Source organism: Trichoplusia ni, chromosome 18 (assembly GCF_003590095.1).
Source record: "Trichoplusia ni isolate ovarian cell line Hi5 chromosome 18, tn1, whole genome shotgun sequence".
Taxonomy (NCBI): Eukaryota; Metazoa; Arthropoda; class Insecta; order Lepidoptera; family Noctuidae; genus Trichoplusia; species Trichoplusia ni.
The window spans coordinates 6,159,120-6,220,067 of NC_039495.1; the positions used below are offsets into that span (position 1 = coordinate 6,159,120).

Genomic DNA, 60,948 nt, shown 5'->3' on the forward strand with positions numbered 1-60,948 from the left:
AATGAAGTCGGAGGCTGGCTCTGACAATGAAGGCAAAAACGATGTCCCTCATATCAAATCTGAAGATGGTAAGTTACAAGTAATTTTTAATAACATTAAAGACGTAGATACGCAAATGGAGTAAAGATACTATAGTATTGCAAGATCTTTAATAGCATCGTCTTAATGCCTCTCATTTTAGGCAGCTACTGACTCATATGCCATTGCTTGCCCTTCAAGTTTTAATATTATGTACCATTATGTACCAGATAGGCATTTGACTGTTTTAATTGGCTAACTGAAAGCACAATTATTACTAAGGTTATTGATAATTTTAATAGAAATTAAACGTGAAGAGGAAGGCGGTGTGGGCGCCGAGGGCGAGGGCTGGGAGCCGCCGCTAAAGAAGCGCCGCTCCAGCGACGAGGACGAGGCGCCCAAGAAACAGGCGCTCAGGGCACATCTCGCGCTGCAGCTCACACACCACTCTGCTAAGGTACACTTGTGACATGTATCTCATGAGTTATAGAGGCAGTATCATGAAGTGTCCAAAAAACAACACGTATATAGTTATCATTTTAAAAGAGAGAGATGGCATCCCTCTTTCATATTACGAGGGAGGCTATGACAGGTTGTAACTCATGCAACTATTAGGTTAAACCTGTTTCTGTTTTTTTTATTTGTTGACGGCACTCACTGAAATATTTTACAAAGTTGTAATATGCGATGTATAATAATAAATGTTGAATAACAGAAATCTGAAAGTCTGAAACTGAACGTCTACTCGCTGTACGTGTGGTGTGTAATTACCAGCTGTATACATTGTCAGATCATGAAGAAGCCGCTGTACCCGATCCGTCCGGCGCTGGGCGCGGGCGGCTGCAACGCGGCGGGCTCCCCGTGGCTGGTGCGCGAGGCCATGCTGTGCGTGTTCGCCAAGCTCACGCCGCACGAGCTCGCCACCTGCGCGCTCGTCTGCAAGGCCTGGGCCGAGTACTCGGTGAGCAACTGCTATACTTACATTATGTTGCTGAAGCGCTGCATACATAATGTATGTATGTATGTGTAACAAAATGTTACGCAATTTATAGTCGCTATTAGGGTTACAGCGAATTACAAGCGTAATCTTTTGAGTCGATTCACGTCTTTCGTGTTACAATTGGAACAAAACTCACATGACGTCGCTAAATGTAGGCTATATATGTAATATTTGTATAAATCGAGAAAAAAATGGAATTACGCGATTTAAACTCCTAAGTTTTTGGGTAATAACCTGAACTTGCATTTCATATAATTTTTAAGGTTCTTTTAGATCTTAGCTCCATTATAATAAAGAATTGCGGGAAATATGGCAGTAATTTTAATAAGTGTTATGCTGCCCAATATTTAATTTCACTTTTTCTCTATTTATGCTTTACTCTGTTAGTATTTTTGACAGTGTCGAAGTATATATGTATAATGTATATGTTATGTCCTTGTTTCCCAGATGGACCCATCCCTGTGGCGCAGCATGTCGTTCGTGCAGGTGCGCGTGTCGGCGGCGCAGCTGGCCGGCATCGCGCGCAGGCAGCCGCTGTCGCTCGGCCTCGAGTGGTGCCATCTGGCGAGGAGGCAACTCGCTTGGTGTGTAATTTAAACCTGTTGCTTTCATTCTCAGTGTTGTAGTTTGTGTGAGGGGACGGCGTACTTTTGGTTTGAACATGTTTGATTGTTAACTGATTTGTAGACGAAGTTTGTAACTGATTTATAGTTGTTAAGGAAAGGTGATGGTTGGCATAGACTCACAACTTATGCTCAGTCTGGTTTGAAGGCCTTCAAATGGTGCCTTTTAATTACAATGTTAAAGACGAACTACATCTCAATGGCCCTTTATACTAGTAATTGTGATACTATTAGCTTTAAATAGACTAATAAAATATGTTTGTGTGTGCAGGTTACTGGCGCGGCTGCCCGCGCTGCGCTCGCTGTCGCTGGCGGGGTCCCCGGCGGAGGCGGCGCTGGCGCTGCGCTCGGGCGCGTGCCCGCCGCTGACGGCGCTGGACCTGTCGTTCGCGCGCGCGCTGGACGACGCCAAGCTGCGCGGCATCCTGGCGCCGCCCGAGTCCTCGCGGCCCGGCGGCCCGCACACCACGCGCGCCGAGCCCTCGCGCCTCGCCGCGCTCGCCGTGCTGCGCCTGCCCGGCACCGACATCACCGACGTCGCCATGCGATACGTCGTGCAGGTATGCACCTCACAAGCTACTATAGTGCCAACTATGCCAGTGCGGAATTTTCCGAGACCATAATATATGTATGTAGCCACTCAAAAATAGTGTTCAAAAACATCTTAAAAGAAAACAATCAATTTTGTAAATTATCCACGCCAACTTCACAACCTCTTTTTATGTGGATGTTCAATATCGTTTTTAATTAGAAATTATAATAGAAAGGTCACCCACAAAATCACATTTTATAACAAAAAACCTTGTATTATTTTCAGGCATTACCAAAGCTAGTAGAACTTGACGCATCATCATGCGCACGGCTGACGGACGCGGGCGCGGCGCAGCTCGCCCATCATGGACTGCAGCGACTGTCGCTGGCTGGCTGCCGGCTGCTCACCGAAGCTGCACTCGATCATCTTGCGCGATGCCCTAATCTCGTCCGGTAAATGCCTTACAAATCATAAATAACACTCACTTTAAACCTTTAGTGTTTTTTTTTACCATACATATTAATACTATGTAAATAAACGAATGTAACCATTATTTTTTCCCCAGGCTGGATCTTCGACATGTGCCTCTCGTCTCGACACAAGCTGTCATCAAATTCGCGGCAAAATCGAAACACAACTTGCATGTTAAGGATGTGAAACTAGTGGAGTTGCGGAAGACCTGATCCGAGGGCGAGCCGGCCTCGCCGCCGCCGCCCGAGGACACGGTCGCCGCTTGAACAGTGAGATAGCTTAGTGAGTGACAGTGTGTTGGTCGCATACCACATACGCTTCAGTACGGTTCAGTAAAACGGTCGGAACTTGTTTCACTTTGTTAACAGTTAAGTTAGCACGTTCTAGTCTAGTTTCCATTATCGGCTTTAGAAATTGCCCGCAATTATCAACTATCGTCTTCTTTCATGACAGCTTCTTAAGTACTTAAGTAATCGGCATTTGTCCTAAGATAATGTATGATTGATTTTGAGTTTTCTGAAATTGTTTTGTTATTCTCAACACTTGTTACACTAAGAATGAATTCAAATGTATGGTTCCTCAATGGTTTATGTACTAGTTATCTTTCGCACAACATATCAAACTATGCTATCAACACACAGTTTCTACAACTAAATGTAGATATTTTTGCAAAGACTTAAGCCTAACCTGGTACTATTATTGAAGTGATACGATTTCTGAATTAGGAAAATATAATTAGGAAAAGATTTGTTGAAAGGAAAACTAGGTACCCAAAATTAAATCATTATAGAGGAAAACGGTCAAACTTAATCAATTTTAGTTCCAATTATTTGTGATTTAAATTTTGCAATTGAATGACTTGTGCCAACATATAGTTTCTATATGACAAAGCACATTTATCACTGCACAATCAAATAAAATATATTATAGTTATATATATTAATTTTATTGCATGCTGTTGCATCGGTATTATATTTTATTGTTAGTTTTACGGTATTTCTTTTAGTTTGAGACCCTTTGGACCACGAGAGGCTCCCATTTTTATAAACATTGACTGAAAATTCTGAATTATTGTTGAAACTTGTAAAATAGCATAATGCAATATCATTCAGAACTCTTGACATAGACATATATATTTATATTTTTCATGATTAGAAATACAACAATTATATATCTTAAGTCTCAGTTGTGCGTGATATTGCAGCCTAATAAAGTATATATTTATATTAATACTATATTTCCAGCAATATTTCTTGTAAATAGCATTTGATTTTATTTATTTAACGATGATCCATAGAAAGCAAGTTTTTAGTTACATGACAATTCAAAATTGCTTAGGTTGTATGTTTTAGTTCTAGTCCCTTTTAGATATAAGCTGCAAGTTCTGTGACAGTGGTTGATTTCTGCGAAAGTATTATGTGATGCGTACTGTGTGATTGTTATGGAACTGTCATGTCTTATGTAAGAGATAGTCCAGCATATCAGGCGAGAGAGAGTGACAGCTATAGTGTGCACGGAACATTCAGGATAAGGAGCAGTGCGAGTGTATATCACTATCTCGTACATACAGACACGTTTAATGTCACAGTTAATTTTCTCACTAGTTTAATCGTTATTAAACATGCTTATTTCCAAATAGTATTTGATTTAGACGTGTGATTATCGCGAATCCGGCCCCCATACCAAAATGTTACGGAACAAACATCTCATAGAATCGCTCCAAAGAACTCCATTTTTTAATTTACAAACGTTAAATTATAAGGAAAGACAATATGATAATAGGACAGTTTTAAAGGAGTATATAAAGTTGTTATGTAACTGGCACCAAATGTAAAGTAATTCAAAGATTTTATTATAATTTTAAATTAAAAAATGGGGTGACATATCTGTTTACTTCCAGAGCCTGTACATATTTCGAGGAGCAGTTATGTCATTTTGTTAGTGTGTAAGAAAACCGACTCTGGTCACAGTAAGCAAGGTCGGAGGGCCGCCTATAGTATTAGTTTAGGAGAAATATGACCTTCTAACATCTAAGAAAATTTGTGTATGCACTTGTCAAACTGTGGACGACGCTAATAAATGTTTCTATATCTGTCAAAGAGTTAAATTTTACTAAGAGATGTTATAGTTATAAGCAGTTTAAATATATATTTTTTCAGATCAATAGGACTGAAATAGATGTATAAATTTCTCGATTCTGGCGTCAATAAGAATAACTTAACAAATTGACAAGTGCATACGAACGTCACGGACTGTACATTGATAGAGTAAGTTCGTTATCGAGTAACATTATTACTTGGAACCGTGAGCTCTACAATATCGAGCTAGTTTCTAAGCATTGTGTGCCTCTGTTATAGACAATTAGATTATAATAAATGTTTATAAAAAATATACTTGTGACATCTACCATGTTCATGAAAATATATGATAATCGGATTTAGAAAATGAAAAAAAAAAACAAATTGATGAGTGATTTTTCGCGTTAATTATAAGATAGATATTATCTAGTTTTTTAAGCTGCCTTTATGCGAGAGTTGATCAATATGGGATAGCATTTTATACGTCTCGCATGTGGGCACGTCGTTGGCAGTTATGGTGATATTACATGCCAATGGCTAGGTTTATTGTATAGCGATATTATGCGACGTAACGCGTTCACTGAAAGTAACATTGTATCATTGGTTACCATAAGCATAAAATAATATTGGAAATTAATATTTACAATGAAGTAATTTGTGTGTTTTAATTATTATCCCTGCACCACCTGATCACCCTTCCTAACGCCATATTTAATATTTAGGCGACATTGGTCACAAATGCAAGGGCTGGACATAAGTATATTTTGACGTCATAATGATAGGAAAAATAAGTACATAAAAAATACACGCTACGTAGCCTTAGCGGGAACTTCGAATGCGTTGGTTAGGACGCTATAACACGTTAGCTATTCGATTTTGATGTCGATCGATAGCACGAATTAAATTTAAATAAAAAACAGACACCCTCCTGAAATTAGCCTTATTTCATATAGCCTTAAAACAGGCATGAGTCTAGCACTGCAGAGTACCTTTTGATTCAAAACTACTGCACAGCGGGCAGACAAATTCGAACTAGGCATTTAATTTCCAATTATGAGTCTGTTGCCGTTCGTCGATTTCAGCAATGCGATCGCGACGAAGGCAAAATAAAATACGTACTATCTCGGGTTTTCGGTAACTTCTATCATTCCAATACAAAGAACACTTTTCACCTAACATATTTGCGGTGGTAAAATAGTTCTTCCAGGAAAGCGCTTGAGAGTCAGTGACCCTGAGTTCCACTTTTTAAAAGAGTTCAATAATCTCAATTTAAGATGAATTTATGAACACTTTATTTTAGAATGCGAGCCCAGATGGATCTCTGTACAAAATAGCAAACTTTGTTGGTCCTGTCCATACTGTTTCGGTTTCTTTCGCAGTTTTTCTTGGGAAGTGATCCCTAACCATACACTATTTAGCCTTAGTTGCTACTATTTTTTTTCTTCATAAGCGTAAACCTTCCTATTTTGTTAAGTAGCATGCATATCTATGGTGTGTATGAAGGATCGCAACATCGCAAATACCGACTTACCGCGCGGATGACGTAGCACGGCGGTTCAGTTTTAGTCTATAAGAGTATCTACTACCCGGTCTCTTCCCAGAGGAAGCGGGTGTCCTTGAGGATTCCCCCGCCTTATCATAAAAGGCATATCTATATAGTGCCGAAGTGAGGAGCTCGTGGCTGTGCTATAACCGCATAAGTGATTCGATCACAGGTTAAGCTATGCTTGACGCGGTTGGTCCGTAGATCGGTGACCATCTATGTCATAGCGAGTTCCTCCGTGTTTCGGAAGGACCGTTAATTGTGGGTCCCGGCTGTTATTCCTACATCTTTGACAGTCGTTACAAGTAGTCAGAAGCTTGAAAAAGTCTGACAGCCAGTCTAACCAAGGGGTGTCGTGTTGCCCAGGTAACTGGGTTGAGGAGGTCAGATAGGCAGTCGCTCCTTGTAAAACACAGGTACTCAGCTGAAACCGGTTGGACTGGTAGCCAACCCCAACATAGTTGGGAAAAGGCTAGGCCTAGATGATGATATATTGCCGAAGTATATAGTCGTTGGTATAAAATTATAATAATAATTGATAAATAGCATAACGCTAGTTTTGAATGTAAAATAACAGCGTCAGGTAAGTACCTTCTATTTTTCTACTAATTTTCTTTTAAATACACATTTTCTTGCGTAGCTACGCGAGAATACTCTGATTGAATAAGATAACTTTGTATATAGCTAGTAGTAGGTATATAGCTAGACATAGCTGTGTCTCGACCTACCTATTTCTACTTCAACACGCACTCCCCTCTTATAAAATACGAGAGGCGTTGAGATTAGTCCAGAATCCAATTACATTTTCCAAATTTCCCATTTTTCCCTCGCCGCGGGTTCAAAGCTCACAGAAAATTATTTTCTTCGCTCCCTCAGAAATGAAAAATAAACGTGGCTCGGGAGGAGCGTCTTCGAGAAAGAACCTTAAGCAATCAGTGCGTGAGAGAGTAAAGGAAGATTGCTTGCGCTCGTGAGTGAAAGAGACAATTAGAGGTTGGTGCTCGGCCGCCCTGCGGGGTTTTGTCAAATACGTAGTGCGCGCTTTTTTGTGTTTTTTTTTCAGGCGAGAGGTTGTGACTTCAATTGCAAATGAACCTACGTTGAAGTGCAAAGTCGGCTCGAGGGCGCAAGATAAGCTGACGCAGAAAAACGTTTTGATAAATCTGGGTCAATTTTTAAATCTAATTTGTAGGCTTTCAACAAGGAAAATGAAAGTACTTTTTTGGTATTTTCATACATTCTTCAAGATGAGAGGCAATTATTTTTTTTGTTGTTAGGTATATTTCGGCAAAAAAAAATACACAGGCCTATGTTGATTTTACAAATATTTTGATGAAGTTTGTATAATATTAAAAAAGAACGATTTAAAAAAGTAGGTTTATGTCAATTCGATCCATAAATGTATGTACAGTTCAGGGACTTTTTGTTTCCCTCTGGCCGAATAAATATGACATGATCCTACCACAATTTATTGTAAGGCGTAAACAAAAAGTGCTTGTACCAAGAGTGGCAGATGGCGAGACGATTTAGATACACCCTCAGCGATCTGCGGCAATAGAAAGCGAATTACATACTTGTTGGTTTTATGGATGCCATACAGGGGGTCGGCAGGTCGACCTTACATGTCATTTGCATTTTTATTGTAGTTGCCACTGATTGGGAAATTATTGTAATTATGCTATACGTTCATTGTTGCGGTTGGGTTAGTGGATAAGCTAATCTTTGGTCGATGGATAAGAGAGAGTGGTTAACAAGACTGTAGAATTATATTTTATTTTCCTCTCGCTTTCAGACTTAGTACAGCTGCAATTTTCAAAGTAAGTTCTGGTACCTGAGTGATTTCGGGTAAGTAAGTAAAGTCATATGGAGAAAAAGGATGACAGGCGTTTAAAAAAATTGTACTTTAAAATCTTTACAACGTTTCATCCTGATGTAAAGTTGTCCTTATAGCTACTTCATATCTATCTACTACATTTATTTTTATCTACTTCGAGACTAATTTATCGAACAGATAAAACAAAGGTACATATTATAAAAGCAGTTTACTCGGAAAACATGTAACCACACGGTAGTAATTCGGCTAGATTTCCTTAGTAAGTGAGGGTAGATATCGATCGCGGGGTGCACGCGATGCTAACCACTGATTCGCGCGTCGCTGACGACTGACGTGTGTCTGGCAGCTGCTTGCTGCCTTGTGTACTGTCGTGAAGGTAGCTGTATGGATAGCAAGTTAGGTTATACTGCTCTGGTATAACCTACGCAGAAAACGCAGGCGAGGTGGATATCTAAGGAACAAGTTTTAGTAAAAGTACCTACGGTGTCTACCGTTAAACGTATATCTATAGGCTTTTTTTAAATATACAACATCTCACTATCTCAAGCCCAGCCAGTTCAGCTTGTTCCAGGAATTGGAGTTTAAAATATGTTCAACTTGGTAAAAAGAAAAGGCTTTATCCAGAGCTTTACTTTGACTGAAGGTTTAGAGTCGTTAAAGCAACTCCTTGCCATCATGCAGCACAAAAATCACTCTTCTTGACTCTCCAACTCCTATTTTGTTTACTGAGTACTATTTTTTCATCATATTGTTTTCTCTCTATTCTCCTATCGGTACAAGCGTTCGTCGTGAGTGGCGTGCACGCGACACGTCGGCGGCGTCAGCTCACGCACCGCCACGTTCTCCTCGCTGCGGTCACAAAACCCTCGCGAACCTGAATAAATAACAATACTAGAAGTCGGGCGCAGTTAACGTGACGCTAATTGTTTATTTTAGAAAGGATAGCTCCTAATTATCATGAATATCGAAGGCGTATTCCTAACAAACAAGGCATTGTTATGGTATTTTCGTTTTTGGATCTTTCAGTTTACTTTGGGCTTGTCCGTATGATTGTAGTTCATATATCCAATGACTAGAACACGTTCATGATAAAGAATAGGTATTTATGAGATTTGAATAAATTTAAAATGCAATTTTACTCAATATTATGATGCAATTCGTAGTTCTTTAGAACACAGCTCTGTTGCGAGCGCGGTCCGAGCCTTCTAACAATGGTTGAGGGGCGCGGGCGTTTTTATCATTTTTAAGAGTATATTTCAGATTTATCTTAATTTTTCTTCGTACTAATTATCTTAGTTGATGATACAAAAATAATAATCGCGCCCTAATTTTACGTCGGATACATGAACTGGGCTGTTTTTATAAGACGACTAAAAAATCACCGTGTCTTAAGTGATTTGATTCCGTTGAGTTTTTGCTGCCAATAGGAACAGGGATAAATAGAGAAGGAGTCCTCTTGAGCAGATGGAAGATAAGCAGATTGTTATCTAGCCTCCTGGGTTGAATTGGGAGGTTACATGGTATCGGGGTAGTGAACATCGCGTTCCCGTAGTCTCAGGTACAAGGGTAGGGTGAAGCACTACGGTAGTTTTAGCCGGTAAGAGACCGAGGAGAAAGTCCATGAGGATCTGTCCATCAAAAAATACCGGGATAAAACGTAGTGGATGCTGTTGATTGGAGTAGTAAAGGAATATGAGTATCTAAGTTATAAGAAACAGTTGTCAACACACCTGCGATCGGGCTAGCTGCATAAACTAGTTTTTAGATAAAAGGAGTCGTTTATCTTAATAACTATCTATACTATCCCTACTACATACTTCTTTGACAGTCGGACAAAAAGTTCATATTCTATATAAAATAAAATACAGCATAACAACAGTCCCAATATTGTCATTCGAAACAAAAGAAACCTGTTTAAATCAAAAGGGTTGTTGACTTCACAATTTTGATAAATCGAGCGATTAGGTGAAACGTTTTCAGGCCCAAGTACAGGGCCCTGCGATAATAAAAGTTGAGTTCCAGTGAATGGGAATGATATATGGATAAGCGTGCAAATAGGAGGTGAGCAGAGCTGTGAGCGGTAATCGGCACATGTGTCGCTTATGATAGATGTAGCGACAGAATTATAACATAATGCTATGGGTGCGGACAGTTAGGGTGCGAGTCTGCTATGAGACGGAAATGTTACGCGTTTTGATTGGATTTTGTTTAAAAGTTTTGGTGTAAGATGAAAAGAAGTCAGGATAGTTTTTAAAATAGGCTGTATTATTAACTTGGTATTTAGGTGTATCTCAAGCTTATGTACCCATCTGTTCGAAACGCAGATTTTAACATTATTATTTAAGTAAAATTATTATTTTTTACATGACAAACCCCGTTAGAAGTTTGTTCCTCAATATTAATTCTTATTAGCCTAAGTTCTAGCATTAAGTAACAACCGCAATTATTATGCAGTAAACATACTTCATCCAATCTAAAAAAAAGCCATATATCTAAAATAAGAAATTAAAAAAATATATCATAATACAAAACGTCGCACAGTTGTCAAGCGTACACGTCACCCGCTGGTGTTAGTAGCTCGGAGCCGGGTATTCCCTGAAGTTATTATGGCCCACTGAACCGGGTAACGAACACCCCCTACCCTTCACCCCCTCAGCCCTGTACTCCGCAGTAAATAATACATTACACCCTTTATCACAAGTAGGCGACGAGACCAAACCGAAGAATTCATCGGGAATTTTGGTATCTATTTGTGGTAACATTTTGGGATATTTATATTCATTTTTAGAGGTCTGATGATGTTGGAAATGAAGTACCGACTAAGAATGTCGGTTATGGAATTCTAATATACCTGCGAGATATTACCTGCCGAATTTTTGTTTTTAACTTTTTTAGACGAGTAACAATCGCAATCGTTTGACAAATCGAATTTATCATTATTACGTGGGCTAAAAAATATTTTTAGTATGGATAGTAATATCAGATGTTACAAAACTTGTGACACATTTCCGATTTTTCAAATATTTTTTTATTTTATTAGTCATATATAAAATTTAAGCTTCAACTTTTGTCCTAAATAATTTAATTACTAGGTTTTAAATATCGAGTTTTTCGGAATTTTTTGACACATCAAAACAATTAACACCCATTGCACACAAGGCAAGCAAAGTTCATTTCTAGCATTTCAACTGCCACTAAAAACCCTTAAATCTCTCGGCAATATGCCGAAAGATTACAATACAATAGAGAGCATCTAGTTACCAATACCGAAGTTAATTCGAACTGTCACAACATTTGACTACAATGGGTAACGAAAGGTGTCGTCTGTCATCGCGTGGCGGGTGCACCCGGGTCCCCAAACTAGTTATGATTAACAAGGCTAGGTGATTCCCAGGGCGAATTGTCCGGGTGACCGGGTGTCCAAGCACGATTCAGCCACAATTTAATAGGTTAGTCAACAATTTTGTGAGATATTTTATTTGTTTCCTTTTTTTTTGTTTAGGTACTTAGATAGTGATCTATTGCAACAAAGATAGTATTTTTTTTCCAGATTAACTTCTAAGAAATATGATTGAAGTTAATTTGCAACATGGAAGTTAGATTTGGTAATTGACAATCTTCTCTAAGACACGAAATTTCGGCACCAGGAGCATTTTTTTCCGGACGGAAAATCACCGAGTGACTCTTTCTGCGTCCGGACCACGGTAACCCTTTCGAGCAACCACGCTACCTCACTTAAAATCAGGAATAAAGACTTATTGTTACATAGTCCTACCATGATAAAACACTTTTTTGAAAAATCTTTTATGAAAAAAGCCTTTTTCCAGGACTGCTACTTTTGTTTTAAGACTCATGCCAGGCCTAGTTAACTCTTACGAGACTTGGTTAAAAGAGGCCTTATATTACGCATTATATTGCACGGACTAACTAGATAACAACCCCATACTACAACAGATAGTTGTAAAACACAAATTATAAATGTTGTCACCACATTACCGATTTGTGGACGTATGCAGAGTACATGGTTGTCCCCAGACTGTGCTATCGTGTGTACATAATGAAATGAGTGCAATATGCGACCTGCCTCCCAGGAGACCGAGATACATCGCGCAAAGTACGAGCATAATTGGGATTTGGATGTGGTATGTGGATTTCAGAACAGATTCCGATGAATTTTTTTTGGGAAAATTACGGTGGTTGTTCTATATTTTTTGAGAGTGAAATAGTAATGTAAAGATTTAAATAAAATTATTATTTTCATCCGAAATCCAAAACCCGGCCATCCAGTCTCGAAATCTTTCGGTAAAAATAAGTTCTGATTTTTCTAACGAAAATGCTTAGAGAAGATTATCTATGAGGATAAATTATCTTAACAAAATGAAGGTCTTACTGAACAATACAAAAGTAGTTCAATAAAGATAGACGTTATGAACATAACTGAAACCCAAATCCTACCCACAAGGTACGTAGCAAAAAACCAGGCAAGTAAATAGGTAGATACTACAGACTTAAGAACAAAGCTGTAAAAATAAGTAAATAATATATCTTTTAAAAGAATATCCACCTACCAGAAAAGAATATTCATAAAATGTTTCAGTCATGAATAAGGCATGAAATATCGGAATTTTTAGAGGTCCGTAAACTTTTTTCAATCAAGGATAATATTTTACTACCGCATCAGTTACGTCGTAACTCGGCCCAGGTCTCGCGGGACCAAAGCCCCGGGCGCGACCTAGCGCTGATTTATTTACCCCCCTCCCTCCCCCCGCTAGTGTTGTGCCTGATGTAGTGATGTACCGATGGGTGCAAGTGTTTGCGCACTGGTGTCGCCTTTGTTTACACTTCGTTTGTTTTTAACTCTGTTTGCCGACGACGACACTGTTTGATGATACTTTAGAGTTGTCATTGTGAACCGAGTGGGTGGAATTTTAGAATTCAATTATGTCTGCCAAGTTCCGAAGCTATTGTGATTCGTTTTCAAGTGAATTTTGAGTTGGAGAAAGTAGTTTGGTTTCTATAATTTTGTTTTCAATCTTGTAAAATTTTCAGGAAGCCTTTTGTCTGTTCTGATTAAATAGCTGAGCTAAAAACGTACTGATATTTCGTTATCCGGTAGGCAACAATTCTGTCCAGAACTCTACCTAATTGTTTTTACGATGTGTTTCGTAGTCGCCAAAGCCATCAGACGAACAGGATCTAGAAGTTGATTTCAATCACTAATTAACAACCTAATAAATTAATGAATTCTGGCATTTATATCTACATTCAACAGCCATTACTTTAAATGATAGATGTGCTAGATATAAAACTTAAATATGCTTAATTTATTCAAAATCGCTGAAGTGACATAAATAGGTGTCGTTTTAATCGTAAAAAAACACGTTCAACACAATCTACACCCGTGGGATATGCAAATAGTGTTGTATTTCGCATTTATAATTCAAATCCGACCGAACTTAGCGAATTTCCTCCCCCAATCTGCACGCAGTTGACGTTTCGGCTGCGACCCGCGCTTTTGTGCGCGCGACGTGAATGCGCCGCCTAATCTCGTCCACGTGCCCGCCACGCGCGGCACTCCTGCTTACGACATGCCCGTGAATAGACAGTTTTACAAATGCTTTTCTTCAATACAAGCATAGACTCAAATCGCAGCCCTATGCGGTTGACGCAAACCCCGAAATACAACTGTCAAATTTTGGCGCTTAAACCGAAACAAGATGGCTGCCATGTAAAAAGCGTGTCCTTTATCTTAACTGATTGGATAATCTGTGTTCAAACGCTATAGTATGTCGTATCGGAAACAGAAATATAACTCCCTTCATCCTGATTAAGTTTTCTGGTATGGGGCGGGCCGCAGCGCGAAATTACAGTGATTTTTTGACGTCAATATTGGGTTTCTTTTGTATCGAGTACGATTTTAGGTAAAATCCGGCAAAAACGGTCGGATCTAATTATTAGCTTTGTCCGTAATCCATGGGGTTCGATTGTTGGTATAATGAAGTGGGATAGTTTGGTTAACAGATTTATATGTGATTTTACGATATGTTGTTTTGTATTCAGAGCAATCAAGAGGGCTTAAAGTATTATGTTACATTTAAGTATTTGAGTAAAATAAGTAATGCTAAGAGTTGTCACGAAAAACATATCCAAGCGAATGAAAAATGTGTGTAGGTAACATTAAAATACCCTTTGTAAGGATATAATGTTCTTCAATATGAAGGGACCTGTCTATACGTTTTAATATTTTGTCACAAGAACTTAATTCTTAAAAATATCGTAAGGTGTCCCAAATTCCGTCCGTCCGAGATCTATAAATTAGTAAAGCACGTTAATCGTTTCCGAAACTCTTTTGCATCCTAAATGTTCTCTGTTCATAATAAACAGTTTTACTTTTAATATCAAACAATCTGATAACAATCTTGCTCAGTGAAGTAAAAATAATCTAAAAAAAACAATGCTGACTATGTTGTGGGCGTATATTTTTGCAAATATTATAACAGTTTGACCCTGCATATAGATGAGGTATTTCCCGCACCAACGGGTAGGACCCACCTGATCACGTATTCATGGGGTGATCAGTGACGCCATGCCGCCATGGAGCTACGAATAATTACGATTAGATAGGCTGGTTGAGAATTTTGAGGGTACGATTTGCGGTATGGAGTCTATTTAATAAATTGCATTTTTTTTGTTGGAGTAATTGTTATAATTTTTTCTTATTTTTTATATGTCTTTCTTATCATTGGGTAATTTGCACAATTTACGTGTTTAAATTTCAAAAAGAATACCTAAGTAGAATTGTTAATTCATAAAAAAATTGACCATATTTCATGTTCAAAGTAAATACATAAATATGTCATAAGAATAGTCCAGAGAAAGTCGTGTTAAATTTCAAAAACATTAGCAAGAGATTAATGAACAAACGTACATAACAATATTTATCACCCATAATCATTCAACTGATCATTTCACACGGATCAAGAGAGAAACTCAAAGAAAATGTATTTATAGATCTAGCTTCATACTGCCGTAATTAAATTGATTACCAAAAATTAGATATACGAAATAATGAATTTTTGATTACTGCTCAAACTTGTTTCAATTTATTTCCCAACTAATTGGATTATTAAAATCAATTTATCGATAAAAATCGGCAATAAATATTAAAATATCGAAATGCATTGAGCTGAATGATGAATGTGATGAATGCTGTTATTTTCATTTTACTTTTTAATGAAACTGTGGTAAATGGATTTATCGTTTTTTTTATACCTACCTACTTTTTTAATTTTTAAAGAGTACGTAGAGAATTGTATGGTCTGTCGACGCGAGTAGATTGAATGCACAAAGTTGAAGCAAATTGATTCTATTGTTGGTCTTCGTCTAGACCTCGTTCGGACAATGTAGTAGGTAGCAGAATCCTATTAGCTTGACAATACTATTATGTTGGCAATTTTCTTTTCACTACAATGGGCACGATAACGTTCTAATGCAATAGGTTCTGTGTATCATGGGAGATTGTATTATGTTATAATTAAACAAACGTGACGCAAGTAATACTTTAACATTTTTTTAGTAACCTAGAAGCTACTGAGTTTGAGTACGTGCTATTTAATTTAATTGATAGCTTGTTTATTGTTTAAAATGAAAATTTATTGAGTGAAGTTATCTACTAAACGAAAAAGTCTATTGTAAAAAAGGTTTTTCAACTTAAATATTGGTTGCGGTCTTCTTAATTTCACAAAGGTTAATTAAATCTCACATTTTTAAACGCCTGAAAAAGGCCGTTAAGCTGAACTTCAATTATATATTATATTTAACAACTGTACAACCTTAACATGCAAATGAACATTTTGAATTTTGAATCAATTCCTTCATGTTATGTTGTAAATTCGATGTTTATTTTATACCCACTCCATTTTCACAATATCTTCTTAGTTCTAGAAGTGGGTGCTTGCTGAAAACGTTTTTAGGATAATCTAAGTATGATTGCAGCGGGGAACACTGGCTGTTTGCGCGGGCCTCGCTCTAGCTATTAGCTGAATTGACATTTTTTAACCGGAAATATTATTTCATTAAAAAGTGTAGATGCTTTTTTGTATTTTTTTCTTTTAAAGAATTCGCCGTCTGGTAAGAATCAGTTCTTTTACGAAATATGTAAGAATAAGTTGTTTTGTCTGTGTATGATTTTCGTAATTGCTTAATGTACATCTAATCTCTAGTTTTGAGAATATCTTCTTATTATGTAATATTATTAACTCAGAAGTGTGGCAGTAGTTGGATGTTTGCTAATCTTTCACTCAAAAACCATTGAGAAGATTTTGAAGAAATTTTTTACACTGATAGTTTATAAATTTATAATTCGCCATCAATATTGACGGGTTACAAATAAAATTACAAAAATACTAGTGAGGTCACATTTTTTATAATTTATTTTCAATAAATTGGATTCTTCTATTCAATATAACGGATAAAGAAACATTGTATTTGAGAACAAACATTTAATTACGAGTGGATTAATTGAGTAAAGGTTTAGAGGCCGCTACCGTTTGAATATTAATGATACTTTATTAATTGGTACAATCTATGAGATCTATTTGGCTTTCCCTTCTTTATTCAATCAATTAAATTAATTATTTAGTTGGCTTCAGAATCTCTTTCTAAAACCTCTTTATTATGGAAAGTATCTAATTGTTACTTTTAAGTTTTTTAAGTTGATTGGACCCACGGGAGTCCTTTTTACATGTCTTGGTAGCCTACTGCGACACCTTAAAGTAATACTTGAAGTTGTGTGGAATAGAGATCCCATTCTACGTCGTGTATAATTTGCTCCGTCACGCTTTCTCAACGACAAAAATATTACTTTAATTCAAGCAAGATCTGTACAAAATCGCGATCGTAAGAAAACATTCTTTTTTAAAACGACTCCCGCATTAAGGAATTTAATCCTTGTGTCGCGTGGGGTTTTACAAACATACAAATCACATGCGCAATGACACACAGTCTCAGGTCAAGCGTTTGTAGATCACACAAATACTTGTCCTACGCGGGGATCGAACCCGCGACACGACACGCACAGCGGTATTGGCGTGGTGACCTCAACCATTCGGCTATCCGTGCTATTCATTGTTTCGATTGTATGATGTCAAATCAAGAATGCAAAACGATATTTTCTTAAAAATTATCATCTTTTAATCCTACACAAGTTAGTTATATTTTTATTTCATTTATGCAGTTTCTAGCTGAAATCAACAAACGGCAAACTACAACATCCCGAGAACATGTCTTTCATCTTCAACATATTACAAATTAACGAAGCACAGCACACCCTGTGTGCCCAATGGGTGTAAAACTTAAAATTCGTTCAAAACACATTGCATTTTGCTCTCGAAAGCTCTCGACACTATTATAAAAATTATCAGGCACACTCTAGTCCTCTCGACGTTATTTTGGCCGGGAGTTGGCGCGCTGTGCTGTTTGCAGAGCATTTTGCCTGTTTGCCCACTGTGCGCGCCGCTGCGTCCCTCTGGGCGGCCTTTGTCTATGAAATGTTACAAAAATTTTAACGTAGAGTTTAGAATTTTAGGGTTGTTTTGTACGTCGACGAATAGTTTGTGTTCAAAGAAAATTATTACCAATCGATCATCACGCTTATGTTTTGACGACAAAAAATAATATGACAGTGCTATATTGAGGCTAAAATCCTGTTCAACTCCTGGCTATACGCGCCAATCGCTTTACCAATTAAGGTACCGAGGCCACTGACCAAGAATTTGAATTTGTTTAGTGCATCGTGACACGTCTTATGGCGAAATTCATAATTTTATTCGATTCGCAGAGCTTTTTGCGTATTGAAATAATTAAGAGTCCAAGACTAAAACTGAAAAAAGGTTAAGCATAATAAACAAGGATCAACCTTGTTTATCCCACCTACTTAACTGGGCATCGCCTCCTTCCTAATGGTTGTGATAACTTTGCACGGAGAGAGTGGTTGAGGACATCGCCCCAAATCACACTGTGCGCGAGGGATCACAGGATCGATCCTTGCGTAGGATAATCTGTTTGTGTGATCTGTGAATGCTTGAGGCTGGGTATCTTGCTCATGTGACTTTAAAATGTTTTTGAAATCTTGATCCCGATGTTTTTTTTTGAAAATAGTGTCTACGAAGAAAAATATATATTTTATTTACGATTTGTACTTAAAGGTCCTTAAAAGTAACTTTCAAGTGTAATGCAATAATTTAGCAGCTTTTTATTGTAATATTTAACATTTCCTAACCCTACCCTACCTCCGTAAGAGTGTACCGCCCGGCGCGTCGCCATATTGCCGGCGCGCGCCACACACTGCGCGTGCGCACCGGTCGCGCCTCTCCAGCTGTTCAACTTCACACTACATTTGTATTTCAAGAGCTAAATATGATAATAAATAAAAAAATAGTGTTAGTTTGTACAGCATGGATTTCTCTTTTGCAATAATTTCGGACTGCCAATTTAACTATATGATATAAATCGGTTTTACTGATGCTTTTCCTAAGAGTAGGCAGTAGTTTTTTTCAAAAAGCCTTTCTCTAATTCCAAAACCTTTTTTGTCTCCCAAAGAACTAACGACCACTGGATCTCTTTGGAATTTTGGAAAACACCTACTTTCAAAAAGTCCCTTCATCATGAGACGCTTATCTTTCTTCTAAAGTAATAACGTTTACTGCAGTATGTTCCAAAATTATGATTGACAACTGTGACCCTATGTTAAGGGCGATTAGTGAATTTTGGACAAGATGTATCCAGTACATTGACAAGTGTATCCACACAACTATAGGTCCTCGAATGTTGAGTGCACTTGAAATAAGTGATCGTGAATGGGAGACGTAGTTGAGTTGCTGTCCCATGGAGATTATAATTCAACTTATATTAATTGCGAGAAAATATGAATAATATTTTTTGGAAAAGTTTGTTAACTTACGTTTTTTGTATTAATTAGGATAAAATTTAAAATGTTTTTATTTTAGGTTGACTCTGTTTCAATTTTGGATAAGTCAATTTTATGGCGCGTTTCAGTTGTTCAGGATGTTATTTCTATGGAGAATTTGACTATGTGAATTTGAGTTTGAGGCAACTTTCAGATGTTTTACTATGTTTTTTTTAATTACTTATAATTATACCATAGTTTTAGCACGGAGAGCTGAAAGATTAATAACCGCATACACTTAACGTCCGAATGAATTAAAAAAGTATTTTTTTCCTTTATCTCAAATTTCAATAACGATTTAACCTCAAACTCTTAATGCTTGATTTAACCTCAGTTTAATACTATAGCAGGTCCAAGCTGTTATTAAGTAAGTGCCACAGATTACGTAGTGGCCCACCATTAGTGAGGGCTAATTATTGTGATGTGTACAAAATGCTACCCTTGTGCGATGATGAACTACGCTCAGTTCGGGGCGGACAGAGAGTAGTGCGCAGATACGTCAAACTGGGAGACTATTGGGTTTGTATTTCTTTTAATTTTGCATTGTTGTTGGCAGACGGTTTTGATGTTTTGTGCAAAATACTTTTTGGGAAATTATTACTTTCTCAAAAGATGCACGCATAATTATCGGGGCCGCCCGACTTGTTTCAGATTCAACTGAAAAGCCTACTCATAAGATCAGAAGAAGTCACAACCATTATAATTTTACATTGTAGAGTAGCAACAAACAAACAAAGTATTAATTTATTAAAAGAGCTCTAAATCCATGATATTATTGAATTTGAGCTTTACAAAATTTCAAAGAAGCGCTGTCTTTATTTTGACCCTGTCCATTCTACTGAGAAATTTGCCTCACTGAGGCAAAATCTATCCAGGCTTTAATTAGATATTATTTTATTTGCTTACTCTCTCCATGAATCTACAAATGAATAGTGTTCTAAACAAATCGGCAACAAGGTGGGGCGTGGCGGCGTCCCGCGGCGCGCGTCTGTCGTCGTGTTGCCAACACAAAAAAAGTATAATTCTACCCATTGTGCTAGCAACCCCGATGACAGGTCGCAATAGGACACATGTTTGAGGCATTTTAGGGCAATTCCTTCGCGTAATGGGCGGTGTTTTAATGTTTTGTATAGATTTATGGCTGGGGTCGCGGCCCTCGGCTTGCTTTAACTCAGTTAGTGGTGAAATTACCTCAGATATTGCGGATATGATGAGCTGTTTTATTGCTAATGACTACGACTGATCCAAATTGTTTACCGTTATTTGGATTAGACATGCACATTCGGAAGTTATAGTCTGCCAACGGGTTGTTCGACCTTTCGTCAAGTCATCAGGTTAATGACGGATTATAATACGAATTTTACAGTTAAATCTTAGATATGAAAAACTCTTTGAATTCGAATAAGATTTCTGTAAAGTGATGGTAAATTTCAAACGATTGATAGTCTAAATACAACAGATCGATTCGTTATTTCAATTCAAACCAGTAGCGCAGGAGCTTAAAAACTTGATTTGTGCCGATCTCCCATCATAAACTACTCAATTAATAACATTGATGATCTCAGTTAAATGCACCTTGATTGCACAATAATTACAGCCCAATAGAACAGTAAAGATAGTTTCGAAACATCATCATATCACAATTTCATCAGTTAAGGTCAATAGTACAAAGTAGCGGCCGGACCAGTCGGACGGCTAGTGAATGAACGCTCATCGACTGCCATCAATCAATCGATCGACGATTTATTTCCCTGATTGACGTATAGACAGAGGTATTCAAATGAGCCTGGAAGCGACAGCACGCTCGTTAGAACGGTAACTAAAAAAACATCCGACTTAGATTAAGTGACGAAGCTATTATTCAAATTCTAATGCCTCTTTTCAGAATTTAGTATGCCATAAAGTCAACAAGCACCCTTGCTGTGATACGCAAGCAGCATTAAGGCTTATCTATGCACACCGGAGCCGCCTGCACCCTTTGAGCGTTATCGCGATACTACCAGATATTGTAACAATGCCACCCCCTTCCATAGGTTTATCTTTTTGCCAATCACAAGGGGATTCGGGTGCAGAAATTTTAAAATTCGATCGAAGCGTTTATTTTTCTTTAATTAGTGGAAGCGCTTGTATCGGAGAGATTTAGATTTGTAATTAAGAGTTAATGTTGCATGAAAGTTAAGTTTTCTATTGATTTTGTATTAGTTTCAGAACAGTTCATTTGTGAATGGACTTAGGCGTAACGTGTGACGATTTTTCGTTAGTCATTGAACAAGAAAAAATAATGTTCATATCTAACTAGTATTAGGGCTAAGTTCAATTAATTTCGGTATGTTATTCTAAAATACACTTCATAATAAGCATGCAGTTAGGCAAAATATATCATAGAAATCTAATTTTGGATCTATTCGACTTAGTAAAGCAACAAAACAACCGCATATGGACCACTAAACGATAAAATTAAGAGAGTTCTGTAACGCTATTGTGAAATATTTGCCAAAATTAATCGGTGGGAGATAGCTATAATCAAATCAGAGGCATCCCTCGCCATACGGCGGCGCATCCACTCGAGAGTTCCCCGGGGCGCGGACATTGGCCCAACTGTTCTGATACTGATATGTTTTGTGGATTACATCCTTGTACAACTGCTGCTGTTTGTTACTTCATTGTAGCCTGTGTAATGCTGTTGATAGCTTTTGTTTGGCTTTCTGTTATAGAAGCAGGTTGCGGGCACTTCAGTTAATCAATTGAGAGAAAACTGGTTAGATTATTTCTGTGACAAGTGCTTTTATTTTTAAGCTAGGTGAATAGATATGTATAGGTAATAAAATATGTGTAACGGTTCCAGTATCCATCAAAATCAGAACGGAATATATATTTCCAAATAATTATAGTTTTCCAAATTCGTCATTCGAGGAATCTACAATTTCGTGTGGCTACTGTAATTGAACATGAAGTTTGTTATAAATAATCAAACAGCTCACCTTTGCATGTCCTAACATGACCTATAGGTACCGTAGCAGTGAACGTTCGCACACGTGTTTGATTACAAACTCAATCATTTATAAACACAATATAAATAGAGAAACACGAAATAGCAACAATTTAAAACCGATTTTGGACAATAATTAGGGTACATAAGCAATTAATGCAATTTTGTAAGAGATATTATTTTGTTTTTGTATCTTTGAAGCTCTATCTTAGGGTGTGATTTAATTGAAGTAAATTACTAAAAATAATTTATATGCATGTTCTACTATTTAATATTTTCTATCTATAAAATGATACTAAATAGTAAATATTTGTAGAACGCACTTAATGCCTAAGGCATTCTCTACCAATCAACCCTTGGGTAATGCAGAGATAACAAGAAATAATCTTAGTTTTGCTATCTTATAATTTATATTTGCTAAGATAGAAAAGTGGTTTTTCATCCAATGGGACATTTTGGGTCGCTAAGCCAATGTAAGAGGCAACTATTCAAATCGATGATTGGAATACTCTACATAATAAATTAAACCTATTATTGCAAGTATTTCATTACGATTCCGTCTGTTGTTGTTACGAATAATTGAAATAATTATTGCATCAAGTAATACTAAGGACGTCACAAAGGTGAGAAGTTTAGAAACATTTCGCCTTCACAAATTGGTTTCCATTTCACAAAAGCAGAATTGATCAAACCTCTTTTTAATTGTATAAAACGAATACAAAAACGCGATTGACAACAAAAAAGACCATTATAAATACAATTTCGGCTTCCAAATTGTCTATTTAGTTTAGGGTTAAGAAGCCGTAGTTCGCCACAATGGGGGTGTATTTTAACACCGACGGTTTTGACGGGACCGGTCTTTTTAGCCATTATAAGCGAAGGGTTAGCGCCCTCGTATTATTTAACCATTTTTTTTCTTGTCAGTTGTGATATTTTTTATTGTTAGCCAAGTTTGGCAAGACGATGAAAAAGTTTTCGCACGTTTAAAATACTTTTTTGGATTCTTTCGATAACTCTGTCTATATTTTTTGTTTTGATTGTACCGAGGTACAGGTATTTTTATTCGGATTTTGTTGATCCATACATGATCCATTTCATATTTAAATAAATGGCATAAACAATTTTTTTTTTGTATTATGTAACTAGTATATTTATTTCTTTGACTGATCTCTGTAATTTCAATATTGCATATGAAGTAAAAATATGAAAACCGAAAACATGAGCAAATCCTTAGCATTTTCAATGAGATACTTGTAGCCGAATTCGTCAGCTTTCAGAAATCTACCGTGCTAAACCTTTTTTCATAAAAAGATTGCAAAAGAATGATCGTTATGATTTATGGATCACCAGATCCAAATCGCCAGATGCGACAGTAGCTATGCCCTCAACCTCCCAGACCTCCAGGGATTATCCTCCGCGAAGGACAAACTAAATAAAACTAACCTGCCACATATGTACTTAAATACCATTTGCGATTGATGAATGTTTTACGAGTTCGGGGCTGTGTTAAAATTGTCATTTAATTTCCTTATGTCTCTTGAGACTGGGAGCGGATGGAACATACGGGAATATATTGTATCAGTAGACGTCCATAATTCAATATTTATGAGATAGTTATTTAGTTATTTCATTATTTATTTTAAAGTTATACAAAAATATAAAGAGGTATTTTCAGAAATAAGATTTTTATCATGTATCACTCATCGATAACTGTTTGTCTTAACTATACTGTTACTTGTCAGCAACGAAAACATGGAGTGGCGTGGAGTTGATGTGAGTAGCAAATTAGTCGTATCAGGGAGAACCGTGACCAAGAGCTGACGAATTCAAAGCAAATTTATTATATAACTCTAAAATATTCATGAATCTCTGTACTTAAGTCGAAAGTTAATCTATCACAACTCTGTCTACCACTAAACTGTCGCGTTTCATCCCGAATTCAGGTGCCTTATATTCCAAAACATCGCGAGGGGTAGCAACTGCCCTGTATCCCAACACTGGCGACTTTGTAAGCGTCGGTCCAAACACGCAGATGCGTCACCGATGATGTATGATTAGATTCGGAAAGATTAGGGGAACAGAATTATTGATGACACCCAACAATGAATTGAACATTTGTTTTTACTGTCCTCTGGGGTAACGAGGATTGTATTAAATATGTATCGGGACGGGTCAACAGGTCTTCAAATATCGTTTGATGAAATTGTTCTTGTTGTTGAGCATGTAAAAAGAACCAGTTCTTTTTTAATCTTCTAGTTGTAGAGGAAGGATACTTGCGTGGTGAAAAAAAGTTTTTCTACTCCTCCTATGTTTTATTTTTGATTAATTTCGATGCGGGTTCCACGACAGCCATCATCGTTTCACCTTGAATCGAATCTTCGTCGAGCTTAAGTATTAATGCTGGTATTCTTTCGTATGGCCATTGTAGAATTTTCTTGGCTGACTGGACAACGACGGGTATGCAGCTGAAAAAAAAACTTAACTTCAAAGTATCAATGACGAGTTCATCATCATCCAGGAGTGGACGGGAATTACAAGTTCATCTGAACAGTTTACCTTGCAAAGGAAAGGCACTCAAGGCGGAAGAAGAGCATCAGGTACTGATATAAAATTTTCTTGGCTATCAGAATTTTTTTCCCCGAGATAACTACTACTAAAATAAGCTAATTATTTTAATAAGCCTTAATACATTTAAGTACATTTATTTGTCTGTATCTTGAGAACTTTTGATAAAACTTCACTGTTCATCTACAAGTTTATGTAAGCCTAGATTAATTATAATGCAGGCTAAATGGGAACCTTCAATCTTTGACCTCGGAACAATTAATCTACCTGAGTGTGTCTTAGAAAATAGTTTTGACACATGGTTTGAAACTATGTCTAGTCCTGAACAGGTGAATGTTATTACGTGATATTGTTTTAAAATATTATATCGATACTTATTTATTATTAACTTAGTTTTTCTTTTAATAATTATGTGGCTTCTTAGTAAATCGGTTAAATCTTGGGTTTTCTCAATTTGTTGACCTCCGATTTTAGAAACAAATTACTTCTGGATTGGAGGGTAAAAAATTCGCTTAATAAGAGTATTAAGCGAATTTTTTGTAACAACATTGCCTTTTATTAATATTACTCAAAATAATAAAATACTTTTACCCAAACATGTATTTCATGTAGAAGTAGTATACTCGTTAGAAACATTTAGTAAGGACAAAAAAGTGTTCGAGGAGAGAGAAAAATTCGGCTATGTAGAGATTTTATTACATTTAACTCATTGATTTTCTAGCCAAAACAGTTTAAACCATAAAATAAAACACAATTACAAACAGTTGACACAATTTGTCAGTGCTGGGGCTTCGCAAACGTTTCTTTGTGTGACACAAGTAGGGTGCATCCACAAATTGCTTGTTTACACTGACAAATGTGCTTCAATACTCACTCTTTGAGCATTGTTGCAGTTTCAAGGATTTGATTGATGGGATTTATTGTTTACTGTATTTTATTAAATTATTTGTAAGTAGGAAAGCTTTTTGGCAACAATTTGAGCGTTTTGCAAGTATGTACCTTATATTTTAAAGGAAACCTTCTTTTAAAGACAATAATCATTACATTACATTCAGGATTTCAATCCTTGTGTTGGGGCGTTCAAAATATACAAGTCTTATATACAACGCACTCAGACTCAGTATAAGCGTTCCCGGATCACGCAAATGCTTGTGCTACTTATCTTGTATCGCATGTTTGAAGAGAAGATTTCTTGTAGTTTTGGACAAAAGAGTTAATTGTGGTTGGAGAAGTATTATATCCAATTAGAGTCGCATTCTAGTTAGATTAATGTTAGTTAGAAAGTGGAAACTCCAGATCGAAGATCACCTAATAAAATGATTCACAATAGTTAAACTTAATATACTAAAAGGAACTTTTTAAAAGTAGCTGTTAAATATGTTTCAAAAAATTTAAAAGCATTATTTTTCTCTCATGTCACGAGACTTACTAACCAACCTTAATGCGAACTAAAATAAAAAGCTCGTACCCACAAGAATCAATGTTAAGCTAAAAGGATTTGTCTAATTCGACGTGACTGGTTTGACGCGTTAAGACAAAAAAAAATACAAAAAAAAGTTGACGCGACCGCGCTTACGATCTTGTTAAATCCAACCTGATAAAGATCTGTGACACATAAAAAAAAAGAAAAAAAAACTGTCCAACACCTGGGTAACAGACTACTGTATTCAAATTTATTTTTTAAGAATCCCCACGGTTTTGGAAACCACCCTTATCGTGTGAGGTCGGCGTTTTTAACGTATTTAGAGGTCGTTTCCGAGAATTTTTGAATGACATAATTTTGTGGTTAGAATTATAATAATGCTACGTTGTTAGTGTTTTTTATAATGGCTCGTGGGCTTATGTTTTACGTCAGAATCAATTTTTGGAATTAGGGTTTGGCGTGGGCGGTGGGTATTGGAATGCAATTTTGGTGAATGTAATTATTTTTGCTTGAGTTTTTTCTTCTTGTTTTTACCAAAGGTGATTATTATATTGTCTTAATCAGTACCTACGTCTTAATAATGGAATCTTTTGGCTGTCATTTTGGCGCAGAAAATTTTCGATAATTTAGCATCAAGTCTGGATGAACATAATAACTTGCTGTTTAGCTTTAGATTTAGTTTTTGAGCAAAAAATATAAAACCACTGACAATAAACTGCCAATATGGATAGAAGTTTTTAAATCTATTCATTCTAACATTACCTCAGCATCCAGATCACCATGTTTCTTACAAGATTTTTTTTAACAATTCTCAGAAAGACTCTCCTTTATCGTACTTTGACTTATTGGCTTTAAGAGAACAATCAACGTCTTCAATGGTGTGAAAATCTTTGTCCACCCTAACCTCAAAATTATAACCTAAAACATCTTATCTACCCAAAAGCTACTATTCAATTTTCAACCTTCGTGGTCTGACATAGAGTAGGGTTTCGAATGGTCTGCTTTTAAGTGGTTCGTCTCGCCTGGCCCATTATGAAGGATTGATCCCAGTAGCTGTAGACATTGTATTCAAATCGCGCACATTTAAATACAACATGCGATTATGTGACGATGGAGCATAAAGTCGATGCATCCGCTGAGATTGGCATCTCTGTGGACGCACTAGGCAGTTTGACGGTAGCGTTTGTGAGATTTGAGACATTGGTCGATTCAGGAGTCAAAAGTGATCGGGATAAACTGAATAAATATAAGGATCAAGTTTTTTTTAAAGGGTGACTATTCTGATAATACAGTTTTGAATTTGAATTGTACTTGAACATTGACTATCAATTTGTTTTACTTGCGTATTCAATTTCCTGATTTCAGCTAAGATTTCTTTTAATTTTCCCACTTATCTTAATAGGATCTTTTTTTCTATATGAACTTTAAATTAACTTACTGACTTTTCTAATACGACTCACTTATCATTACGTACTCTTCTTCAACAACATTCAAAACGCCGCTTTTCTTACACCTAGTGCGTATATCGTGATTTCGAGATTGTGCCTGACTGATAGTTTCTTCGGGTACCCAAGTAATCCTTGGCTGTATGTTGATGATGCACTAATTCAGTGAGATGCACCCATTGTGCCAGCTTCCGGTTTAGAATCGTCATTGCTGCATTCATATTTCTGTTTGTTTACTTATTTGTGGATCCTTATTTGCGATATGATGTTGTCGAACACTTGTCTGAGTCTGGGTGTCTATTGAATTGGAGTTGGAAAATGGAGTTTCTTGCCGGTTCTTCACCATAAGAATGTCATTTTATAACTGTGCACTTAGATTCATTATTGTATCGTTTTGTAAGTGCCTGTAAAACGGAATACTTGAAATAAAAACAATTGATTTGAATTTTGATTGTTAGTAAAACCCCCCGCGGCACTAGGATTAAAATCTAAATTGCGGGAGTAGTTCAAAAGAATACCAAAAAAGCTTTAATATATAGGTATCATAAATCAGGTTTAAAAACACATGCCAATCATCATTTATCAGTTACAAAACCTAAGCTACCAGTCTTAAAACCTGCACAACTAGAACAAAATGCCGTTCAGACATCTCTTCAAACCGAAGTCAACCGTTATACAATGCCATATAACATCTAAGAATAAAACTCCAAGGTATTTACAACGGCTACTATAAAACTGGCGTCCAAGTAGGCAAATGTCAATAACAATAAGTGTTATCATCGTGAGAGCAGCGAGACAATCTGACACGGACGGAGCCGCCGTAATAAATCCACTCACTGATCAATACCACTATAAATGCGTCAAATCGTCAGCCCAGTACTAATCGCATAGACTAATTTGATAGATACAGAAGTGATTTTGTATATAGCAAGTATTGAACCTTTCTGAGGTCAGATAGGCAGTCGCTCCTTGTAAAACACTGGTACTTAGCTGAATCCGGTTAGACTGGAAGCCAAACCCCACATAGTTGGGAAAAGGCTAGGCCGATGATGAATAAAAACGCATCATAGATGGTGAAACGTGAAAGGATAGGTTTTTTTTTAATAAATAAGAAATAAATGCGGACAACATCACATACATTGTTCTGAACCCAAAGTAAGTTGCTGAAGCACTTGTGTTATGGAATTCAGATACAACGAAGGTACCACAAACACCCAGACCCGAGACAATGTAGAAATGTGATTTTTTACATTGACCCGACCGGGGATCGAACCCGGGACCTCAGAGCGAGCGACACCTAGAAACCGGTGCGTACGCCACTCGACCACGGAGGTCTGTCAGGTATAGTGGATCAACTAAATTATTTGCTGACGTGATACTATTAAAATCCAGTATTTTTGGAAGTAGGTATCTGATTAACTTATTCGATTGTTTTTGTCAACATAGAAGCAAAAATTTTTGTTTTTTTTGGCGTAGCAGGTGCTAATGCGATTGTGTGATCTACCCTTTCATAAAATCCAGTATCTTGCTAACTACAAAATGCAAAATAGAAAAATGTTTATTCAATAGATTTTATTTTGTTTATTTTCTCGATTTAGAAGTTATTAAACGCTTGTAAAATTTGTGTCCCGTGTCGTTTTATTCTTAAAGTGATTATACATCATTTATAATAAAAAACCTTGGAACGACGATTTTCCTTACTTAAAACCGTCTCTTAATACTCAATATAATTTAGCAAAATACAGTCAATATTTTCTAAGCCTCTAAGAAGCACCACTATCATAGGCAGAAACATCCTGCCTATTCCCACACTCTTGTCTTAGTGGCACGTCTCGTATGTCACTAGGATTAGGCGCGCGCGCAGGTAGGCTGAATGAATTGTCACTGTCGGGCCCCTGACAGGCAGGGTTGACGCTTTGTGATACAAGATACGCGTAAAAAGTGTAGGGTTTTGTAGCTATTGATGTTTTTGATTAATTTATATTTAAACTTGTTTCATATTTTTAAATAATATGGCCGATATAAAGTTAACTTGCTTATATATTATGGGGATCAATTGTGTTATTTAATAATTACTCTTTTTTGGCTGTGTATAAATGCTTTACTACGTTAAATAATACCTAATATGTAGACGATAATCAGTCGCTGCACAGCTTCGTTCGTCGCATCTAGTGGGTCAAATTCAACATTCAATGCGGCGACGCGGACGTCCTCGAATAGGATAGCGAGACGGACTGCATGCATTTACAAGAAATAACATTCAAACAGGTTTAGAATACCAAACTATCTCACATAATCAACTCATAAAACTATAATCCATAATTCGAGCTTCAATAAATCATTAACACTTGCGTGGCAGCCCTAGCGCACAGGGTAATCTCTGCGCGTACGCAACACGGGTAGTCGGCGCGTGAGAACCGTTCACGCCGTGACGAATGTCACTCACGCATCGGCTGCAGTCTTAGGCAGTAGGCAAGGACACATATTTGTGTAATGAATGGTTACGATTAAAGATGCGATTTTGTGATGATTTTGTGCGATGAGTAATATATGTGTTATGCTGTAATGCAAAGGAAATGTTAGGTAAATCTTTACAATGAAAAAAATAACAATAATGAAACTAAACTATATAATATATGTCCCACTGCACAGGGCTTCTGAAAGGCGTAAGCATCGATAGCCTGTACCATAAAATGACTTTAATGAATTAATAGTTGAATCTAAATGAATCATTGGGCAGATACCTCTTCATACGTAAAGAAGCCTTAAACATGGATTCTGTTTCTGATTTTAAATCCAGGCTTTCTGATATTCTGAAAATCTGAAAATCTTACTGAAATTGGATTCAAACCTGCAACCTTGTGCATAGCTATCCGTTCATAGACCAAGTATCACGGTAAGTTAGAATTGGATGGGAAACCAGGCAAAGAGATAAGGTCTTAGTTTTTACCCAAAACTAAGACTACAATATATCTCCTTCCATTATTCATTATAAAAACAAACATACAAATAAGCATGTAACTATAAAACGCGCTTCAAGTAACAAGCGAAATATTCCTCGACATCTTTTCTATATTCTCTCAAGCCAACTTTTGGCCGTGGGTGCCGCTGCACCTCATCTTGCATCTGACGGCGGCTGCCAATCAAAAGGGCTTTAACCTAATCCTGGTTAGGATTAAGGAAAAAATAAACCCCCAGACCCCTCTGTCCTGCACAAGCGTTTACGCTTCACCGCTTTCGTTCTCAACACAAACTTTAACATGCACCTGGTAAAGTCCATTTTGAGCTATTTTGGATCTTACGTCTCCGTGATAAGGTTCTATTGTATCCAAGTAAGGTGTTTTGGATCCTGGTCGTATAAAGTTCGGCATTTGACGCTTGAGGTTTCGCGTTTGTAATGTAATTGTTGTATAAATGTATTGTTTGTTTTGTAAAGTTTTTGCCCGACTGACCAGGGAGGTGTAAAAATTGAGATTACTTTTTTTTAGTTGACGCACTGATGAAGATTCAGCACTTAAGATATATTTGTAAGCAGATACATTATATACGGATGAAACGGTGGAAAATAAAGCTTTATGACAAACGCGAAATGATATTGGCTTTTAAAATACAGATTAATGTATTCAGGTTCCAATGCCCCGTTAATTTTGATTATGTGGAGTTTTTATTGTCCGCATCTAGACTAGAATCGATTTCGAGTGATTTATTTCAATTTCAGCATGTTATTAGCTGGCTATTCAAAATGTAAATTCGAATTCTTGCTTAATAAGTGACAGAATTGTTTTTTTCACACCACAATTATTTGCGGCTCGATTCATCTTGGCAGAGTAAACAGAAAGGCTTGAGACACAATAGAGTACGATAGCATAGGAACCCGGGGTTCTGTTGAAAGCGAGTCTTATTCCCATCCCTATTCACTGTCAACTGTCAGTCAGGAGACCACCACTATCGAATTATCAGCAGATCAACGTAAGTACGATTTTACCTTCGCTTTCCGTGAACCCAACAATACAGGGATAAACCAACAATAAGGCGTCGAAATCCATACCTTTGCCACCTTTGTTATTCCGAAAAAAAAAACATTCCGGCAAAAGTTGCCAGACCGAAAAATAGAAAAGGACATCCAAAAACAGATTATGACAAGCCCTTGTTGTGTTTGTAAACATCGATAGAGCGATACAATAGCGATCGTAATGTGACACCTTCCTTGATTGGATGCCTATAAGTAGTTATAGATACCAGTTTCATTGTGGCAACACTTTGTGCTGATTGGCGGCAAAATAGGCAAATTGTTGACGTTTGGCGGCCTTAAATGGATACAGCTGCTTTAGAAAAAATTACGTTGTTAAATAATATTAGATAAATAGAGAAGATAGGCGGGTTCTATGCGGATTTATGGACGAATTGACAGGATAATGTTTAACAATATAGTAATTCGCATCGGAAATAAAATACGTTCTCAGTTGTGACGTAGGTATTTGGGGTCCCGATTATTCAATGATGGATATTATTCATGTATATAGATTTACCTATAAATTATATAATGGTAATTTATAGGTAAAATATATATTTTAAAAGTGTTCTTAGGTGCATAACGTTTTTCATAAAAATACACCCCATCTATATTGTGGTTTCTGACTACGGCATCTCATTTGCCTGGTTTTCCCAAGGAGGTTTTACGTTTTAACATTTTCTTTTAATATCGCAAAGCCGTATATAAAACAATAAAGATTCAAAATAGAAACGTATTTTTTCTTTTTGTTAAGTTGCACATGGCATCCTGAAATTATCTACATTATTTAAAGTTCAGCCGGGTAAATAAGCATTTTTAAATGTCATTGGCAACGGATTAAAAAATATACGTTCATAAAATTGTTCGTTTACGGTCAATGTAATGTTTGAATCCTTGAAATTAAATACCGATTAAATGATCTAACTGTACGATTGTTTTACAACAGACATTTGGCGCTGGCCACACACGTTGAGGTACTCATACAAACAATTACGGTCATTCGATGGTGACTATCCATCCATAGACAATGAGCTTTTGTTCATGGAAATGTTCTAAGAGTTTGCTAAACTTGTCTTTGGTATGGTATCTTACTGCCCCTCTTGGGATTTGAATTTAGAATTTCAAGTCGGATAACGACAAAATATTTTTTCGTTTACCATGTTTGATTATTGCGAATGAACTTTTAGTCCTTTTTTTGATAATTGTTTTTATAAGACTGTTACTAGCTCCTTTTTGACGATGTTTACTTTAATTATTCTTACACATTTTTTCCTTAAATTTTGTACCTTATTACATAATTATACAAAATTTTGAGTATGACCCGGTATTGCTTTTATTTCCTCTTAAACGAAATCAACCCTTATTATAACATAATTTATTTATCAACCTTCGCAGACTTGAGTTCGGAGTAAACCCATACGGGCCGCAAAGTTTTTAATTTGAATAACAAACCTATTAGAAAATACCTGTGCCTACGAAATTCGGAACTCTCGACATCAAAGTGTCAAAACAGTTTGAAATTTCGAATACCTATCTCCGGCGCGTTTGTTTCCCATTTTGTTTATAAATAATTAATGTTTAAGTTGTAAATTGAAACGTATTCATTTAATAAGGTGTATGATTTGGGTTTCTTGATCTATTTTTCATTTAACAATAGTCACATCTACATTTATATTAGAGTGCAATACTAAAAAAAAAATCAGCTTATAAACCTAAGCCCTAAATAAAAACTCTTCTGGAGGTAACCTCTTAGGTCGCTACTTGTAAAGTCAGACATTTTTAGGTTATGTTCCAGTCATTGTACATTGATTAAACCTTACTTACTTCATAACCGTCATATTTCCTAAAAGAAAGTCTCTTTTCGATAAACATTTGTTTTTATCATTTCCACACGATTGATTTTTTCCATCCGTAGAAACCTGGGTCTCCACCACCACGCGAGCTCCATCTCTCTTTAATAACTGTAATAAAATTACTATAGGGACCGGTGGTAGAGCATATTACCGGCTGATATGCTCGTATTATTTGTCCAATCTTCACAATTCTATGTATCTCTTATCGTGCGGGTATATAAGCCATTTACTACCTCATACCTCTATTCATTAATGCCATTTAGATCAGCGTACGGAACATAGATTTAGACTTAGAGTAAGATCTCTTTTTTTCGTAGTATTCGTTCGATTAAAAACTATCATGCGAGGATTATTAGTTTCGTAGTACATACGTTATATAAGATTCTAAAACTGTTCAATAAACGATCTAGTGCCGTACACTTTAGCTAAAGAAAAACAAATCAGGTAACAAACAACGTTGAGGGTACCTAAAAATGTATATGTTACCGAAAAATTAGGTCTAAAGAAAACAAAGATTAATTTTCACAGTCATTTCAGCGATGAATATAAAAACATAGATGTGATGTGAAAAAAAAAGACTCCATCCAATCCCAAGAACATTTGCGAAGTGAACGAGAGTTGCTTAGTCGGTGGAATATCGGTAGCATGCAAAATTTTGTTCTGGCCACTCTCAGTACTAATGATCGGCGTGCAGATACGGACCGCCCCGGCCCTGCTAGGGCTGCCACGGAGCTACAGGGTGATACTGGGTTGAGGGAGTAGAGTAGATGAGGAGATTTTGACTGGTAAGTGGAATTGTTGAAGTTAATTATTGTTTTATGATGGTGTGATAGATTGTAGCTTGAAGAAATGATGTGGAATGGAGTGTTGATTGTTTTTTTTGCTACTTTGTGTCAATATAGGTCGTTCAAAATCTTTGTTGATTGCGGACCTTCAAGAGATTGTGCTAAACCTACTTTTAGGACGCGTAAAACAAAATGTTCACTCCATTTGGCAACTCTTTTCCCACCACCCATACTTTATTTGCCCACTTCATTATCACCAACAATCTCTCTAACAAGACCTTAAGCTTTCTCCTATTATTTGCCGAAATACTGAACTAAATAAATAACAACACAATCACAAAAACAAAGTTGGTAACATTTTTCCCAACAGGCAACCCTACACCCCGGCGTCTAGATTCTGTAATGAAGCAATTTAAATGCATGAGGCAGGGCGAGAGACGCGATGGTGGGGGGAGAACCAATCATAAATCAAGAACGTAACGGCTTCACTTACACTTCTGAATATAAACCTTATGACAAAGCAATAGAACTGAATTTTGCTTGACGAAAAATGGTGGATATGCCATTTTGTGCCAAGTTTCCAGTAGTAGGTATGGATCATAGTGGCTGCGCGGGGTAAGTACGGTATATCTCTGCAGGTAGAGGATTATGGGAGGGTACGGAACTACAAGGCGAAAATGTTTCCCCAACTTATTCGGAATGAAAGGAAAAGTCGCGGGGAAAGTGATATCAGTTTGGTTTGTAACTACGTATGTTATTTTGGAGGTCCGGACCTTGATTGGATACTCGTGGTCCAGATTGGAAATGCCTTTATTACTTCGCCTGATAAGGGATTAGGTTGTGCGGATAAGAAACCTGTTTAATTTGAACTGCTTTCTTGTAATTTGGTTTTGTGACACTGTTCTTAGTTGTCGAAGATTTAATGGAAGTTTGACCAATTTTCGGGTTATCATGGGAGTGTAGTAGGAACTGAAAGATACTTAAGTAGATAGTTCAATCAATTTCTTTGATAAAACTTTATTTTTTGTAAGTTTTTCACAGGACAATGCGTTTTTCAATTATTTGATGGCAATAATCAGCAACTCTGTTTATTTTTGCATGTATTAAGTGGTTTTAACGAACGAAACATTTTAATTTTGGCACAAAAAAAACGCATAACGCATGTCTAAGTCATACTTAGATGACTGAAAAAAAAGCAGAACTATCTCGAGAAAAACTTTTCGAATAACAATGAAGATAGATAAATCTGGACTTTTGATTTCATACGAAAAGTTAAAAAATAGCAAGACACTTACCGTTTGCAGAACAATCACAATATCTATACTAATATATAAAGCTGAAGAGTTTGTTTGTTTGAACGCGCTAATCTCAGGAACTACTGGCCCAAATTGAAAAATTCTTTTTGTGTTGAATAGACCATTCATCGAGGAAGGCTTTAGGCTATATAAAATCACGCTGCGACTAATAGAAGCGAAGATACAATGGAAAATGTGAAAATATCAGGGCAGGTATAAATCATAACTCTTCTACCCACGGGGACGAAGTCGCGGGCAACAGCTAGTGTATGATAAGTGTGTTCCATTTTGCGCATGCACGGATGTGCTATCGGATGTGTGTACAATATGTACGTTTTGTATACAAATCAACTCAATATAATAAACTAAATAACACAGAACAAGTATACTTTACGGTCTAGCTTGTCAGAATAAAAAATCAAGAAAAGTACAATATGTCTTCTGTTACTTAGCAACCATAGAATGTTGTGTCGAATTTCATACTTTTTAGATTTCAGAAGCCCAAAGATCTGTTTAGTACCTTTGCCCTTTTTACTTCAAAGATGTGTATCATGATCGTGAAAACAGCCGGTACATTCTCAGCCTACATAAATAATATTTTAATTACTTCGACATACTTCTATAGAAATAATCTAATTCGATTTTAATTTATGCCACTACTAATTAGTGAAATTAATTGAAATAGGCGTTGTATATAAATTTAATCTATATTTTCCATTTATGATGATTAGAAATTATCACGATTAATTTTAATGTGTGATTTGCAATAATAAATTAAAGATTGGATTTTTGGAGTAGATATATTTATGCTGAATGAATATTTTTTAGAAAATATAAAGATTAATGGTTGAGTTTATGAAGTTTATACGTTTCGGAATAATACTTATTATAAGATGTATTGAACTTAATCTATATTCATAAACGAAATTTGCGTTATCACTTATTGTACCTCAAGAACAGTTGTCACGAATTTTCTAAGGTTGGTAGCCAGGTTTGTTCCGAATTAGCTTAAAGATTAACAAACAATTTAGCAATTATTCTGGAATTCATAAATTTTATTTTTGAGCAACGTTGAAATCTAAATTGACATCTTTAAAACTACTATGGCTAACTGGCTGGTACTTTTATATAAATGTACGGTTTACGGTTAAGTTGCACGGTTACGGGAGTAGCTCCTGAACCACACCATTATCAGTTCAAAGGTCAGTGAAAACTACTCTTTAATAGACGGTGCCAGCTACTGTGCTAAAAACAAAAGCAATACAAGTGCTACCGTATCCCAAATCCCGTATCTTTATGAAACCTACCAACCTACATGGTTTAAGACAAGATCAAAAGTCACTCGTACACAGGAGCTACAATAGGTAAGTCAAAAACAGTCAGACTCCTTCCGATCCATTAATATCGAGGAGCGCCAATTTATATCCATTCCGAGAGCCCTCCAGTGACGTCACTCCTAGCTTGATTGAACCGCCTTCAACTGGTTTAGGGCTGTCAAAGATTTGTGGTGGGAAAGTTGAATGGATCGTGTGAGAAAATGTTGCTGGAGATGAATTGGGTCTTGGTAGCTACGAACATTCGCAAAAAATAATCGAATTCCTCCGTTAGATAGATTTCCGATAATATAACATTATTCTTGAGTTCTACTACTTGCATATTCGTTTAGAGTGTCAGTAAATTTGTTGAATATTAGCAATAAACTGTTAGAATATAATATATTTACATTATTTACATTATGCCACTGTTATTGCAAACTTGTCTTCCTGCCGCGAATTGCGCTGAGAAAAATCCTTCTATTTGACGATATCTCTGGCTCAAAGATTTATTTTTTAATTGATATTTTTTTCTGGTGTCTGTGCCAACCCTACATGCGCCGCTGGCGTGGCGTGCGCGTGACACTCACTGTTCACATCGTCTCACCTGACCGGGGCGCTCTGTTTTTGAACGGCTAATCGATTCCTGCGGTCCCATTCTTGCGACGTAATGTACTACGTACCTACCCTGTTTACATGTGGTTAGGATGTCAAATTAGTTTGGTTATGTTAGGTTTATACACGGTGATTTTTAGTCGTCTTACAAAAGGAGCCCAGTTCATGTATCCGACGTAAAATACACATAGGCGCGATTTTTTTTTATCATCAACTAAGACAATAAATACGAAGAAAAATTAAAAAAGAAATATCTGAAAATACTCTTAAAATTGATAAAAACGCCGCCGCCCGCGCCCCTCACCATTGTTACAAGGCTCGGACCGCGCTCGCAACAGAGCTGTGTTTCTAAAAAACTACGAATTGCATCATAATATTGAATAAAAATAGCATTTTTTTTTTTCAAATCTCATAAATACCTATTTTTTTATCATGAACGTGTTCTAGTCATTGGATACATGAACTGGGCTGCTTTTGTAAGACGACTAAAAAATCACGGTGTATTAGTCATCGTTTCATTAAAGGTATTCATTATTACGTGTGTGTGTGTGAAGTGGCACCCTTTATTTACTGCTAGTAGATTATACAAGGCTGGTTAATGGTGGTGATCTAAATGTCGTGGTGGCCTTGCCGTACTTTGTACGGATTTGTTTGTAGGTTCGATCCCGAAAACTAGAATTTTCAAAGTCATATGCACTTTCTTTAGTATTCTAAAACTAGAGACAAACGGTGAAGGAAGACATGTATTTCAAATATTGGAATCTGAAATCGCTGACCCGGACTGACCTAGGGTGATGATCAATGCTCAAACTTTTCCTATATGGGAAGAGGCCCATGAACAGTAGTGGGATATTGACTGTTAAAATGTACGTGTGTTAGGTGTGTTTAGAATAGAAATCTGTTGTAGGAAATACTGTTAAATTTTGTAGAAAATATTAAAGTTGACAACTGTCACTGTGCAAAAAAATCTAACACTTGCATTTTACAACCATATCTTGTACCCTATTTACTTAAAAGTTTGACCACATCGACAGAAGACAGTACCTATAAAAGTTCACATACAACCAGTAGCTATAACTCCTGCTTCCTCCTAACCACTATTTAGCCAACATTTTTAATCAGGCCTACAAAATCCAATCATAACAGTTGACTACCGTGAGTTGAACCTACTCAGGCCAGCCCACCGCCATTAATGGCAATAAATAAGAACGTGAAATTCCGTAGCCGGGTCATGGCGTGTATGCTGTGAACCTCATTTGTTTTAAAAGAGGCGTAACTCAACCGACCACCGATCCGTATCTCCACATACGGGGAATTGGTAGGCGGAATTATATTACAGGCAGTTTCGTTCAGTGACAGAAGGCGATGCCTGTTACGTATGCTATGTACGCCTACTGCGATTGTAGAAAAAAGATTTGATTAGGAGTTTTTTTTAATGGTTCCTGGGGTTTGTGGTCAAAACAAGTAATTAACAGAGCTGTAGAATGGGAATAAACATACCGCTTGTTGTTTTATTTTTAGGATGAAGTAACTTAAAGGGTAGGTAAAATGGGACAGTAATACTACTACTCCGTTGTCTGTCCTTATGTTACGAGGCTGTATCTCATGAACCATGATAGTTTATGCCTTAAGCAGTTGTTTTTTTTTTACAGATTAATATCATCGTCCCTTATCATTATTGAATATTGCAATAATGATAAGGGACGCCTCGCGAGCAAGGGCGACTCCTACATGTCCGATTTTTTAAATAGCTCTTAGAAGGCCTTTCTCTTACTGGGGAATTTGTAGCATGGCATGCAAACTTTTTGTATGCAATGTATACAAATTTTATATCAATAGAAATTATCCAATTACCCATAAAAATAATTGCCAACTTTGGTCATCGAAAAGTGTGCTTAATTAGAAAAAAATCGTTACTTGACTTATAAAGCAAATGATAAAGTAGCGACAATTCATCGTCAAACTTATCTTAAAATAATCAAAATTGAATTGGAATTCAATCCTATATCATTGGCTGAAATACTAATCGCTAAAGGTAAGCTTACTAATTTAAACATGCACCTGCATAAAGATAGCTGGATGCAGGTTCTTAAGCCACTCTTCTGATGCTTCACCAAGAAATCATTCAAAAAGAAAACTTGCGTCAATTAAAAAAGCATTCACCATCCATTGCGGAGTAGCAAAGAAAATGCTTTGTTCCAAAAAGGTTTGAGCACGCAATGTATAACAACCATTGCGTTAAAGGAGGTTTGAAGTGAAGCTTGATGGTAAGGCAAGATCCTTATATCTTCAGCACGTATAAGGCGGAACTCAAAACGATGGGCGTTCTTGATTTATGTTATAAATGTTAGTGGAGCCACCTTCTCCAAGAACCGGTTGCATTGCTACCAAGTACCTGCTCCCAAGTACTTGCTCCAACTGGATTATATAATTAAGGATGTACCGATGTATATAATATATGTTCCGTGGGATGAGACAAACGATGGTAAGAACAGATTATACTCTAAGAACCATGAGTTCTGTGCTTTTTTTTATTGGGTCTAGCTCGCAATACATGCCCGTCATTGTAACTCGTGTAAGCCAGGATCTACAATTAAACCAACGAAAACCACCGAAACACTTAAGTTCGGTATGTCCTAGGGGGAACAATGAAATTAATCAGAAATAGTAAAAAGAGTAAGAATAAATTGTTCCACTTCCCTCCATAGCAAGAGGGATGAGTCCTGTGCTGTGTAGTATGCTTTCTTTTACTTTTCTTAATGTTTATTGACTTATTTTAGATTCAAAAAGAAATCATGACATTGTCACTAATTTATCAATGTTTCTTGTAAGATAGAAAGAGTGATTCCGCTTCTATATTTTTTGAAAAAATCTGGTTCTTATTATTTCTTCTAAAGCTCTTTATTCTACTAAAGCTTATTAGGTATTTCAAAATCTTGACCGTTTTTCTGATTTAATAAGATTATAAAAACTAGTTGCACTATTAAAATCACAACGATATTCTTATTATTTCCTCTTATTATGATAGACATTTTTCCTCTATTCTTCACTGAATACATAAGAGGTCGTTTTTCGACTCGTTCTTATTTGCATATGGGTCACCACTTGTGACAGTGGTTTATACACGCTGAACCACTAAAACACTTTTCCAACGAAAATAGAAGATAGATCTTCTTTAACCTGTTAAGATTAAATCTTAGAACTGACTATGCAATGTTTACGTATTTACTTCAGCAATAATTTTCTTAAATACGTTATCGTTGTTTTAAATACTAATGCACTGATACTTTCACGGTCATCACAAATGACTAAACCACAAAGATAGGTGTTTACCCTACAGCTTCCTCAACCATGTACAACACGAGATCCAGTTTAAAAACCGTATCACAGCAGTCAAGGATGTTCATTACAAAACATAGACCGTTTGATCTCATAGACTCGTCTGTCAAGCCTGGGAAAAAACGATTAGCGAGTAGCAACGGCCAAACATAAACGTCTCATTGTTAGTCTTTATAACGGGACCTATTTCACATGAAATTCTAGTGGCACGATGGAACTCTTCAAGATAATACGTGCTTTGGTCCTAATAGTACCAGCTTTGGCAACGGAATTGCAATTAAAACCGGCGTTGAATAAGTCAGGGACGGAAATTTGTGATAGGTTGACTCAGGAACCATTTTTTGAGACGGAAATGGTGGTTGGGAAACCATGGAGGATCTACTACGCTTGGAACATGATGTTGGAGCATAAATGCATGGATATGACATTCAAAAATGCTACGCCAATGGTGAGTTTTGTTTTTTCGTTCTAACTATCTTTACTAGAAGAGTTCTAATACAGTGCTATAAATTATTTTTTTTCAGACTTCGAAAGTGATTTTGTTTAAATCAAATTTTCAGTTTGCAGTTTTGGAAGTATGACATCAGACTACATAGCTGCAATAATACCTATTACTTAAAGATGTAGAGAACAGGGTAAAATTAGCAAAAGCCTTGTTCAGCTATTCACGGGGTTGATTGATGGAAGAAGTGGTGATAAGATCCTTCAACTCACTGACTCTTAAATTTGTATATTTCATCTTTGATAGATCATCAACCGGGTCTGGAATGACATGTACGAGTATCTGGAGACCCAGCCCTACTGGGATGCTGCCACGCTGCTGGTGTCCATGGGGAGGGCCCGGCATGAGATGCTGCTGTTCGCAGACCAGGGAGCCGCGGGTCGGTTCATCGGAGTCCCTAATGTTGTGAGGGATGGGAGTAAGTTGATGTTGTACTTCATTTGTGGATACTGTACCTATGTAAATACTGGAGACGGTATAAAACATTGTTGTTCTTATCGTAAAGTATGATGAATTAAGTGCACAAAAAATAAAACTTCATGCGACGATGGTTAATTCTCAAAACAATGTTTACCTCTTAGAGATTTTTGCTTATTACGGAAAGAGGCCTAGCTGCGACACCAATGTGAGAGGACAAAAAAGAAAAGTCCTTTTCTCTGTCTGCATTAAAACATTTTTTTTTTCTTGCCAAGCCCCAAGAGCTCAAAAAATGCTGAAACACGTAGATGTTTGTTCGTTTAAAACACTCGACAACGATTTGAACACCCATTTTTTCAACACCACCTTTCATTCCAGACATAACGCCATCAAAAAAATCAGTCCCACTTCTAAAGTTCCACATGAAACTGATCCACGAAGGCCGGTTCCTCCTGATGTCAGATTGCCAGATCGGAGTGACGACACTGTCGGCCCGGACCCACCCCATGCCCTACAGGGCCGACATTGGCGGCGTCGTGTCCTACCTGAACTTCGGAGATGGTTTCCATGCCTGCGTCAATGACAGAAATAAGAATGAACTTGTTGGTGCGCAATAAACGATTGAGTGTTTTCTGTTTTTTTTTGTTTTTGACGATGGAATCTATACTATTTTTATATGATAAAGCTGAAGAGTTTGATTGTTTGAACTCGCTAATCTCAGGAACTATTGGTCCGAATTGAAAAATCATTTCTTGTGTTGAATAGACCATTTATCAAGGAAGGCTGTAAGCTATATAACATCATGCTGTGACTAATATTAGCAGAGATACAATGGAAAATGTGGAAAAAACGGGGAAAATTATTCATCTTTGAGGGCTTCCGTTGCGTGCGCTGTGAAAACGAGATCTTCTAACTACGTGGACGAAGTCGCGGGCAACAACTAATTTTTGATAGGATTTTGTTTCTTAGAGAAATTTGGTTATTTTAAAGAAAGACGTCTTTGCTCTCGTCTTTTCCAATGTTAGTATGCTATGATTCCAGAGAGGGTGTAACTGAACTGCTGCAAAATTTGAGCAAATTAAAAAATTAATAATACTTGCTACAGCACACATATTTCACAGCGAACGAATAATATATCACATGGCACGACACTGTTTATTAAAATACGTTTCATTTCAGTAATGAGAGTAAGAACAGTCGGATACATTAAAAACAAACAAATTGTTTATGTAACGAAATCGATATTAAACAGCAGTTCTCAAAACAATGTAGCCGTATATAAATCAAGGTTTAGTATTGTTCCACTTATTAATTATTCAGTAATAAGTGCAACAATATTAAAAACAATTGCAGTGAAAAAAAGAAAAAAGAGTTTAGTGCAAGTAGAAAAGTTTTAGTGCTTAAAAAAAAAACAATTTACCTAACCAAGAATAAAAACATGAATGAATAAAAAAAGCCAGGAGAAGAATAAAGTTTTTATTGAAATAAATACTCATTTTAAGAACGTTACGTTCGTAAAAAACAAAATGAGTAAGCTAATAATAAGCTGGCAGTTAATTACTTTTATATTTTTTCTTCTGGTTCGAGAAAATTCCGGCCAAAACTTTGAATACCAAAACATAAGTATTGATAATAACACCTCGTGTGAGGAGTTTGTGACCAACTACACTTTCAATCCCGAGACCGTGGTCGACATCGACTGGACCATTTTCTACTTCTGGAATCATAATTTTGAAGAAACTTATACCATCAAATTCAGTATTCCAACTAAAACGGTAAATATACTTAAACGCTTATGATTGTCAGTCTCTCGGTATTGAGCATTTTGTTTCCGGGAAGATTAAGTCAGGGACAATACTCTCGATTTTTATTCTGCGTACATAAATATTCCTATATTTACTAAATTTTACTATCCAAATCACGTCTTGTCTGAATATTTGGCGGAAGACCTATTTCCAGAAATATATCCGTGTTTAGTTTCTATACCATGACCAACTTGGAACAGTGTCTTACAATGGAAGCGTAAAGGGCAGAAACTCCATTTGTTAGATTTGGAAATGAACTTAAAAAAAGGTTCAACGATCTTGGTGTGTCTTTTTGATAAAAAACTCAGTTTAAAACAAAACGCGATTAAAAACCAATGTAAATCACAATAAGAATACCGAATCAAATATAATATCTACTGAAATATATCAGTCGTTTATTTATTTCAATACGCATTTGTATAAAAAGACCAAGATTAACCTGTTTTAAGAACCTAAACAAATGAGGTTTCATCAGAATATTCTGCATCTCCATGCATCACATATCCACACCGAGGAATCTTCTGCTTCTGAAGGTCATTAATCATAACTAATGGTGTTACCTTTCAGTTGATAGATCGGTTCAGAGTGGAATTAGACGACAAGATGAAGCCTCCTGTCAACTGGAGCAACGCGGAGCTGTTCATGGAAACCTCCATCGACTTCAGTGGACTGTTCATCAGGACTAACGTATCCGGAATATTCATCATCATACCGTCTCTTGCTTTTGAATGTGCGTAAGATTTGTTCTTTGTTTTTCCTTTGAGCCCAAAAAATGCGGTCCTATATTAATCTGAATATAAAATGCAAATAATCGGTTAAGAGCGAGTGGGTCTTGCGATACTGAGGGTTACTTCGCTCGCTCGCTCGCGCTGCGAATCGGCTAGAGAAAAATAAATCGGTTGGGTGACAAGTAAATTTGATCAAGCCCACAAATTCGGGACCTGATATTTATTCGTAGTATTTGTTGAGAAAGCGGCGACAGAAATACATCATCTGACCAAATTATAACTGTCGAACTATTGCGGTCATGAAATACAGCCTGATGACAGAGAGACCGATGGACAGACAGACGGACAGGGGTCCATCTTCGATCCTCTTCTTCAGTTTTTTTCCTTCGGGTACGGATCCCCTTACAGCTATAATCACAAAAGTGAATTGCTACAGAACAACTAATCTCGTCATCGAACTACGTCCTATTTTTCACATCATTTTTTAGATGAAGACACTCCTCAGCTGTTATTCAGCCTAAAGTACGTGCAGCCAAACTACCTCGGGATCCTGAACTGCAAGTACCGCCTGTGCTATGCCCTGGCACCAGTCGACAGAATGCCAGACCATCATTTGGTAAGAGTGAACAAGAAACTTCTGTTCCAAAAGATTATGTGGAAATCAGTTTTTTAAATAATATTATGTACGAATAGATGTGGTAAAGGTCACAGCATTTGTGTTATTCACGAATACTTGTTCGAAACCTTTGTGTCTTAATCCATTTGACTTGAATGTTTGTAAAACAAGACCCAAGCATAAAATTTCTTACCTCTTACTTAGCTTATTAACATCCCGCTTGAGAAAATAGTATGATTGCATTACCTTTTTCTTAAGGCCTTTCAACCTTATCCACCCTGTATCTTACACTTATTTATAGTTGGAGCAAGAAGCAAAGAAGCTGGGTTTCCATAGCAACTTCGGGAGAACCCACACGGCGATCATTCCTCCCCCACCCAAGTTGATGCCGCCCCCTGATGACAGACTGTTGGACGATGATGATGAAGACGAGCATTTGGAACTTATAAACAGCGAGAATTTGCAGTTATTCTAACTTTCATATAATGTAACCATCTGTAGACAAGCGCGATAGCTGGAGTTGTAAGGAATGCAAAAATTACTCATAAAGAATTAGGCAATAGATTGTCATTTAGTTTCTTATAGCGTCTTAATGATGTAACTTTTAATTTTCATTTATTAATATGTATAAAAAGAATAGTGTTAGAAATATATTAAAATACAATAATATTTATATAATCTAGAATATGATATTAAATAGAAATATGCCAATTTAATTGCTTAAGTTTTACGAGTATAAATAAACTATGAGTAAGCGATGATGAATTGAAATCAATGCAAGTAGTAATAGTTCTTGTAAAAATAAATAGATGGATAAATATTACGTTTTCAATCAACAAATTCTTCAAACCCTGTGTCATTATGTTGCATATCTGTTCTTGTCACCTATATAAGGTCACGAAAATATAAAGGTTTTCAGAGACAACCTAAGAGCCGAATAAATGTTTCCTATACTAAATCTATTAATTATTATAAATTGTAACGCGCCTATAAATTAGTGTCATCACTTGCCCTAGCTGAAAATGAAATTTTAGACGGTTTGTATTTACAAACTGTGTTCCATACACACTGTCGCCGTCACATGCGGAAACAAATGAACCAGTTTTGTATTTCATGTTTTCAAACGACGGAGCTACCAACATTTTTGTGGAAGGTTTTTTTTATTCTTAGTATTTTGATGAAACTATTAAATGGCGAACGGTTATTTATTGTTGCATCATTAAATAATGAATAATTCCCAAGATAGCTACTATAAAAATATTTTGATGATGGGTTACTGTTTCTCTGGTTTTTAAGATGGCCGGTCGTATTTCAGGATTCAGTTGTTTTAAATATTTAGTCCACAAAAATAAACATGTCTTTTGAGTAGATGAAACGAACAAAAACATGCTTTTTAACATGTTCTTAATTTTGTTTTTATTGGCATTGATTTAAAAATTCTACTAAGCTATGTTAGGTTGACAGCCTCTGCTCTGTCCATCAATATGTAATATAAGACATTGTCGCCATGTGTATAAGTTCAGAGAAAAATGCGCGCATTGCCGTGTATGTTCCTCTTTGCACTATTAGAAGCCAGGGACTATGACGAGAAGCCCCGAAGAGTTGAAGATGATGAAGAACCATCACCGATACAAAAGCAAACCGACATCTACCCTCAGAAATTTAATGAACCAGTGCCTTTTGGACACCTCACTCTCGCGGGGTATGGAGACCCATACGCACAAGGCAAGCCTCCAATAGACCTACTAGAATTAGAAATGATCGTACCCAAAAACTCTGAGGAAGAACGAGAGTACTTAAAAAGGAATAAAGCCAATATTCAGTTCTTAAGGAGTTTTGCACCAAAAGGTTTTACTAACCCAAGAGACAAGTATCTTCGGAACATGGAGGGAGATATACCGGGAGGACAGAATATAACGGAGCTGAAGTGGTACAGCCTGGCAGACATGCATAGAAGAAACTTGATGACGCCATCTGCGTCGAGAGGTAAACCGAAGGAAAACAAACAAACAAAAGACCGATACAGGGGGTCCGCACTGCAGACCAACAGTTCCAAAGCCCAACACTTCTCTAGAGAAAAGTTTCAATTGAAAGAACTTCAGGGAAAGACGACAATTAACTTCACAACTTGTGACGAGTTCGCGGTCGGCGCTATCTTTTCGCCGAAAGATATTATAAACATAGATTGGGTGCCGTTCTATATTTGGTCCGTTGAAGGTTATCCTGTGTCTATAGTGCATAGGTTTACGATCCCAACGCAAAAGGTAAGACGCCGTGTTTGTTTTTTAGTTGTTGTTTGGCCGCCTATTAGTCAGTGCATAGTCTAACATCAGGCTAAATCTCATAAAAGCGATACGATAAACGATAATCAGTTGAACCATTCACAAATAACGTATCAAAGTGAAGATTAAGCAACGACTGGGACAATGGGACAATCGTAAAAAAAAAGGATCAAGGGTGAACATTATATGGTATGTGTGGTCATTTTCCCTTGGAAGATGAGTAGGCCTTTAGTGTGGGATGCCACTTGTGTCGATACTCTTGCGCCATCTCACCTTCCCGGCTCTTCGAGCTGCGCTGGCTCTGCTGCCGCGGCTGCTGAAAACTTCAAACGGCGCAAATATAGTAATCTAGTTGGTAGTTACTTCTTTGAGCCGTTTGGGGTTGAAACTTTTGGGCCGTGGGGGCCGAGTGCCAAAACGCTTTTTAAAGAGCTAGCAAAGCGTCTCGTTGACACTTCTCGTGACCTTAAGGCTGGCTTTTACCTAGCTCAGAGGATTACATTGCCATTCAACGTGGCAATGCTGACAGCCTTTTGGGCACACTCCCAGCCGGCAGCGATGCCGATGAAATTTTTGATGCCTTGAATTAATTATTATTTATGTTTTTTTTTGTATAGAGCAAATGATTGTTCTGTAAATAAATATAAATATTTGAATTCTTTTATTTAAAAATAACGTTTTCGTAGTCTATGTTAAACAGAACTCTCAGTATGAATTTGACAAGTTTTAGTTAACACTTAATTAACAGATCTTTGCTGTGAGCCTTATTACCGCACACGACAGCTAAGTTAGAAGTGTGTTATTATTTCAGCTCGTTCGACAATATCGCATGAAATATGGAAAGCTGTTGCCGAAGCCCGTAGATTGGCATCAAGTGAAGCTGTACATGCAGGGTATGAACAACATGCTGCTGATCGCCGCGGACAGGAGGGGACTGTTTGTAGCAATACCAGAACATGATGTGCCGGACAATGCAGTCGGTAAGTTGTTCATAATTATTGTTATTACTTGCGGCCTAGAATAGAGAATCGTCGAAGGATTTGGGGGAGGCCTTTGCCCAGCAGTGGAACACAGGAGGAAGGAAATCTGGATCTGGACCTTATTAAAAATGTTATGGCAAAGCCAGTCTGGTATTTCAATCCAGTAGTCTAGTAGCTGGTTTCCTTGATCGAGACTCCTGAGGTCGTGGGTTTGATTCCCACCCAGGACAAAGGATTTGTGATGTTGCGGAATATAATTATTATATTATTCTAAGTATATTAAATATTATCTGTTGCACGCGGGTAATGTAACTATTTTATGCGATGCAAAAAGATTATAAATACTTTTTTAGTGTTTACATAATTTTGAAAATTGTATTTTTGTTAATATGTATTTTCAATGCAAAAGTTCATAACTTGTAACAAACATACTGAATTTCAGAAAAAAATCTAAAACTGCCATCGTTAAGCATAAGACTGAAAATTGAGGATCCCTATCTAGTCATGATGTACTGTGAAGATTACTATGCTGCTGTGATGGCTATATCGGGAACTGAACCCACGATCTTCAAGGAAATGAAGGCTGAAGCTGCGACCATTAAGTTCAGGGGTCCAGGGAAACCGACCTGGAGGGACATCGAAGGTGAAAATGAGAGGAGAAAAGATGTTCAAAACAGAAAACTGGCTGAGGAACAAGCGAAGTATATTGAACCACTGGAGAAGATTCCACCTGTTGGACAGTTTGATTGAAACCTGTGTAGTCTTTAAGTATTTCATCACCATCATCATCGACATCATCATCACCACCATTATCACCACCACCATCACCACCACCACTATCATTACCACCATCATCGTAATCCTCATCATTATCACCATGAACATCATCATCATCATTCGGCCTAGAATAGTCCTCTGCTGGCTGTGGGCCTCTCCTTTCCATATCACTCTTATTTTTTCTGTACACGTATTAATAGTAAACTTAATATCATAAAAGTTTTCAGTGATGCCTCGTTCAGATTATTGGCAAATAACTTGCCGAAAGTGAAATGTGGTGCGAATCGAGTGTACTTGTACAAAATGATGATCAAGATACTTTGTCGTGTTATCTAGCCGAGTGCCTAAATGAGGCATCAAAAGGTTATGTTTTGTTTTCAAGGGCATGCGTGATATTAAAGATGTTCATGTATATAAAATTATCTTTACAGAAAACTTACCGTGATTATTTAAGAAACTTCTTAAGAAAATCCGTTCCTGGATTATGCTGGTCAAGTTCATCATTAGGAAATTTGTGTTTTAGCAAAAAGGGATATTCTTAAGGATTTTTTTAATATCATAAAACGGTTTTAATTTTATAAGATTCTTAGTTACTTACACGGCTATGGTTGTTCCTACGGACAGTCAGACAAGTATTACTGCATAAATCAAAATATTTAATGACGTTACATAGCACTTGATTAGTTGAAGTTTTAATTGCATTATTCATATATTTATTAACTTATTCACATTTATTTTCCTAGAATTTTATTACCATAGCGTTAAACATGCCAATAATGCTCGACCCAATAAATTCCTTAACCCATAACTTGCTTTTGTCTTTATTCTTAGAATTAAAAAAAAAATGCGACACAAACAAACAAATGAAGGAGCAACATCCTTTATTAACACTATAAAGACACAACTTGATCAACACGACATTCAGTTCAAGAGTTCAGGTTGAGAAGAACAAAATTAAAAAAAAAACCAGTGCAATGTTTAGTCTGATCAAGTTACTCTCGGTTTTAGCATTGATTTGCATTGTCCCTATCAGTAATGCTAGGCGTAAGGGCAAGGTGAAGCATGGCCCTTCAGGCATGAATGTGAATGAGTCAACAACTTGCAAGGAGTTCGCGAAGTACGCGAGGTTCAACCCGTACTCAGTACTGGATCAAGAGTGGTTCGTTTTCTACTACTGGGGTCCTCCGAAGACTATTGAAACTTTAGTGTTCACTTTTCCATCGGCAAATGTAAGTACTTCCTTTCATTAAGTTTTGTTAGAGATAGAAGTCGCAGTTGATTTATTGTAGTAAGGTTATGTTAGCGCTACAAAGAGGATCGCTTGACTGTATGGATAGCCGAGTGGTAGACATCACCAAGCCGAATTCGGGTGTCAAGGGTTTGATCTTCGCTCAGGTTAAGCATTCTTGTTTGGTGTTTTAGCTCATATGAATTGAATGTTTGTGAAGACAGGTGCTGTAAATTGTATTTTGACATTCAAAAATTGTTCTAATTCACCAATGTTTTGTAGCATTCCAAGCATTTGCACAAAATGTTCGATGGGAACACAATTTTGCCTATCAATTGGAAGGCACGACACATACTTATGGAAAATCATAAAAAAGAAATCACGCTACTGGTGGAGCGAGGAGACAGAGGCCAGTACTGGGGATTTATCCTTCAAAAAGGTTAGTTTCCAAAAATCTTGATACTTTTAAGTTTTACTGAGTTGGTCAGCATATTTCACTAAATAGTTTAAGTTGATCAAGAAAATTGATTTGTTAGGCCTGACCAAATCCCTTTCGTATTGTGATAAGCTAAGACCCTCATCTTGTGGTTTCAGCTCGTAAAGGTCAGAAGATAAGGCCTCGCGATCTTCGCTTAAAGCAGATTGGTGACAATCAAATTATTGGTCTCATGGATTGTGATGTAAGTATATAATATAGTATATAGTATGTATATATAGCTCGAGAGTTCTCCTCTTCAAACCACTTACCATACTAAGTATTAATTAAGTATCAATTAGCTTAAACCATTGCGAGGAAGCTATTTAAACTGCTTCATATATTGCAACTTATAATAAACAAAAAAAATATTCCAGAGAGACAGTGTTCTTGCTATGTGTAAGATTCAAGAAGTACCACCGAAAAACAGACTACAAGATGAAGCCGCAAGGTTAGGTTATCGGGGTCGACGAGGCAAGTCTTATCTATATGAAGGACACGAGTGGATGCCTATCCCAGAAGCGGATGAAAAACACTTTTGGGCGCCAAAACCAAAAGAGAAAACTTCTCAGGAATCGTCTAAAGAAATAGAAAGTACTAGTAAAGAAAAACTGGACTCAGAGGAGTCAGAGGAATCCTTGAACTTTCCAAAAGACCAACTAAAGGAAAACGCAGACGCGCCAAATCAAGAGCCGGTAGATAATAAGGAAAACAATAATCAAAATAGAAGTAGTCATACAAGCAATAATCAAACGTCCAACAATCAGACCAGCAATGATCAGACATTCAACAATCAGACCAGCAATGATCAGACAAGCAACAATCAGACGAGCTATGATCAGACAGGCAACAATCAGACCAGCAATGATCAGACATTCAACAATCAGACCAGCAATGATCAAACAAGCAACAATCAGACCAGCAATGATCAGACAAGCAACAATCAGACTAGCAATAATCAGACTAACAATGCCCAGACAAGCAATGATCAGACAAACAACAATCTGACGCGCAACTTGCAGGTGACGGACAATGAAATGGACAATAATCAGACGATCAATAATCTAGCAACTGAAGAAATTAACAACAAAACTATAATCGAAGAATCAGAAGAGAGCAATGAGGTTCCTATTGATGACTCCACAGACGAACCAGATTACTCTTTAACGATGGACGAAAAAATTGTTCTAAATAAGAAACTTAACCCCCGAACCATTACTGAACCTGAGGTTGATACGGAGGATTCAGAATTGGAACTATTAACCACACCAGAACCATATACATCGCAATCAAGTAAGAAAATATCAGATGAAGGGGAAGACGACTGCAAGCAATGTTTTACTCTAAAACCTAGACAAAGAGAAGTTAAGAAAGCAAGCCCTGAAATTCCAGATCAGACTTTGAAAGATCCTACGAATACACTATCAATGGAAACAAAGCCAAGCTCGGGAAGTTTTGAAATAAATTACGGAAAAGTTGATGATGACAGCAAAAAGGATTCAAGTGTGGATAATAATGAGGTTTGATTAACTAATGACGAATTTGACGGCGATTTTATAGCAAAGTGTGTTTTTAAAGATGAATTAGGTACCAATATCGGTCGCAGTGCCCATAATCACTAATGTGAGAATACTTTTGACTTATAGTCAGCTAAAAATTGAAAAACTTTCAGTAGGTGAATTTGTTGTTTTTTACCTTTATAATATTGAGATTTTTGGATAAAATCTATTAAGCTAGAATCTAACATGGGACACCAAATTTTATGACACTGAATGCAAATGAGCGATAAACAAAAATGGTAACTAAACTTTATTGATGATTTTAAATAATACGTGCTGCATTAAGCATCAAAAAATTAAAACCTCCTTCTTCTGAAAGTCTTCGTTCTCTATTTTAAGTGGACTATAAGTCGTCAAGGTTCTTAATTTTAATTATGACAAAACGCCCTATTTCTATAGAAAACGCTCGCATGTATAAAAATGACAGATCTAAGTCACGTGACTATACGAATCTCAATATGTCAAATTGACAATTGTCAGTAGCGGCTGTAGGTGTATAACTACAGGAGCTTGGCTACAACAACCTCATTTTACATTAAACAGAACATTTAAGGGCATTAATTCTTAAGTTGACTTAAGTAATTTGTTCAAACATTACGCTATTAGAAGCGTAAATATTTAACGCTTATTGTTACGTTATAAAGCCTCCGGGCCTTATTATGATAACAGTAACTAAGGGCTCAAGCCTGTATGAATTAAAAATGAGATCTCAATAACTTGGTATTGTGTTAAAAACATTTTTATAATACTTTTTATACGACTTGTGTAATCGAAAATTAAAATATAATGTATCGTATTACTTAATCATTAAATTATTCATTTGTATGCACGTTTTTGTTAATAAAATTAGTGACACTATTTATTGTTGTTTTTTATTAGAATATTTTATTTGCATGAAGTATGGTACAAAATACAGGTGATGGTTTATAAAAATATAGTTTCACATACATCGCCTACTATTTTCGGCATGCAAAATTATAGGTAGGTAGGAACGTTATACTTATTATGACTACGTTACATAAAATTAGGAGCCAGTAACTCTTACAACTAGTATGACAGGTAATTAATTATTTACATTTAAATCAATAATTTTAATATTGAACTTATTTACTCTACATTTTTCATTTAAATTCTGATTTTTTTATTCAATCAAAAATAACATTGACAAGCGGCTGTTTTGTAGGCTACTGACAAGTATTATTATGAAAAATCTTTGATAAAAAAAAAAAATTCAAATTCAGCAAAATTCCGTTCTACATGACACACCTTACGCGATACACCATACCCTATATATATACAATGAACAATAGATATAAACTATAAGATATATGAAGAGGACATACCAATTCACAATATCTACTTACATTTAAAGCTTATAAACAACACTTAATAGTTACAGTACAATAGGGTGTCTGTCACAACGAAACTGCAATATTTAGCACTAATGGTTCATATTTATAAATAGTCATACATTTCAAGGTTTTAAAACAGTCGAGAAACGCATTGATAAAGTGACTCTCCCACAAGGTCAAGCCAAGAAATCGTTTAACTATTCAAAATCATATTCAGCTTAGTTTACTGCGACATTTAGTATCTAGAACGTTATAACCGAGGAAGCGGCAACGGCAAAGCCTTCTCCACTATTATATTACATTATTATAACAAAACGCGTTAACCCGTCCACTTTGGATATAAATTGTTTAATTTATGGGAGATTTTTTTGTGATGGCAACCTTTGGTGAGTACGGGTTTCGAAAATTAAAAGCGGTTCGGTTGTTATCGACTTCCAAATTTAAGTTTTGGTAACTGTTCTTTGGGTGGATGGGAAAGAGGTCTAATGTTGCGTTGTATTCTTTCGTAAATTTGTGATGAAAGTTAGAGAAATAATAGAAGCACTAGGATATAGCCATTAAATTTGTCGAAAGTACTCTTTTTAATCGCGTTCATCTAGAAACCCAGATGCGATACATAGATATGGTCAAATATTTGGAAATGACAATGCGATCAAGTTTGATAAGTTGAGGACTCTCGACCCTGACAGTTCCTTACAAATAGGTCAAAGTAGAAGCCAACTACATATTTAGGTGGGAAAATAATTATTTAATTTTAATAATTAACAAATATATTTGTTAAGATTTAACTTCGATCTTTAATTTTGGTCTCACATTAAGTATGTGTGAAAATTTCATAGATTTTGTCTAGCTATCACGGTTCAGTAGATACAGCCTTGTGACAGACGGTCAGACGGATCGAAAGAGGAGATCTAATAGGTAATAATAACAAAAAAAATCCTAAATCTTCAGATAGAACCTCCTTTGGAAAACTGTTTAATAGTATATTTAAATATTTGTCATTAGACATTACACATCACCATAACATAACAGTTTAGTGCCGCGTAATAAAAACATTTTGACACTTTCATTAAATATTAACTCTTGTTATGTATGTAATTAGAGTTTCAACCCTGAAATATTCATGGGGTATGGTAATGTGGTATTTAGGGTTACGTAACCAAACAATAAAAAGTTCTTTGTCAGGACTTCAGCTTTTGTTGCCTATACACCGTGATTTTTTAGTCGTCTTACAAAAGCACTCTGTTCATGCCCAGTTCATGTATCCAATGACAAGAACACGTTCATGATAAAAAAAAAGGTATATATGAGATTTGAATAAATCTGAAATGCATTTTTTATTCAATATTATGATGCAATTCGTAGTTTTAGAGACACAGCTCTGTTGCGAGCGCGGTCCGAGCCTTGTAACAAAGGTAAGGGGCGCGGGTGGCGGCGTTTTTATCATTTTTAAGAGTATATTTCAGATTTCTCTTGTTTCATTTTTATTCGTACCTATTATTTTAGTTGATGATAAAAAATAATAATCGCGCCTAGGGGTATTTTACGTCGGATACATGAACTGGGCTGCTTTTGTAAGACGACTAAAAAATCACCGTGTATAATAACGATACTATAATTGAAAATTAATTGTATTGACCTTGAGTGAACCGTCCCTTACTAAATTTCCAATTATTGTGTAGAAAAATGCTTAAGAAAATACGAAATGTGTCATTTTAAGCCAATGTTTATTCATTCATCACCCATTGTAAATTTCGGAACTCGGGAAAATGTCTAGTCAGTTTTATAAAAGATCTAGGTCCTTTAGCCGTCTGAATGAAGGCCGTATATCTCATAGACTGAAATAGGTGGAATATTGACATTTGAGCCGACATCTTTTTTTTTGCAACCGAAACAAAGAAATAAACAAAGATGGCGACTTTTAATATGGCTGTCACGCAAGCAAATTAATCTAACCGTAATATATTGATATTGTTTAATAGTTAATGATACGGAACCCGCGGTCTTTGAGTTTGACTCACATTTGACTGGTTTTTATGACAGTTTGTACATATTTTATATTGTAAGTGTTTGAGAATGTGTCATTATGTAAATATTGTTGATTATTCATAAACGTTAAGTGTTACAATTATGGTAAAGTTGTAAACTTTTACAACTTGTAATTTGATGTGTAATGTTTAGTGTTTACGCGATCGGTTGTCGAGTGTGTGGTCGTGTGTTTCTTCCGGGTAGGACAATTTTTTCTTTTATTTTCTTAATTGTTGTCAGGACATTAGAATTGATTTTGCTACAGATAAGGATAAAGAAGATAGCTACCTTTTTGCTTATTGAGGTAAGTTCTTTAGTTATTTTATATAGTAGTGTAATTAAACGCATTAAAAGCCTGCGTCATAAGGTTGATTATTCCATGGTATAATTTACATGTTTCAATAATGACCGTATTTATATTAAAAAAAATCGCAAATAAACTGCAATTAACAAACAGTAAAGTTTAAGTTTATTACTAATTACACAAAGCAAGCCGACAGTTATAAAATAGTAGTATTGAACAATACCTATAGAAAGTATAAAATTACTCAAATATAATTATCATACACTATACTATTTTATAATGCCTACTATTTTTAATTTATTTTAGGTAGATACCTACAGGACTTGAAGAGCCAGAACAGTGTATAAGTCTATTTGTATGCTTTTAATTTGAAAAGTAGTGAACTTATTTTATGAATATTATTTTTTTGGAAACTACAGCGACTTGGCTTATGGTCCATTTCGGCTTAGTATTAATTTCAGAGACACCCAGTATTGTATAGGTACGTCCCACATTAATAAACTCTCACCCAATAACCTCCATTTCTTTCAAACAACAAACCTTTATTAAATTTAAATAACAATAACATTAACAACAGACTATTAGTTTAAACCTAAAGGTATACAACAAATAAAATAAGTGTATCCATATAATTACAGCTGGAGAAATAATGTTCGCGTAAGGTCAAGTGACGCGATGCCACCATCAATCTTCTGAACATTGATGGATGGTGACCACTGATAATTATTGATAACGTGTAACGATGCACGGTGTTCTGTGCCTGTAGTAGCTGGTTTAGGAGGTAGAGAGTGTACGAGTAAATGGGTCCAGAATTCTTTGAGTAAAGCCAGAGCACTTACGAAGCTGTGAAGGGGGCGCAGGGCGTACCTGTCTATGATAAAGAATATCTTCTGATTCTGATTAAAGAATACTTTGATATGCATAAAGTGATACTTTGTAGCTTTTCTTAAATAATAAAAATAAAATTGGAGAATAAAACAATGAGCCATTAGTCTTTTAAATGTTCTTACTACTGAGCATAAGCAAATGAGGTTTATTAACAATTATTACCTGAGGGCTTAGATCTAAGCGCGCACCAAATGCGGGAGTCAGTGCACGGCGGTCCAGGTTTAGTCGGCAAGAGTATGGACTCTGGTCCAATCTGAGGAACCTAACGAGAAAGAAATTCTTCAGTAATGAAACTGACGATAGCCACCCATGCTTGTTTGAATGCTTTCTTTATGCTTAACTCTATTGGGAGCAACGTCAAACAACTATTTGACAATCTTGGATCCGTAACCGAGTGTTTTGAAGCTTAATTTCTGTTGTTAGGATGTGAATTCGAGGTGACTTATCCTATTGAGAGTCTAATTAATCATATTCCGTCTCCTATTGGGAAACTTGAAATTGACCCTGATTGATCCCACCAACTTTAAACTGTCCTCTATGTAGGTGATATATAAAGCGTTTGTTGGCAAAACTCAATTTCAAAGCTAATAAACTTTATACAAAATTTACTCAGAAGAAAATATAAGCTAGATTGACATTAACAAGCCATAAACAACCTTTAATCGTTTCACAAACACGCTTAGAATACGTATCTAACAAAAAACCAAACAAATTGTCACCTTCGTCCTTTAAGTGTTCCGTACAGCAATTCATTAGTCGTTATAAGACCCGATTATCATAAAATCCTAGTAGAAAATAATCTTGAGACCAAATAAATATGCCACACAGAAATTTAGTACCAAAGGTCCAACGGTGGATCCCTGCTGAGCAGAAAGGGACCGCGCGTCGGCCGTGGCGCTTGGCCGGCCGTTTTTTATAAACATAACCTCTAAAAAAATATACATATATTTTTTGACTGTCATCGGGAACTAATTTCGTGAGGTTTTTTGTGGTTTTTCTGTTAATAATTATTTCGTAAAGCGCCGCTTTGTGGGACTTGAGTTTTTTGAGCGTGAATGTGGATTGTGTGGCGGACATGTATCTGTTATGTAAAGAGAAAGTTTGGTTTTAAGTTTAGCTTGACTTTTTGATCTAAGTAGTCTAGATGGCTATTATTGATGTTGTGTTGATGAAAGATACCAATTGATTTTTATAGGAAACTTGAATCATGGTCGCATTTCAGACATATCGTCTTGAAGATGATGAATAGTTTTTTTTTATGTAATTATATAAAAAAGCATTTTAAGACGACTAGCTATACCAGCAAAGGAGGTTTTGTCTCTTATAGGAGGTCTTAGGGGCATGAAAAATAGATATTGTCCGATTTTCAGACCTACCGAGTATTTCCACAAAATTGCATGAGAATTTTATACCTATATTAGATTTAAGTATTGCAAATTTTAGAAACATGATTTTAGGAGGTTAACCTTCGCATATTATAACACCAGCGATTAAAACAAACACGTGTAGAATTTTATTGTTTCATTTTTATTACAAGTTGAACTATAAAACTGCGAGTAAAATTTAGCTACAGCCAGTAACAATATTCGACTAACCAATTTACCAAATCGATATAGACACGGCTAAAATCGACTAACTGCGGGCACGCGTCAAACCCGCCCCTGAAATACATACGGAACCCGTGTTAAATCTTATTTATCTACTCCATAGATATTTTATTCTTTATCACCGTTTACTCAATACATATTCAACCAAATGTCAAGTGAAACACGATTCATATTCGTTTGCAAAGGGTATTTATTAGTGTTCCATATTTGAAAAGTATAATATAATGGCCGCCCGGAACAGAATGAGTCGCGTGGCAATTTTTATGGGAAGCGTTGCGATTTGTTCGGGAACTATGTAATTGGCTTTTAATTATTTAAATTCGTTCCAAAATAGAACGGTTTGGGAGAATTGAGAAATAAATTTTACTGTTGTTAGTTTTGGGTGATGATTTGATTTGTTTTTAATTATCTATGATTTCTTTTGTTTTCATACGAAAGGAACATTGTTTTTGTTCTTATGGTTAGTAACTGTTTTTTCTCAATTTTGAAACAGTATTTAGATTAATTTAGTAAGGCTTCGAATCAACTGTATGCCAATTTATACGCGGTGTTTTTTTAGTCGTCTCACAAAAGTAGCCCAGTTCATGTATCCGACGTCAAATACCCCTAGGCGCGACTATTATTTTTTTATCATCAGCTAAGATAATAAGTACGAAGAAAAAATAAACAAGAGAAATCTGATATATACTCTTAAAAATGAAAAAAACGCCGCCGCCCGCACCCCTCACCATTGTTACAAGGCTCGGACCGCGCTCGCAACAGAGCTGTGTTTCTAAAAAACTACGTATTGCATCATAATATTGAATAAAAATTGCATTTTAAATTTATTCAAATCTCATAAATATCTATTTTTTTATCATGAACGTGTTCTAGTCATTGGATACATGAACTGGGCTGCTTTTGTAAGACGACTAAAAAATCACAGTGTATAATATCAAAAAAAGTATATATTTTTGAATAATTTTTTACTCTTCTAATGGCGGTGCGAGCAAAAGTACTCAAGATTTATGGTAAAGAGATCCAAAACGACCAAAATTCTAATAAAGCTCAATTAACCATTCACATTTAAAACAATAATAATTATATACATAAAATTAAATCGAAAGTTAACATTAGGCTTCTATTATCACAGTCCACTGCAGAAGTCAAACCTCACTACTGAAAAGAATAAAAAAAAATAACTTATCATAGTGTAATGTCCCAGAAACATCCCAATTTCGTTTTATATAAATTATAACGTCTGTAATCTCGGCACAGGGCGAGTTGCCCTATGTGTGACTGGATTTAAGTCTCGCTGCAATTTGTCGAGACCCGCCAGGAATGCGAGCTATGTGGAGTTTGCATCTTATGTGTATACGAGAGCAAAAGTGTTAGGAATAAGTTTGGTTTTTGCTAAAAGTTTGTTATTATAGTTATTGTGTGTTGTTAACTTAATAGGATAAAGGATATTCTAAATTAATAAAGTTAGTTATGAGTATGGTTATCATTGATAATATTTAGATTTATTATATTAGGGTTGTTTGTTAGTTCTTCTCTATGGAAATTACATATTAGAACCACGCATTTAGAGACACTAGTTATGTTATTTTACGTTCCTTTAGAACCCACTTTAGGCCTACTAGAAATAAAAGTATTCTGATTTTAATTTGAATTTGAGACTATAATAAGTTTTAGATTATCTCTATGATAAAGGTTTTAATTAGTCGATTGATAGTTGCCAAAAAAGTTAAGCATGGTTTTAATTTGTTGTATTAAAATTTTATTTGCATTTTTATGGTTTATATGTATAGTGGTGGGCCGACTTTTTAATACATATATTTTCTTTGTCAACTTTAATATCTTCATTAAATATACAATTAAGAAACATGACGGAAATTATTATGTTTACTATAATTAATTTTTATAGCTCAATAAGTCCGTATTTAGAAATATATTGTGTAAATTGAATCAGAGCAATTAAATCAAAGTGAATTTCTTAACTTGGATATAAAGTCGTTCGATGTGGGAGGCTTAATGTTGTTTATGTCATAATGGCAATAGTTATTTATTAAAACTATGAATAAGTAATAATATTACATACCAAACTGAATATATAAATAATTAAACTTGAAGCTAGTGTTTATTATATTCCTTAATTTTAGTAACAAAAAAAAATAGTAACAATAATCTGTGACTGCTTTTTTAAAAGTATAAATATCTATTACGTATTTTGACAAATAAGCCTAAAACATGATTTCATTAAAGAAAATAAAGATTCCATCATCACATCTTTCACCCAATAAAACGTCACAAAGATTACATTAAAATCTAACTCTTCCTGTTTTCACTCAATTGAATGTCTGAGTGTCTTTCAAGACTCACAAACCAAAAACTACAAGTCAAATTATAATATACCACAAAAAACTGTAACACCATTCTTCACAATTGTACATGATGTCCCCTTCAAACGGGGCTCGTGTGAAGGGCGCGTCAGAAAAACAGTTCCGACCCGCAATGAATAGCAAAAATGTAAATTTCACGCGTTTATACCGCGGTAGGGCGGGTTGTCGGGTCCTACCATACTAGACAAAGGCGTTTTATTACCGATGTTAATTGGGAATTTAGTTGTGATTAATTATTTTTTAGGTATAATGTGGATCAACAGAAGAAGTTGTAGGAATTATGTAGTTATATTTATAGTTTTTAATGTACTTTAACTAAA

General features: G+C 36.1%; 5 protein-coding genes across 6 annotated transcripts in view; all 5 read left to right on the plus strand.

The window, feature by feature from the left end:
- Positions 1–5,376, plus strand: part of LOC113502805 (jmjC domain-containing histone demethylation protein 1) — a 23,660-nt gene extending 18,284 nt beyond the window's left edge. For both annotated transcript variants that reach the window (XM_026884504.1, XM_026884505.1), the window contains exons 15-21: positions 1–68; positions 321–475; positions 809–979; positions 1,466–1,602; positions 1,913–2,201; positions 2,459–2,625; positions 2,739–5,376. The exon at positions 1–68 is cut by the window's left edge and continues 32 nt beyond it. In XM_026884504.1, the coding sequence (XP_026740305.1) occupies positions 1–68; positions 321–475; positions 809–979; positions 1,466–1,602; positions 1,913–2,201; positions 2,459–2,625; positions 2,739–2,856 (1,105 nt within the window). In that variant the 3' untranslated portion in view covers positions 2,857–5,376. The remainder of the gene's footprint in view (positions 69–320; positions 476–808; positions 980–1,465; positions 1,603–1,912; positions 2,202–2,458; positions 2,626–2,738) is intronic.
- Positions 5,377–40,804: 35,428 nt separating this feature from the next.
- On the plus strand, positions 40,805–42,248 carry LOC113503037. The gene is made up of 3 exons (XM_026884829.1): positions 40,805–41,147; positions 41,448–41,619; positions 41,997–42,248. The coding sequence occupies exons 1-3, from the start codon at positions 40,911–40,913 to the stop codon at positions 42,233–42,235; spliced, it is 648 nt and encodes a 215-aa protein (XP_026740630.1). The 5' UTR covers positions 40,805–40,910; the 3' UTR covers positions 42,236–42,248.
- Positions 42,249–42,459: 211 nt separating this feature from the next.
- LOC113503059 lies at positions 42,460–45,417 on the plus strand. The gene is made up of 4 exons (XM_026884865.1): positions 42,460–43,393; positions 43,991–44,153; positions 44,640–44,767; positions 45,069–45,417. Exons 1-4 carry the CDS (start codon positions 43,061–43,063, stop codon positions 45,240–45,242), a joined length of 798 nt encoding a protein of 265 aa, XP_026740666.1. The 5' UTR covers positions 42,460–43,060; the 3' UTR covers positions 45,243–45,417.
- A 692-nt stretch (positions 45,418–46,109) lies between these two features.
- On the plus strand, positions 46,110–48,857 carry LOC113503058. The gene is made up of 3 exons (XM_026884864.1): positions 46,110–47,031; positions 47,861–48,029; positions 48,472–48,857. The coding sequence occupies exons 1-3, from the start codon at positions 46,297–46,299 to the stop codon at positions 48,777–48,779; spliced, it is 1,212 nt and encodes a 403-aa protein (XP_026740665.1). The 5' UTR covers positions 46,110–46,296; the 3' UTR covers positions 48,780–48,857.
- Positions 48,858–49,707: 850 nt separating this feature from the next.
- Positions 49,708–52,330, plus strand: LOC113503057 (putative uncharacterized protein DDB_G0286901). Its single transcript, XM_026884863.1, has 4 exons — positions 49,708–50,035; positions 50,317–50,473; positions 50,629–50,714; positions 50,887–52,330. The coding sequence occupies exons 1-4, from the start codon at positions 49,781–49,783 to the stop codon at positions 52,033–52,035; spliced, it is 1,647 nt and encodes a 548-aa protein (XP_026740664.1). The 5' UTR covers positions 49,708–49,780; the 3' UTR covers positions 52,036–52,330.
- The last annotated feature ends 8,618 nt before the right edge of the window (positions 52,331–60,948 follow it).

What these genes read in the sequence shown, in the direction of transcription:
- LOC113503058 (XM_026884864.1), top strand. Translation starts at nt 46,297, where the DNA reads ATGCGCGCATTGCCGTGTATGTTCCTCTTTGCACTATTAGAAGCCAGG. An exon ending in TTACGATCCCAACGCAAAAG is followed by an intron (nt 47,032 to 47,860) that starts GTAAGACGCCGT and finishes TTATTATTTCAG; the next exon opens with CTCGTTCGACAATATCGCAT. An exon ending in TGTGCCGGACAATGCAGTCG is followed by an intron (nt 48,030 to 48,471) that starts GTAAGTTGTTCA and finishes ACTGAATTTCAG; the next exon opens with AAAAAAATCTAAAACTGCCA.
- LOC113503037 (XM_026884829.1), top strand. Translation starts at nt 40,911, where the DNA reads ATGGAACTCTTCAAGATAATACGTGCTTTGGTCCTAATAGTACCAGCT. An exon ending in TCAAAAATGCTACGCCAATG is followed by an intron (nt 41,148 to 41,447) that starts GTGAGTTTTGTT and finishes CATCTTTGATAG; the next exon opens with ATCATCAACCGGGTCTGGAA. An exon ending in TAATGTTGTGAGGGATGGGA is followed by an intron (nt 41,620 to 41,996) that starts GTAAGTTGATGT and finishes CTTTCATTCCAG; the next exon opens with ACATAACGCCATCAAAAAAA.
- LOC113503059 (XM_026884865.1), top strand. Translation starts at nt 43,061, where the DNA reads ATGAATAAAAAAAGCCAGGAGAAGAATAAAGTTTTTATTGAAATAAAT. An exon ending in TCAGTATTCCAACTAAAACG is followed by an intron (nt 43,394 to 43,990) that starts GTAAATATACTT and finishes GTTACCTTTCAG; the next exon opens with TTGATAGATCGGTTCAGAGT. An exon ending in GAATGCCAGACCATCATTTG is followed by an intron (nt 44,768 to 45,068) that starts GTAAGAGTGAAC and finishes ACTTATTTATAG; the next exon opens with TTGGAGCAAGAAGCAAAGAA.
- LOC113503057 (XM_026884863.1), top strand. Translation starts at nt 49,781, where the DNA reads ATGTTTAGTCTGATCAAGTTACTCTCGGTTTTAGCATTGATTTGCATT. An exon ending in GGGATTTATCCTTCAAAAAG is followed by an intron (nt 50,474 to 50,628) that starts GTTAGTTTCCAA and finishes TTGTGGTTTCAG; the next exon opens with CTCGTAAAGGTCAGAAGATA. An exon ending in TTGGTCTCATGGATTGTGAT is followed by an intron (nt 50,715 to 50,886) that starts GTAAGTATATAA and finishes AAAATATTCCAG; the next exon opens with AGAGACAGTGTTCTTGCTAT.